The following is a 64,452-nucleotide window of genomic DNA, read 5'->3' on the forward strand; positions in this document are numbered from 1 at the left end:
AAAAATTTTCTGAAGAAGGGTCTAGACCCGAAACGTCAGCTTTCCTGCTCCTCTGATGCTGCTTGACCTGCTGTGTTCATCCAGCTCTATACCTTGTTATCTCTTGATAATAAATCTATTAGCTTTAGCCTGAACCAGAATGATCTGATAGTGTGATTTATCATTTTTTGGCGTCGTCAGATGTATACACTGAGATATGTAGGGACTATTGCATTATGCTGGAAAGGTAACTGTCTATGGCATACTATTCTATTCAAGTCAAAAATAAGAATGTGTTTCATTTCATTGGAGATGTGAATTGCTTATGGAAACTGTTGTTAGGTTATGAATTCTAGTTTGCAGCACTGAAAGAGAGATAATGAATTGTCCATGTGCAGCATTTTTGAATAAATTTATCCAACAGGTTGATGTAGATTGTTTTAAGAGCAGCTCATGGCACGTCTATTTTCCATAGCAACACAGATGTGCTGAGATGAAGTCTCTTAATAAATCTTGTTGGAAACTAGACAAAGCAGTTAGAGAAAAACAATAGGATGTTCATTCATTTTCAAGATTTATTTTCTTTGTCTTCTTAATAGGCCATTGTGAAACCTGTATCTGGATTTCTTTATCATTTTTCAGACGAACGTCAGTGTGATTTTGCCTTCACCTAACAGCAGTCTGCCTCACCTGAATCAATCCGGCAATTTTAGTTTTTGCACATACAATCCTTGCAATTTGAATGAGATTATCAGGTTTGTGCTGTGGCTTTCAACCCCATTAGAATTTATTCAAATAATGTTATAGTTCCTGTGCTTGAGAAGATGGGAGTTGGAAATATGTTTTCAAAATTCTCCTGAATTTAATTTCAAAGTAATGCTTCTAACAAAATGCCATGAGCGAAAACTTCTTGAATGATGTCAGATGTGAAATCAGTAAGTCATCTTCATTTATGAACACGTAAAACATTGTTTTCATTAGGATTCAGCCCAGAAATGTTGAAAAAAATCTAATTTGTTAAGTACTTTCAGAAAGAAATGGTAACAATGGATTTTCTTTGTATGAATTATACTAACAGTGAAATTTCTCTTTAATGAGACTTGACTTCGAAAATACCAAAGCAGAGAAACAACTTCATAACTCATGACTCAACAACAGACTAGAAAATAGTCCTTATCATGAGGATTTAGGCTGAAATGCAGTGGGATATGAGTTTGTCATAAATTTATCTACAGAGTATTGTTGCGAATATCTACTTCATGGTTCATATGTTTTAGTCTATAACTTCCAGTGTTAGGAATAAAAATTTAACAATAGAAAATGCAATTAAGTCAATTGGGGTCATGTTACTTTAAGAGATTAACAGCTAAGAAAGTAATGTAATTAAAATTTTGGGCTATTGTGATTGCCAGAACATGTAATACAAATCATAGTTCATAAAGTTACTGATATTTCTTGAATAGAATTAGATTTGAAGAGATGGAATTATACAAAAAGCAGGTGGTTGACCAGCTGGAGATATTGTGTCAGCAAAGCTGACAGTAATGGCAATCCAAAGGCAGTTACAGCTAAATCAGCTATTAAGCAATCAGTAAATGTTAATGTTTAGGTTACAGCAGGCTATGTTGTCATGGAGATGGGTGAAGCTGAAGATGTTTCTCTCTTTTCAATTTATCTGGGTATGCATGTACTGGGAGATGTTGGTTGCAGCTTGAAGCTGGGAGAGTGCTGAAGCAAAATGGTTTCAGACAGCATGAGTATTGTTATTAGCAAACTCCAGGCAGTTACGAAGGAGAAGTCCCTGGAAGCCATTGATAGTTCAATGCAACTGAGTTTGAAGTAAAGGAACTCTATAAGCAATATTTGCATGATGCAGATGAGAAAGATTCAAACTTGAAGAAACTTAGTGCAAATTGGTGAAGCTTGCTATTTTATAAAAGCCGAAATTGTGTCAGCAATTAGAAGCTTTGGAGCAGTCTCAGGAATCCTGGGGAATTTGGTCTTGGGAGAAGAGATTGAACTACTAAAATGTGAGCGGTCATTGAGAGCATTTGAGTCCGTTTTGAGGATGTTTCTATAGCAAAACAGATGTGCTGAGATGAAATCACTCAATAATTTGAAAGCGAAGATTTTGTCTCTGTTGCGAAGCAAACTAGGTTTTAATGAGAATTGGTGACCCAGAGTGTCATTAATGTCTGGGTGGGATCTGCCTCAATTGTATCAACCATTTAAAGTGCAGTTTGTGGGGCATTTGACCACAGTTTGTTGTTAATTTATATTTTCATTAAGTTAAAATCTTGAATGTATAGTCTACATATATTATAGATTGAATTGCTTTCTAATTTTGTGCAGTAAAATTTAGATTTTTCATTCAAACCCATTGGATCTTTTATGACTTTATTCTCTTGTTGAGTAAATACCTATGATCTCAAATTTCCTTCACGTTAAACAAAAAACGTTACTGGTGCCTCATCAGATCATAATATAAATTTGGTTATCTTATTCTGTATCTTAACAGTATGTCTAACAAGATCACAGTTTTGCCTAGGGTGTGGGGAAAAAAGTTGATATACACCGCGGAAAATCTGAATGTTACTGAGAGGCTCAGCCCAGGCTTTTAAAAAGTTGAGTCTTAGAGTATGATCGATGTTCCAGGAAACTTTGTTTTGAAAATATTTCAATTGATGAGGTTGAGTGTGCATTATCATGCGAAACAAAAATAACTCAAGAGGAGTTGCAGGAAACAGCAGTAGCTTATAAATTAGTCTTTTTGCTTTTGAGCTAACAGATTGCAGGTTCAGATCAAACTCCAAGAATTAGACTATAAATATCTAAGCTGACACTAGTACAGTGCAGAAGGAGTATAGTGCTGGAGAAAGTGCCTGTCCTTTTTCAAAGCAGACATTACACTGAATCTTATATCTTCTTGGCTAACTCTGGGATGTGTCGGGTTTATCAGTCTGACATAAGGCCCCTCACCCCATACAAGCAAAGAGTCTTGGCCCTCACAAGAGATAACGAGGACTTGCTCCTGAAAGAATGTTGAGAGATTCATGTTTTGTCAACTAAGTACCACATTTATTCCATGGCAACTCTCACATTAACCCCGCCATCCGTGTTATCCAGTCCATAACACTGCTAACCACTTCCTCCGACGCGTCCTCTATCACTTTTGTCTTGCAGGTACGGCATCCAAAGTGAAATGCCCAGTTTCTTAAGCAGCCATCTCCTCGACCTCTGAGGACAAGATACCAAGTCTCAAATGAAGCATCAGCATTACAACCCCCTACATCCCCCATCAGCTCAGATCCTGACATTTCAGTGGGAACATTAGCTCTAGAGAGTGTGGGGGCACAATCTTGTGAACACCTCACTGCAAGAGCTCCGCAGCTGGACAAACCAGACTGTTGGCACTCAGAGAACTACTGGGGACCAGGCAAATGCCCAGGACTAAGCATTTGTCTTGCCATTCAGAAACTTTGTCCAAATGCATTCATAGGAGTAGAAGTGACAGACAGGTACATGGGACACTTTAGCTCTCATTGCCCAGAGTTATACCATTGCAGTGAATCATAAGGCCATCTGTTTACCCGCATAGACAAGTTGGTGGCCGCCATGCAGAGCCAGGTTCAGCACACTCAGGGTCTGCTGGAGAGATGCATAAACCTACACTCCATCTCCCTTCACCTGTCGAAGGAGCGGTGCTCCAAACGCTTGTGATTTCAAGTAAACTTGTTGGACTATAACCTGGTGTTGTGTGACTTCTGACTTTGTCCACCGCAGTCCAACACCAGCAGCTCCACATCCATCTCCCTACCCATTGGTCCTCAGGACTGAAGGCTTGGTGACGGGGGAGTTGTATATTCCAGTTTCCCCTTCCTCACAAAGGGACAGAGCAGATCCAGGAGGCATCCAGCTAGAGGAGAACCCATTTACTGTCCCCTTATTAGAAGTCTCTGCTTGGGACACTCCAGTGGTGGCAGGTTCCTCCACCTCTAACCTGCCTGGCCCCCCTCCAATCTTTGGAAGTTCATGTTGAAAAATGTCATCATGCCTCTGGCAAGAAGTTCCTTGGCATGTCTTGCCTGACCAAACCTCCAGGACCAAGAGGCTCCAAAGCCAAGTAGGCTTCCTCCATCCCAACTGCAGAACTCGGCAGTGCACTAAGATGTAGTGGCAGAGAGGAGGATAAGATTTATTGTTAGCACATTGGTGGCATGAGTGACAATGCACTGTACATGATATTGCACTGCTTAAAATAAATTTCACTGATTTCATTTTACAGCTGGTAGCTCGTCTATCTGTACAACTCCGAATGTCTTATTGCAGTATAAGCCATAACTTCATGGCCACAGATGATACTCCATAGATGCAGGATCTGGAAGCAAAACAAACCAGGCATTTGAAGGGCTATGGAAGCTGCTAACAACGTTGACCCTCCTCTTTCAATATCCTTATCCTTTTGCAGCCTCTCATTCGAAAGGTGTAGGTGTAAAAGAGACAGTAGGAACAGCCGATGCTGGAGTCTGAGAATAACAAGGTGTAGAGCTGAATAAACACAGCAGGCCAGGCAGCATCAGAGGAGCAGGAAAGCTGACGTTTCGGGTCTGGACCCTTCTTCAGAAATTGGGGAGGGGAAGGGGACTGTGAAATAAATAGAGAGAGGAGAAGGTGATAATGGAAGGTGGATAGAGGAGCAGATAGTTGGAGAGCAGACGGACAGGTCAAGGAGGCGGGGATGAAGCCAGTAAAGGTGAGTTTAGGTAGGGAGTTGGGGTGGGGGTTGGTCAGGGGGGAGGGAGGGGTGGGTAGATGGGAGGGAAGACAGACAGGTCAAGGAGGCAGGGATGAGGCTAGTAGGTAGGAAGTGGGGGTGGGAGTTGGTCAGTGAGGTGGGAAGAGCAGATAGGTGGGAGAAATGACGGACAGGTCAAGGAGGTGGGGACGAGATGGGCTTGTCTTGGGATGTGGTCGGGGGAGGGGAGATTTTGAAGCTTGTGAAGTCCTCATTGAGACCATTGGGCTGCAGGGTTCCCAAGCGGAATATGAGGTGCTGTTCCTCCAGCCTTCAGGTGGCATCATTGTGGCACTGGAGGAGGCCCAGGATGGACATATCATCCAAGGAGTGGGAGGGGGAGTTGAAGTGGTTTGCGACTGGGAGGTGTTGTCGTTTGTCACAAACCGAGCGTAGGTGCTCCACAAAGCAGTCTCCAAGCCTCCGTTTGGTTTCCCCAATGTAGCGGAGGCCAAATCGGGAACAGCGGATACAATATATCACATTAGCAAATGTGTGGGTGAACAACTGTTTTATTTGGAAGGTTTTCTTTGGGCCCTGGGCTGGAGGTGAGGGGGGAGGTGTAGGGGCAGGTGTAGCACTTCCTGTGGTTGCAGGCAAAAGTGCCAGGGGTGGTGGGGCTAGTGGGGAATGTGGATCGGATGAGAGAGATGCAGTCGAGGGCGTTTTCGGCTACTGTGGAGGCGAGATTGCAGTCCTTGAGAAACGAGGACATGTGGAATGCCTCATCTTGGGAGCAGATGTGGCAGAGGTGAAGGAATTGGGAATAGGGGATGGCATTCTTGCAGAAAGGTGGATGAGAGGAGGTATATTCTAGGTAGCTATGGGAGTCGGTGGGCTTGAAATAGATATCAGTTTCTAGGTGGTTACCAGAGATGGAGACAGAGAGGTCCAGAAAGGAGAGCGAGGTATCAGAGATGGTCCAGGTGAACTTAAGGTTGGGGTGGAAGGTGTTAGTGAAGTGGATGAACTATTTAAGCTCCTTGCGGGAGTATGAAGCTGTGCTGATACAGTCATCGATATAATGGAGGACGTGGTGGGGGATAGGGCCAGTGTCGCTGCGGAAGAGGGATTGTTACACGTAACCTACAAAGAGGCAGGCATAGCTTGGGCCCATGCGGGTACCCATGGCCACCGGCTTTGTCTGTAGGAAGTGGGAGGAGTTGAAGGAGAAGTTGTTAAGGGTAAGGACGAGTTTGGTTAAGTGGATAACTGTGTCGGTGGAGGGGGACTGGTCAGGCCTGCGGGAGAGGAAGAAGAGGACAGCTTTTAGACCATCTGCATGGGGAATGCAAGTATATAGGGACTGGAAGGCCATGGTAAAGATGAGGTGTTGAGGACCAGGGAATCGGAAGTTTTGGAGGAGATGGAGGGCGAGGGTGGTATCACAGATGTAGGTGGGGACTTCCTGGACCAGCGGGGAGAAAATGCAGTCAAGATAAGTGGAGATAATTTCGGTGGGGCAGGAGCAGGCAGAGACAATGGGTCGACCAGGGCAGCCGGGTTTATGGATTTTGGGAAGGAGATAGAAACGGGTGGTGTGGGGTTGGGGAATGATGAGATTGGAGGCTGTGGGTGGGAGGTCACCTGAAGTGATGAGGTTATGGATGGTCTGGGATGGGGCCAGTGTAACTGCGGAAGAGGGATTGTTCCACATAACCTCATCACCCCAGGTGACCTCCCACCCACAGCATCCCACAGCTACCAATTATACACCTCCTCTAACCCACCTTCCTGCGAGAATGCCATCCCCTATTCCCAATTCCTTCGCTTCTGCCGCATCTGCTCCCAAGATGAAGCATTCCACTCCTGGACATCCCAGATGTCCTCGTTTTTCAAGGACCGCAATTTCCCCTCCACAGTGGTCGAAAACACCCTTGACCGCATCTCTCATGTTTCCCGCACCTCAGCCCTCACACCTCCCACCCCGCAATAACAACAAAGACAGAATTCCCCTCGTTCTCACGTATCACCCCATCAACCTCCAGATTCAATGCATCATCCTCTGCCACTTCTGCCACCTGCAATCTGACCCCACTACCAAGGACATTTTTCCCTCCCCACCCTTATCTGCCTTCCGGAGGGACCGCTCTCTCCGTGAATCACTCGTCCAACGATGCCACCCAAAAATTGCAGGAACAGCACCTCATATTCCGCTTGGGAACCCTGCAGCCCAATGGTCTCAACGTGGACTTCACAAGCTTCAAAATCTCCCCTCCCCTGATCTCATCCCAACACCAGCCCAGCTTGTCCCCGCCTTCTTGACCTGTCCGTCTTTTCTCCCACCTATCTGCTCCTCCCACCTCACTGACCAACCCCCATCCCCACTTCCTACCTACTAGCCTCATCCCCACCTCCTTGACCTGTCCGTCTTCCCTCCCACCTACCCACCCCTCCTCCCCACTGACCAATCCCCATCCCAACTCCCTACCTACACTCACCTGTACTGGCTTCATCCCCGCCTCCTTGACCTGTCTGTCTGCTGTCCACCTATCCGTTCCTCTATCTACCTTCTATCATCGCCTCCCCACCTCTCTATTTATTTCAGAGTCCCCTTCCCCTCCCCAGTTTCTGAAGAAGGGTCCAGATCCGAAACGTCAGCTTTCCTGCTCCTCTGATGCTGCCTGGCCTGCTGTGTTCATCCAGCTCCACACCTTGTTATCTTATTATAGGTGTGAGAGTTGTTCGTCAATGTCTGTGTCAGGGAGATGCAACACACAGAGGGAGGATATGTTTCAGGTTGACCAGGGAACAGGGACCCTGCAGCTTTGCATCCTCCACAGTTGCATGGATCAACCTGAACCCTAAGTGTATTGCAATGTTGTCTCCCTTTAAAAGTCATAATATCAGTGGATTCTGCAGCATCTTCCCACTTGCCCACTCTGAATTTGCTTGTAACTATTTTCTTCCCCATAATGCACTTTAGATTTCCAGTACGATGGGTGTAAAAATGAGCATGCTTCAGTCAGTGGCTTCCAGCCTCTGCTCAATGTCTAGGTGAGTCCCTAAATGTCCAAATCCCCATTCTGGTAGCCAATCCTGTAAATGTTCAGCAGCTCCACAAGTCCTCATCAAACTCATCTGCCCTTGCCCACCTTTCCAACTCAGTCTCTGGCTTATGATATCGCCATTCACTGCCCTCCCCACCTTGCAGCTGACCAAGAATGTGAACCCCCCCTTCCCATATGACCACCTTCCCATCCATACTTTACTGTATGTTTCCTTGCAGATGCTGTTGCCCCATCACAATTATCAACCCCTGCAACTTGCAGCTCCCAGTCCTGAAGAATAACTTGCTGAATTTCCTGCCCACAGTAGCAACCACACTTCCCTCCCACCCCATTCCCACAGACCCCTTTTCTCCATTTGTTTCTGAAGATGAAGCCAACGGACTGATTGTGGCCAAGCCCCTTGAGCGATCCGACCAGTCAGCCTCAGAGAAGTGACTAGATCCTTGACTGGTGGCTGACAATTTTCCCAGCCACATTAGCCTTAACCACCAGACTAGCTGTAATGGAACCACAGACTAACCATGACCAGAGGCACGAACACCCTTTCTAGGAGTATTGATGGCTGCCTCCATGGACTTTGGTGAGGACTACATTTACAGCCTGCTCTACTATTCAATAAGATTATGGCTGATCTTTTCATGGACTCAGTGCCACTTACCTACCCTCTCACCATTAACCCTTAATTCCTTAAATGATCAACAATCTATTTATCTTCATCTTAAAAACATTCAATGAGGTAGCCTCAACTGCTTCACAGGGCAAGGAATTCCAGAGATTCACAACTCTTTGGTGAAGCAGTTCCTCCTCAAATCAGTCCTAAATCTGCTCCCCCTTATTTTGAACCTCCTCTGCACCCCCTCCTGTGCCAGTACATCATTTCTCAAGTAAGGAGACCAAATCTGTACACAATACTCCAGGTATGGCCTCATCAGCACCCTATGCAGCAAAAGCATAACTTCCCTGTTTTTAAACTCCATCCTGCTAGCAATGAAGGACATTATTCTATTTGCCGTCTTAATTACCTGTTGCACCTGCAAACCAACTTTATGTGATTCATGCACAAGGCCACCCAGGTCTCTCTGCACAGCAGCATGCTGCAATTTTTCACATTTAAATAATAGTCCATTTTTCTGTTATTCCTACCAAAATGGATGACTTTACATTTACCAACACTTTATTCCATCTGCCAGACCCTTGCTCACTCACTCAACCTATCTATGTCCTTCTGCAGACTTTCAGTGTCCTCTGCGCACTTTGCTCTACCACTCATCTTAGTGTCATCTTTGAACTTTGATACATTACACTTAATCCTCAAATCTAAATCATCAATGTAAATTGGAAACAATTGTGTCCCAATGCTGATCCCTGAGGTACAGCACTAGCCACTGATTGCTAACCAGAAAAACACCCATTTATTCCCACTCTTTGCTTTCTGCTAGTTAACCAATCCTCTGGCCACACTAATACATTACCCGTAATGCTGCGCACCTTTATCTTATGAGTTATCCTTTTGTGTGGCGCCTTGCTGAATGCCTTCTGGAAATCTATTTATACCACTTCCACTGGTTCCCCGTTGCGCTCATAATGTCCTCAAAGAATTCCAGTAAATTAGTTAAACATGACCTGCAGAGGCCATAGTGAGGCTGAGACAGCATTTATTGCCTGTCTCTAGTCACTCTTCAGAAGGTAGTAGTGAGCTGCCTTCTTGAGTCGATGGAGTCCATGTGCTACAGGAACCAATAACACTGAAATAATGGTGACATATTTCCAAGTCAAGATGGTGAGTGTCTTGGAGAAGAAAGGTGGTGGTATTACCATGAATCTGCTGCCCTTGTCCTTCAGATGGATGTGGTCATTGGTTTGGAAAATGCTGTGTAAAGGGTTTTGGTGAATTTCTGCTGTGCGTCTTGTAGATGATACAGAGTGCTTCTACTAAGCTTTGGTGGCAAAAGGGGTGTATGTTTGTGGATGTGACGCCAATCAAGCAGGCTGCTTTATCCTGGATTGTGTCAACTTGCTTGAATGTCGTTGGAGTGGCACTCATCCAGGCAAGTGGAAAATATTCCATCACACTCCTGACTTGTGTCTTGTAGATGGTAGACCAACTTTGGGAGTCAGGAGATGATTTACCTATTGCAATATTCTTAGGCTCTGACCTGCTCTCATAAGTCACTGTACTCATGTAGCCAGTTTAGTTTCTGGTCAACAGCATTCTAGGATGTTGATAGTGAGGGATTCAGTAATGATAATGCCATTGAAAGTCAAGGGACGATGGTTAGATTCTCTCTTGTTGGAGATGGTCATTGCTTGGCATTTGTATGGTGTGAATGATATTTGCCACTTTTCAGCCCAAGCCTGTAAATTGTCTAGATCCTGCTGCATTTGAACATGGACTGCTTCAGTACATGAGGAGTCGCAAATGGTGCTGAACATGGTGCAATCATCAGTGAGCATTCCCACTTCTTACCTTATGATGGAGAGAAGGTCATTGATGAATCATTTGAAGATAGTTGGATTGAGGACACTAGAGTGCTTGTGGTGCAGTTGTGGTGTCCCTGCTTCTGAGCAGTAGGCATGGGTTTAGGTCCCACCTACTCCAGAGATTTATAACAACATCTCTGAACAGGGTAATTAGAAAATAATTATAAGATTCTGCTCATTGAGTTGAAGCCCTCTCAAGTGAATATAAATGATCCCATTATGTGATTTTGAAAGGGGCTCCCCCGTCCTACTGTCCACATTAATGGATATTTCTCCCTTAAATCATTGAAACAGATTAAAATATTGCTCTTTGTTTGAGCTTGCTGTGTACAAATTAATTGCCTTGCTTTCTGCATTACAGCTTTGATTGCACTTCAAGAGTATAAGAGTGCTATGGTAGGATTTAAACCCCTGTCCTGAGAATATTACCTGGGTTTCTGGATATAGTCCTGGAAAATGCTCTGATACCATTGCCTCACCTCCAGGTCTTTTCCTCCCAAGACTGTCACTGACTGCACACCCTGTCCAAATAATTTTCCATTGCAGTTAGTCTCTGGAAAATGGCAATAATCCGAAGAAATGCAGCTCATGGTGGACACCAGTGCCATGCTGTGCCTGGTCACCAGGTACCCAAACATACAGAACCTCCAATGTCCCTTTTTACCGTTTCCACCCGTTCCAAGCCTCCCCACCCCCATGGAGTCATGCCACATTGAACTTTGCCTCTAAACATCCTCCATGCCCCACGAACCACATTACACAGTAAAGAAGCCCACCCTGCTCTTCTATGCTCCCATACTGGAAGCTACAGTGATAGTCACTGCTCATAACCCGTCCTTTCCCACCCGTGGACTACCATTCCCTCTAATGCAGCTCTGCATTATCCTTCACACACCATGAGTTTACTCTGTCATCATTCTTGTTCCTACCTGTACAAAACCCTCTGCTTTCCTCATGCCTCTATTTCCCCACAGCCTGACTTACCCATCCCTCTGGCAGTGATCCCCTGCTATTCTACGAATCCCTTTTGCATCCCCTTAATAATTAATGGATGGACTATATTCAATCCAACTTCTGACCGATTGTGACAGCCAGCTCCTACTCATGAACTATCAGACTCCTGACTGCTGTGTTTGCAGCTCTCTGACTGATGATATGCAATTCTGGTGACTCCTACTGCTGTCACAAGAGGACTGATCATTGCCCATTCCCTGGAATACAACCAGACAGGTTTGAGTTTGAGTTGAGTTTGCGTTTTATTTATTGATGTAACATGTACCGAGATACTGCGAAAAGTGTTATCTTGAGTTCTCTACAGGTAGCGAACAAAGTACATCTGGATGGCAGGGCAGAGTGCAGAATACAGTGTTACAGCTGCAGAAAAGGTGCAGAGAAAGAGATTGGAATTAACTTTGAGAGGTCCATTCAAAGTCTGATAACTTCGAGGAAGAAACTGTTCTTGAATCTATTTATTGTTCACTTGCATTCTAACTGGATGACAGACCATGGCCAAGCCCCTGAACTGTGTGCAGGATGTGCAGAGACTGACTAACTACTGGGATGCTCTGAGCAACATTGCCCTCCCTCTCGACTGGACTAGACCGAGGACTAGACTCCACCCACTTAACGACAGGGTCATTTGATTGAATACATGAGCTGTAAGTGTTGGATTGATTTCTTTGTGCGCCATACAGCAAGATGTTGCTCCACCTGGAGAGACAAGTCATCCATCCGTGTGTCTCCACAAAGTAGCACATCAATACAGTAGTACTGATAACCTTTAAATCTGGCTGATGTGCCAATGTTAACGCAAGGCATGGATGCTGCGAGCATGCGAGTAGGTGCTAATTTAGTGAGCACTAAAATAGCAAATTAGCAGCGCCGAGATGCAGTCTGACCTAATTCATGAGTTAGGTGTCTGTGTCTGCATGTAAGGTGTCATTGCATTGCCTGGTGGACCAGTAATAAACTTAATGCTGGTCCACCAGGCAATGCAAGTTTGTACTTCCTAAGTGGGCTGCATGTGTATCAGAGAGGTGCCATTATAGTTGAGAGGATGGAAAATGTCTGTGGATAAGGGGTGAATGTGGCTGGTAGCCATGGATCATGCCCTGAGATACTGTTTTTTTAATTCATTCATTCACGGGATGAGAGGCATCGCTAGCTAGGCAGCATTTATTGCTCATTCCTAATTACCCAGATGGCAGTTAAGAGTCAACCGCATTGCTGTGGGTCTGGAATCACATGTAGGCCAGACCAGGTAAGGATTCCTTCCCCAAAGGACATTAGTGACCCCGATGGGGTTTTCCAACAATCGACAATGGAATCACGGTCATCATTAGATTCTTAATTCCAGATATTTATTGAATTCAAATTCCACCATCTGCCGTGGTGGAATTCGAACCCAGATACCCAGAATGTTATCTGGGTCTCTGGATTAACAGTCCAGTGATAATACCATTTGGCCATCACCTCCCCCATGGTTTGGTACTGATCAACATGGAAGATCCTGACAATCAGCAATGAATTGAAGTCGCCAGGTTGCCAGGAAGTCGATTTAATTTCAATTTTGAGACATCTAGCTTGTTTCACACATTTGGTAAGACAGGAATATTAATGATGTCAAGTTAGGGTGTTTATAAGGGGCTTAACAAGCCAATACATCCTGTAGTTGGCAACTTGCTGCTGCTGAGCAAGAAATGAAATCAGCTGCTCAGCAAATGCATAAAAGAGACAGTGGTACACTTCTGACATCGAGATTGGCCTCACTGAATATCTCGCTTGATTCTGCAACAAATCTTGCCATAGCCCATGTCACTCAGGCACCTATAAGATTCTGTAGAATTGTTGAAAGAGACTATTCAGTTTGTTGAGTCTATGCTAGTTCTTTATATGAGATACACAACTATTCACAATTCCTTGAGTTTTCACCATTCCTACACTTTTTTCGGTTGCTTGTCCAATCCTCCATTGAAAGTCATGTTTGAATCTGCTGGCACTACATTCGCAGGTAGTTTATTTCAGACCCTAATTACTCGCTACATAACAAAGAATTTCCTCACATCTTTTAGGGTTATGTGTAGTTCTTTTGCCAACCACCTTAAATTGGTGTCCCCCTGGTTTGTGAACCTTTTTCCAATGGGCAGGTTTCTCTTTATGTCCTCTCTCCCAACTCTTAATGATTTTGAATAGTTCTACATAATCACCTCGCTATCTTTTCTTGAAAGAGAACAGCTCACTTTCAAGAGTCTATCCACAGAACTAAAGTCCTGATCCCCAGGACAACTCTTGCAAATATTTTTTGCGTTGTCTTTGATGTCTTCTCATTTTTTTCTCAAACTCAGTGCCCAGAATTATGGATGTTTGCTGATAATTGCACTTTGTTCAACACCATTCATGACTGCTCCAATACTAAAGGACTCTGTGTTCAAATGCGTCAATACTTGAAAAGCATTCATGGCTAATAAATAGCGAGTAACATGCGCACAACACAAGTGTCAGTTAATAAACATCTCCAACTAAAGAGAATCCAACTATCACCCCTAAACATTTAATGGTATTACCATCACAGAATCCCACACTATGAACATCCTGGCAGTTACCAATGATGAGAAACTGAACTGGACTAGCCGTATAAATACTTTGTCTACAATAACAGGTCAGAGACTTGGAATTCTGCAACGAGTAACGTCTCCTGACTCATTATAGTCTGTCCACCATTCACAAGTTGCAAGTTAGGGGTGTGATGGAATAGTCTGCACTTATTCAGACGAGTCCAATTCCCAACAACTCTCAAGAGGCTCCTCACTATCCAGCACAATGCAACCCAATTTAATGGCATCTCATAGCTTCAATATTCACTCCCTCTACCATCAACATGCCGGGGTAGCAGCACTGTTAACAACTCAAAAAGGCTCCCCCAACAGTACTTTGCAAACCTACAACCTCAACCACTAGACAAACAAAGTAAGCAGATGCATGGGAACAACAAAACCTCTAAGCCATTAACCATCTTGTTTTGAAACTAAACTATCATTCCTTTTGTGTCACTGGATCAAATTACCAAATTCTCTCCCTAACATTACTGTGAGTGGACCTACACCTCATAGCCTGCAGCCCTTTAGGAAGGCAGCTCACCACCAACCTCTCTAGGGCAATTAAGAGATGGGTTAAAAGCGCTGGCTAAGTCAATGATGCCCACATATCATGAATAAATCAAAGAAAGAAAATACGTCACATAGTACCTCAATCAACATCCTTTCTTCCCCAGCACTTCAATGCCTCATTCCCACCATTGCATAAATGCTGCCCCCTCCACACTTCACATCAGCTCTGATGAGAGTCATCTAAACTCGAAACATTAGCTTGCTTTCTCTCCATGGATGCTGCCTGACCCGCTGTGATCTCCAGCATTTTTTGCTTTCTGTAAAGTTCCATTCAAGGTGTGTCCCCTTTGCCTGAAATGGTTCAACGTAAAAATTTACTTAACCACAATAGAAGGAAACTTGCATTTTGAAAACAAAACTAGGGACAGATGAAAACTTGACCAATCTTTACTAATTACAGTCTGGGGAAGCTAATATGAGGATTTTATTTAAATATCAAAATAATGTGATGTAGACAGCAAAACAGGCCTTTTGGAACGTCTATGTGTACGCACTAGTAATCCAATACAAAGTTATGTGTTATATTACTAATTTAAACGAATAATGATTGACGTGTCCACACACATCCCCACAAATTTTATTTCCTCCTTGGATGAGTGAATAGAATAGCCCTACGTGTCTCTCCTTGGTACCTTTCGCTTACATTGGTTTGAGGTTGCTATTCCCTCTTTGTGGTTAAGAATTCACAACATCCTCCAATTTAACAGACATATAACCTGCGCTATGTGCCAAGCCAGTATAACATTGCAAGCACTACCATGTCTCAACTTCACCTTCACTCTCACCCACCTCGTGGGCGATTGCAATTTGAGCGGTTGCCGAGCAGCAGGCTGGCGTCACGTGACAACGCAGTCCAATCAGCGCCTGTTAATCGTCGAATGATGTTTGTGTGACAGGAGGCGGCCACGTTCCAATCCGTGCAGCGGGGTTCGGGTTGTACTAATCCCATCCCGGCAGGTACGTGCACTGAATACTTTCCGTACGTCTTTTGCAATTTGTCAAATAAAGCCCACATTCTGAACATCCAGTAAAATTTAGGTATTACAGCTTGCGCACAGGGAAAGCAAACTGGAAATACACTCCTATTATGGAACAATGGGATTGACTTGTTGCTAAACAGAAAGTTCATGAGGGAATGACTATTGAACTGAGTCTGGGTTCTAAAACCGGGAAGCGGGCATTTTAATGATTGAGATTCCTAACCTGTGGTAATTTCTATACTTATCGTGCTTCTCTTTTCTTGATGGTGACAGTTTAAAAACTTCTCTGATGATTTATTTTACTGTGAACTATCACGTATTCCGGGCTCAAGACTTTACTATGTTCAGTACTTGCCTCATTTATGCTCTGTTTTATGCTGGTGGACATCCTAATCATTTGCATTAATTTAAATAAAAACCGATAGTGCAACTGCACTCTTAATATCATTAAAATATCAGAACCCGGTAGACCGTATTCTACAGCTGACCATAATAACTTGCAGCTGATATTTCGTCATCTCCTTCTGCCTCACCATATTCATTTAGGTTATAGTTCTTGGCGCCAGTGGTCAAATAATCACAACGTGTAGCGTTATCAATGAACAAACATGGATAATATGGTGTCAGTCAAGCAAATAAAATCAGTGTAAGGTTCTGAAAAGGTTAATGCTGAGGCATGCCATAAGCACCACCCATAATGATGGCATACAGACTTGATGGGGGCGAAGCATAGTATCTTGAAGAAATAAAGCCTCTAATTGTTTGTTATGGGTGTTGTCAATGTCTGTCACAGTTATGTAAATTGTACCTAGTTACTATCATGTAATAAGCAACATCTTATCTATGAACCAGAGCATCATCTAATTACATTATTAGGGACTTTTCTTCAACTTCACCAGATCAAGCAGGCCATGTAGATCCTCTCTAGGAAAGATTTGTTGTCACCATCCTCTATTGCTTTGTGAGCAGTAGTACAGAAGGGTCATACAATATAATGAACAGTGGTGTGGGTTGTTCATACAATGATCTCTTCCACTTTGTAAATAGCAGAAAGAATAAAAATTTTAAAAGCATATTATCTAAATGTTGAGAGTTCATAGCTCTGAGATGCAGAGGGAACAGGGTGTCCTTGTGAATCAAGTACAAAAGGGAAAAGTCACCATTGTCCCAGAGGACTATAGTGCTGCTCTTGCATTAGTGAGAGATGACTGGTGATGAGTTTAACCTGAGAATCGGCATGCCTCAGACAAGGTGCAAAGTTGAAAGATGGGACCTTCATGATGACCTCAGCCAGTACAAGAATTGCATCCACACTGGTGGCGACTCTCTTCTTGTCTGTTTACCCTATTCATGCCCCTCATGATTTTATAAACCTTTAAAAGATTACCCCTCAGCCTCTGATGCTCCAGGGCAAAAAGCCCCAGCCTATTCAATCTCTCCTTATAGTTTAAACCCTCCAAATCCGGCAACATCCCTGTAAATCTTTTCTGAACCCTTTCATGTTTAACAACACCTTTCCTATAGCAAGGAGACCAGAATTGAACACAGCATTCTAAAATATTTCATGAATATTTTTCAAGTCGAGTTAAGTAGATTCTTCTTAAGCAAGGGTGTGAAATGTTATTTGGTGTTGGTAGGAATATAGATTTGAAGTTACAATCAGATCAGCCATGGTCTAATTGAATGGCAGAGCTGGCTGTAGCCTCCTTCTAATTTGTATGATCAGAAAGCATTTTAATATTGATGAGCTGCCTTGTAATTTTTACTTCCGTTATACACGTCTTCCTGCACACAAAGCATATTAATGCACTTCTGCTTTTATAGATTTTTTTTCATATTGTCTTGTCATATTCTATTTAAATACCTTATTGTTAATACTATATTTTACAGAAAAAGAAAGAACATAGCCTGATAACTGGAAATGTTTTTTTCTGGAGAAATATAATTACAGATATTGTGGTAAAGTTTTCAGAATGCAATATCCCGCACTGGGAGCTAGGAATGGAGATGGAGAATAGCTTTAGTGTTTGAATGGGGCATTAATATGGAAAAATCAAACTACATATTTTACTTATTTTCAGTTTAATTTAATTCACAGAATCACAGAGTCATATAGTGTGGAAACAGACACTTCGGTTCAACTAGTTCATGCTGACCATGTTCCTGAACTAATTTAGTCCCATCTGCCTGTGTTTGGCCCATATCCCTCCAAATGTTTCCTTTTCGAGCATGTATCCAAATATCTTTTAAATGTTGTAACTGTACCTGCATCCATCACTTCCTCTGACAGTTCATTCTACACACTAATGACTCTGTAAAAAAAAAAAAATTTGCCTCTCATGTCTTTTTAAAATCTTTCTCCTCTCTCACCATAAAAATATGCACCCTAGTTTTGAACTCACCCAATCTAAGGAAAAGACCTTTGCTATTCACCTTATCTCATGATTTTAGAAACTTCTATAAGATAACACCTAAATCTCCTATGCTCTAGTGAAAAATGTCCCAGCCTATCCAGCCTATTTTTATAATTCAAACCTCTATTTTTGGCAACATCCTGATAAATGTTTTTTGAATCCCCTCCAATTTAGTAATATCCTTCCTATAACAGGTGTAGTTTTCTACAGTAGAATTGTTCAAACTCATTTATTTAGGACATTAACTGGATGGGTTGGTGTGAGTTTGTAATAAGTTGATTATATTGAGTGTCACTGTTTCTTGGAACAGTTTGGCTATTGTCTATGCATAAATTGGAACGGAGTAGTACAGTATTTGATTGACCTCAAATCGGAAGAGAGATCGTTAAATTTATAAAAGACAAGTAGAGTGAGAGTATAATCTCGTAGGGAGTTCAGTACTAAGGTTCAAGTGCAGAGGGTTTATATTTTTTCTGTAATTCATACTAGGTGTAAGTGGAATTTTATCATTGCAATTTAAAATATTTCTTCATGGGAAGTGAGCATTTCTGGTTAGACCAACGTTAATTGCCCATTCTTAATTACCCTACAACTGAATGGCTTGCTTGGGCATTTCAGAGAACAATTAAGACTAAACCACATTGCTGTGGGTCTGGAGTCACATTTAGGCCAGATGTACTAAGGATGGCAGATTTTCTTCCCTAAAAGACATTGGGGAACCAGATGGGTTTTTGCAACAATCACCGTGGTTACATGGTCATATGAGATCGGTTTTTAATTGAAGATTTCATTTAATTTAAACCAACTTTCCTAAAACAGTCTGGCATTCTGGATTACCAGACAAGTGCCATTATCATTGTGCCACTGACTTCCCAGTGAACGTTCATGTTCACACTGTACTTTTCTAAATTGGATACAGATTATTGGCAAGTAGACCATTTTATATAATGTGTTAACAATTAAGTCTCTACTACAAAGGATCTCTGTGCTCAAGTGGCAATTAACCACACTCCACAGCATTAGACAGGATGTGGGTTCATGCTCCTTAAATATAGCAATCCAGAAACAGTGATAAACAGTGCAGCAACATTGAAAGAAAGATGTGGATGAACACTTGCACAAACAGCAAATATGAGATGAAATCAAAAGTATGAAAAATCCAGATGTTGCTGTAATTGTTTAGCTAGATGCATAATATTGACAAATCCAATGTAGATAATGTTTTAAAAAGGTCGACAGCTTGCAATCCCTGTTCACAAACCTGGATACCTTGTGTTATCGAGCACAATCACAGTCATACAGCATGGAAACAGATCCTTCGGTCAAGCTCTTTAATCTCAACAATTAACATTGGAAATACTTTGTAGAATTTAAAATGCTCTTATTTGCTAATTGACTTAAAATAATTGTAGGAAATCAGGACTGAACAAGAGAGCACAAGTGAAGGCGATGCCAAATAATAATGTCAGTTGATAGTGGGTAAAGGGAAGACAGCAGGGCGAAAATCAAGTGGAACTGCAGAACAAGACAGTTGAATATCACAAAAACAAGAACAATGATGTGGTAACAAAATGTGGAGCTGGAGGAACGGAGCTGGAGGAACACAGCAGGCCAGGCAGCATCAGGTAAAAAGGGTCCTGACTCGAAACGTCAACTTGCCTGCTGTGTTCCTCCAGCACCACACTTTGTTATCTCTGACTCCAAAATCTGCTGTTCTTGCTATCTCGGAATAGTGTAGTAAACGTTTGGTTTCTTCTGCAGGTGACAGCTTTCGTTGAGAATATGTACTGAAATGACTGGTAGGAAGGGTCTGTAAAGTGGAAGCAGGATGAGAAAGGAGTAAGGTGATTTGGCAAGAGAAAGCATATGCATGCAGGAAATTTGAATGGGCCCTTCTAGTGAATTGAATTGGGTCTGGGTATGTGCGTGGTTAAATTCCCTAAAGGCCTTATCTGTTCTTTCTCATCTTGAGATTGGACCTCCTTGCCGCCAGCCTTCACTTCAGCATGGGAGCAGCTTCTGCAGCTCCGACTTGCACTTAAATGAAAAACAAGAGGAGAGACAACATCAGCAGCTTAACAGAGCAACTCTAGCACCAACAACAACCTCCTTAGTTAGAGATAACAGGTATAGAGCTGGATGAACACAGCAGGCCAAGCAGCATCAAAGGAGCAGGAAAGTTGATGTTTCGGGCCTAGACCCTTCTTCAAAAAACCTCCTTAGTCAAATGTCTTTCCACAGAGCAGAGTAGGTGGACACTGAGATCCAACTCCCTAAAAGACAAGACCTGTAACACATGGTGTGCTAGCAAAGCATCAATTCTCTTGACGCATGTGAGCACAAGTGCCTCGAGATTCAGCTTTTTATAGCAGGTCATTGCTGACATCTGTAGTTGCCTGGATCGAGACCAGATTCCCAGTGGGTCAGGTGGACCTGCTTTACCAGTGGCTGTGTCAAGCTACCCATCACTGGAGGGACATCCCTTGCCTCTTGGGCCTCTGCCCCACCTCAAGGTTGTGTGCTGTATTCTGAAAGGAATGAACTCAGAGTTATGAGAGTTAGTAATGATTTGTGTGATTCAGCGGGAAGGAAAACATTTGGTGCAGTTCTGTGAGACATAGCCACAGGATCAATAGGATAAAGATAAGGGTGAGTGAGTGTGTCTGCTCAAATGGGGATGTGAGGTGTCTGGAAAGAGGTTTAAAAAAAAGAGCAGAGCTCTCATGTGTCTTGTGCTGTCTTTGTTTAGAAAATTCTGAGAAAGTTATTATGGGCTTTGCACCTGAAAATGTAATTCTACGCCTCTTTTCTGTTCTCCTGAGATCCAGGATTCCCCTGCTTGGAGGAGCCATACTCACCACTGAGTTCTCAGCCATTTCCATCCATGTTTGCTCAGCTGGAGAGTTTGTCTTAACTTCCCCAAGTGTGGAAGAAATGTCTCTTTGCAGCATTCACGTGTTTTCTCTATTTCTATGGTTTTTGCACCCTCAAAAGTCCATGCCTGTTTGCTCCTTTGTAACCTATGTCATGGTCTCTTTTCAATTAGAAATTCTTCCTTTCCTTTTACAGTTCCAGTGTATCAGCCAATTGGGGGGTGGGGGGGTGGGACAGAGAACCCAAAGGTATGATGTTAATACATGACTCTGTCAAAGAGCCTCCGCAAAATATGCTGACTTTCTTTTTGTCATCACTTCAGCAGGGACTAAGTTGAGAAAATGTTGTCGCTAACCTCTGACGAACCCATATTTTCCCCAATTAAATGTTAATCAGGCAATCAATTTTAAAACTGTTTGAAAAAAGTAATCAAACCTAAGGGTTAAAAATTAAGTATGTGAATTGTATGCATCAACTATTGTTGCTCAGTGTTCCAATGAGATTATTACTGCATATTAAGAGGTTTTCCTAATCTTAGCTCAGTGCTTCAATCATAAACCCTGGTCAAGAGCATGAAATCACCACTTGGGAAATCATAGTCCTACTTTTAAATATCTTCTGAATCCATTTGATACTTCATCACAGCTAATCTAATGCTGCTATGCACTTATCAAAACATCTAGGTTAATTTAAATATGCTATTATCGAGAAATATAAAAGTAATGATCCCATTTACTCTTGGTCATTAAGTCAAAATCATGAGAAAATTTGTCTTCTAGACTTTCCTTCTACAATGCTGTGATTAAATGAGATTGGCTTGTCTGAGGAGGCCATTCAGAGAATGGAAGCTACAGCTTCAGATTGATGAAAACTGATTCTCCTGATAGCTGGTACTCACCTTACAGGATGACCGTTGCCCACTCCCTGGACTGTATTTGGACAGATTTTCTGACCATGAGCCAAGTTGACAATTGAATGCGGCCAAGCCCCTGGAGTGCGACTGTGCCCCTGACAGTCGGTACTGGGATCCTGTGAGAAACAGTGCCTTCCTTCTTTCCTTGACGGGACTGAGGATGACTCCCCACCCAGTTTCAAAAAGGCCATTTGGTTGAATAAATGTGCAGTATGTTTGCTGCGCAGGCAGCTGGCACAATCATTCACTGAAACGTCCCCATCTCAATACAGATCCCCACTGATAGTTAACCTGTCTATGTAGAATGGTATGTCAATATGAGAGTACTAATAGTCTTTGGCTTTGGCTAAAACATCAATAAGCACAGTAAGGCAAAACATTGGTGTGAGCATGAATGAAGGCATTAAGTGAGCAATTGCTAGCCGAGCATGTGAGTAGCCCTGAGATGCAGTCTGGTCCAGTCCCTGAGCTGGGGGCTGTCCCCGTGCACAGAGTGTCCTTGCGGCATTCTTTCAATGCTGGTTGCCTGTGCACCCTAAAATGCAAGCCTGTGCTTGCTAAGTGGCCCGCAAGTGGATCAGTGAGATAATGTTCAGGAATGGTTAGCAAATGTTGGTTGCCAGTGTCTGTGAATGAGGGATGTGTGCAGCTGGTGCTGATGGACTACAGGTATTTTCTAATCAACCTCCTGAGCAACATGGAAGTCCCTCGCAGGCACTGGTGTGCTGAAGCCACCAGGTATTTGCTCTGAATTTCATGTTGAGAATTCTTTGTTTGTCTCATTTGGTAAAGTAGGCAGCTGAATATTAATGAAGCAAGTTGCAATATTAATAAGGTTTTTAACAAGCTACAATCCTTAATTGGCACCTTTCCCGTGCCTAATGACAAGTGAGCCTCACTGCTTGGCAAATGTGTAAAAGCAACAAGATGCTCCTGATGTCAAGAGAAGCCTCACCAAACTTCTCATCTGATTCCGCCACAATTCTCGTCAGAGCCCATGTCATTCACATCCTGTAGCATTTTGATAATAGATTTTCTCATTCCAGCCCCCACACCCACACATGTAAAAGTGAAATGCATCTAATCTTTTAACTCTGAGCTACAAAGGATTCAAACCCACTTTGGAACCCGAGCACACTGTCTGACATGAAACAGCAGGATATAAGATGATGTTATCACAAGATAAATATAAATCAGGAAGACCAGTTATCCCATTTAGCTTGATTCATCCATCAAGAATATTGTTCAGTATATTATCCAGTAGTCACAAATGGCTGATTGCGTTTTTGATTAGTAAATAAAAAGAAGTAAGTAATAGATTGTCATTGTCATTGGGCATGTGAGCTTACTGATTGTCATGATATGGTTACATATTACACTTTTTTCTTTTTGTGTTTGGTAAAATGTTAAGGTAAAAAGGGTACAAAAGTTTTCTGCCTATTGTGTAGGCGTTATTTTCTTGGTTGCTGCTTATTAACAGACCAGTAGAACTTAGAGGATTGATATAGAGATCGTGAGCATTGTTACCAGTGGGTTTCCTGAGGAATCTCTTGAGACCTGTTTGATTAATAGATTCATAAGTGAAACAAAGCAGGTGGTGGTCTGCAAAGCAGAGTGGATAAGATACAGGTAGATTTTAGTACACTTGAAAATTAAGGCAGATGAATTTCAGTATAGATAAATGCAAAACGCTTAAAAGAAGCCAGGAATGGACTATTGCTTCGTAGAATCATAGAATCCCTACAGTGAGGAAACAGACCCTTCGGCCCAACAAGTCCACACCAACCCTCAGAACATCCCTACAAATCCCTGAACACTTCAGGCATTTTAGCATGGCCAATCCACCTAGCCTGCTCATCTTTGGACTGTGGGAGGAAACCCATGCAGACACTGGGAGAATGTGCAAACTCCACTCAGACAGTCGCCCGAGGGTGGAATCAAACCCGGGTGCCTGGTGCTGTGAGGCAGCAGTGCTAACCACTGAGCCACCGTGCCGCCCCAGAAATTCCCTTCTTATTTGCCTTAAGCTCCCAACCATAGTCGCCAGGATACGAACCTGCGCAGGGACACACCAATAGATTTCAAGTCCACCGCCGTAACCCTTGGCCACGACTACCGAAGTGCAATTACTAGCTTAAATGGGAAGGAGCTAATGTTCATAGCAAATGAGAGTCCTGCTCGATTATAAATTGATATTTTCTAATGATCTGGCTCAGAGATGCTATTTCACATCTCTGGAGCAGGTAGAACGAACCCAGGCCCACTGGCTCAGCGGTAGATACACTACCCTTGCACCATAAGAGCACATGGACTATAAATTGAAGCTACTTGGTGGTTGGGAGTAAAACAAATGGTATTTTGGGATATATTACTGTCACCAAGCCAAAATTGGAGGTAAACTTAAAAAAAAACTGAAAGAACTGTGGATGCTGTAAATCAGAAACAAACAGTTCTGAGGAAGGGTCACTCAACCCGAAAGGTTAACTCTGACTTCTCTCTGCAGATGCTGCCAGATCTGCTGAACTTTTCTAATAATTTCTGTTTTTATTGGAGGTAAACTTGCCACATTTAAATCATTGTTGTGACCACACCTGAAATACTGTGTGTGGTTCTGGAAGTTATCATGTGAAATATACATTGCAACTATTGAAAGGATACGAAGACAGCAACAAGAACAATTGAGTGATAGGTAAATCTGTTTGTGAGAAGTAAATATGTACACTGGGCATTGTCTTGATAAAAGAGATAACTGAGAGGTGATTTGAAAGGGACACTAAAGCCTGTGACAGGTTATTTAAACTTATCTGTTATTAACTAATTGGATTGATTCCCCTGTTATTGTATCATGTGATCACCAGGATGTTAAAATACAAAGTAGATGCAAAGTGGTCTTTTGTCATCTAAATGTTCTTCTGCAGGAGTTTGCAGTACTGTTGTAATGATTGGACAGACACTTTTAGATGGCATGATGAAAGGTTAGAATGCAGGTAGTTCTCCTATAACGTGATAGTTGCATTCTTGAGCGACCTCACACCATAGAAAATTGTGTTATAGGGAAATTGCTATAGAAAACTGCTATACTGTACAGTAGAAAGTTTGTGTGATCCAGTGTCCACTATTTGACAGTCGCGTTACAGCCAATTCATGTTCACGAAACATGCGTTATAGCAGAAATACCTGTACAATAAATGTAATGAAAGAGAAGGATTACCAAGTTGCATATTGAACGGTGGTTGTTTGTTAGACATGAATGCACAGAAAAACTATCTTCCTTGTATAGTGAGTATTTTTCACCAAATTAGTGTACATGGCTAAAACAGTGTCATTGTAGCCACTCTTGTGGTTAGATCGGTGATTTTTATTAGACAAAGTTGATCCAAACAATCATCATAAACTTTCCCTAATGTAATAGTTTTTAAACCATACCTTTTAACTCCATGTCTGCCCAGAAGTGCATGCGTTATTTTAATCATTTTAAGGTTAGTGGTAGGTGTCTTTTCCCTAAGATGGGGGATTTCAAGACTAGGGGGCATGCTTGAAAGGTGAGAGGAGAGGGATTTAGAAAAGATATGACGGGCAAATTTTTTACACAGAGGATGGTTCACATGTGGAATGAATTTCCTGAGGAAGTGGTGGATGTGGGCATAATTACAACGTTTAAAAGACACTTAGATAAGTACTTTAATAGGGAAGGTTTGGAGGAATACGGGCCAGGAGCAGGCTGGTGGGACTAGTTCAGTTTTGGATTATGTTCGGCATGGACTGGTTGGACCAAAGGGTCTGTTTCATGCTGTATGACTCTGTGAAGGATTCCCAGAATTTAGCCCTAAATATACCTTCTACTCAGCCTTTGGATGAAATGTTAAACCAACACTCTGTCCGTATGAGAGATAGTAGGAACTGCAGATGCTGGAGAATCTGAGATAACAAGACGTAGAGCTAGATGAACACAGTAGGCCAAGCAGCATCAGAGGAGCAGGAAAGCTGATGTTTCGGGCTGAAGAAGGGTCTAGGCCCGAAACGTCAGCTTTCTTGCTCTTCTGATGCCGCTTGGCCTGCTATGTTCATCCAGCTGTACACCTTGTTAACTCTGTCTGTGTGGATGATTCTCGTAGTTACCATGACTTTAGGTGAGGATAATGTTCTCACTCAACCAACATCACCAAAGTAAGTTAACTATCATTTATTTAATTGACATGGTATGATCTTGCTATACAGAAAATGATTGCTATAGATTCCCACATAACTCAGTTTTTCCAAGAAATTCATTCAAAGTGAATGGAGAGGCTTCTGCCCATTTGTTTTTCTCCTCTTATCAGGCTTTCACCAGGAAGGATGTAGTGTGGTGCAAACATATGACTATTATTGATAGTAAGCTGACAGGAAATTTGTTTCTGTGGGAGAAAATTAGAATGTATCAGTGGCGTGTATTGCACCCAGCGATAGAGTCATAGAGATATACAGCATGGAAACGGACCCTTCGGTCCAATTCGTTCATGTCGACCAGATATCCTAGATAAATCTAGTCCCATTTGCCAGCATTTGGCCCATATCCCTCTTAAACCCCTCCTGTTCATATATACCCATCCAGATGCCTTTTAAATGTAGTAATTGGATCAGCCTCCACCACTGTCTCTGGCAGCTCATTCCATACATGCAGCATCCTCTGCATGAAAAAGTTGCCTCTTAGGTCCCTTTAAAATCTTTCCCCTCTCACCTTAAACCTATGCCGTCTAGTTTTGGACTCCCCCAACCCCTGGGAAAAGACCTTGTCTGTTCTATCCATGCCCCTCATGATTTTATAAACCTTTATAAGGTCACCCCTCAGCCTCTGAAGCTAGAGGGGAAAATATCCCCAGTCTATTCAGCTTCTTCCTATAGCTCAAACCCTCCAGTCTGGGGCACATCTTTGTAATTCTTTTTGCTTGGAGTCCAGCTGAACATTCAAAAGTTCTACCATAAAGGCAGTTACATTGTGCTGGGATTTGAGCCTTGGGGTGACAGTTTGTTCCCTCCTGGCTTCTTTCTTCCTCCAAATCGATTCTTTGTTTTCTTATATTTTAAGGGTTGTCCTTCAGATGCTTCGTTCATGTTTGAGCTTCAAATGCAGGCTATTTGATGCTAAAGAGAATCCTCGGTAGACCTGGTCTCACCTGAAATCCACAGAAGTGTAGTTTTCAGAAGATATTCTTAAATAGCGGTTAGGTGTAAGGAGTAAGATGCAAAACTCTTGACTGGTTTTGTTTCTTTTTATGAAAGTAACAGTTCTGGGATGCTGACGTATGGTGTTATGGAGATGTATCATCTGAAATGTCAATTTAAATATAACTGGCTGGTATCTGTATCTTGGAATGTTTAGAAAGAACACTTTGCAAAGCAAAGGAGACCATCTGCAGAAGGGCAAATGGTGCATTTGCATAGAATCCACAAGCTGTTTGATTGAGAACACTGAATCGCCCAGATCAGTGATGCAAAAGAGAATGTTGCCACTAATGCGGACCCAAACATTCTAGCCATCATGCGTAATCGACATGCTGATCACCTAACTGCTTAATAAAGAGTCACGACAGGCTGCGTTTAGTTGCCAGGACAGCAGATCTCAAACTGGGAAATGAGTAACAGGGCCTCCAGCAGCAGCAATGATGAGAAAGGGCTCTGAGCAGGTGAGCTTGAGCAGATCTTTTCTGGAAGAAAAGGTGCCATTGTTAGAAAGAGGCCTCCTGGGAAGAGAACCAGATAGACAGATAAACAGACAAAGGATTTCCTCAGAGATAGTAGGAACTGCAGATGCTGGAGAATCTGAGATAACAAGGTGTAGAGCTGGATGAACACAGCAGGCCAAGCAGCATCAGAGGAGCAGGAAAGCTGACGTTTCGGGCCTAGACCCTTCTTCAGAAATGGGGAGGGGGGGAGGTGGTCTAGGCCCGAAACGTCAGCCTTCCTGCTCCTCTGATGCTGCTTGACCTGCTGTGTTCATCCAGCTGTACACCTTGTTATCAAAGGATTTCCTCAACCAGATTTAAACTACAGATTTGATTCCGTGTAAATGCTCTGTTTTCCTATTTTAACCTTAATTTCCTTTCATGTTTGGAAAGACCTGATGCCAGCGGAATAAAGAATCTCTGTTTCATGATCTTCAAGCTATCTGTGTGCCTAAATCTCCCATCACAAGTAAATAGGTCTTGTCACTAGTAGCCAGCCTCCCCTTTCTCATGATGGCTCATATACTGATAGTACATTGGACTGACATGGAATAAAGGCATCATGACTATTGCCTGGATATTTGTAATTGATTGGACGATATTCCAAGTTTGGTCATATACCAAATGCATGCTAAAGAATTTGAAGTCATTGCGCACCGTCTCTGAAATTAGATGCTGTGCCTGCAAAGAAACATGTGTGCAACCAGTGGAGTCCTGCAGTGGGCAGGCTCTGTGTTCTGGTACAGCCATGTTCATGCTCCATCTTCTTTTCTCTTAAAAAAGAGAAAGCAACATGTTATGCTTTCTTTTCACGCAATTGGTCAGTCACTTTCCTTGTGCTACAGTGGATGGTAATCTGAGCAAAACTGCAAATATCGCCCTGGAGAAGCCAACAGGAAGAGAATCATGACCATAGTCACTTTCACAGTGCTAATTCTCACCCTGCTCTGAGGCTCTAAGTTTACTTATGAGCACTTCCTGTTGAAACAGGCCTGTAACACACTGTTCTGAGCAGAGTTTGAGGTGAGAGAATTGCTCCCTGGGGACTCTGCGTGGTTATGGCCACCAGCTGAGAGTCCTTCATCCTTGCCTCCTCCCTCTGAGCACTTGTTGCCTTTGCTTAATCTCCCTGATGTGCAGTAGGCCAACAGGGTTTAGAAATAAAAGCATCTGTAATGGAGTAAATGGTCTGAGGAGAACCTTTTAAAAGTGAATATCAAAATTTTCACCATGCACGACAGCACCCCGTAATGATTTTACTAATCTTAAAGGACAGTACAAACCATCAAAAAATCGAAGTTGATAGCAAGTGGTAGAAGTCAATTAGTAACTACTGTGAGAATGATTCATGATTCATTTAAATCGTACTGGTGGGGATGCGGTGTCCTTTGTACTGCTGAATGTGTTTGGCTGTTCAAGGTTAAAAGAGAGCAGTAGCTGGAGCACTGAGGTCTAAAATAGTTCCAACCAAAGAAATTAGTGTTACAAGCTGGCCAAAGTCACAACATGTCTACCCTGCATGTTTCTGGCACATATTCATATCAATCTATGCAAAATGGTGTTCAGTGTGGTGTGCAACAGCAGTCTGTGCATGTGCCACAGGTACCATTTTTGTCATGAAGTGGGTCGTCACAGGTAGCACTGAGAATAAATAAAGTATAGAGCCAAATTTTAGGGCCATTAACTCTCAATAAATCAATTGTCGAGAAACTGGATGGAGAGAGTTACAGTTGTTGTTATGGGAGACAGCAACAGATAGATACTCTGCTGATAATAATGATGCGTGCTTCTGTTATAACAAGAGTGAAGCCTTAGGGCATGTCCAGGAGGAACTTGAGTCTGCACCAGGGTTTACCATGTTACCACAGTCTGCTTTAGTTTCAGAGTTATAGAGATCCATAGCCCAAACCAAACCCCCTTGGCACATCAAGTTTGAGCTAATCAAAATCAGCACCTAACTATTCTAGTTACATTTTATAGAAGGTGGCCCATGGCTTTGTATGACTTTGCATCACAAGTGCACATCTAAATACTTGTTAAATGAGGACTTCTCTATCACCCTTACAAGCAGTGAGTTCCAGATCTCCTCCACCCTCCAGGCGAAAACATTATACTTTCTCACATCCTGTGCAGACATCTTGGCCCTTACCATAATCTGTGCCCCTGGACATTGATCCCTCTGGCAAGGGGAAAAGTTCCTTTTTGTCTCCCCTACCTATGCCTACCATAATTTTATTTTTCTCAATCATGTACCGCCCACCTCAGTTTCCTCTACTCCAAGGAAAATAACTCCAATCTGTCCAATCTCTCTTCATCAATAGCCCAGGCTTCATCTTCGTAAATCTCCTTTGCACCCTGTCCAGTGCAATGTGTCCCCCTATAATGTGGATTCCAGGACTGTACATAATACTCTAGCTGTGGCCTAACCGCATTTTATACAGTTCCAGCATAACCTTTCTACTCTTAAACTTTATGCCTGATATAATTAAGGCAAATATTCCATATGCCTTTTTTTTAATCTTCCTGCCCTGCTACCTTAAGGGATCAGTGGACATGCACACTTGGGTCCCTCTGATCCACAGTGTTTCCTAGGGTGCAACTGTTTTAAGATGTTTTCCCTTGCCTTGTTTATCCTACCCAAGTGCATCACATCTCACTTTTCCAGATTGAATTCCATTTGCCACTAATCAGGTCATTTATATCCTCCTGCAATTTAAGGCTATCCTCTTCATTGTTTGCCACTCCACCAATTTTTGTATGATCTGTGAACACACTAATCAACCCTCGCACATTAATGTCTAAATAATCATATATACCACAAACAGCCCTAATACTTGCAGAACCCCACTGGCTTCTAGTCATGAAAGCACCTCTCAACCATCACCCTGCTACTCAGTCAATTCTGGATCCAATTTGCCAAATTTCCTTGGATCCCATGGACTCTTATTTTCACTATCAGCCTCCCGTGAAGGACCTTATCCAAAGCCTTGCTGAAGTCTAAGTAGACTACGTCACATGCATCATCCCTTATCTACACACCTGGTCACCTCTTTGAAAAAATCAATTGTTGATCAGACATGCCCTCTCTTTAACAAAACTATGCTGACTATTCTTGATTAATCCCTTCCTGCCCAATTGAAGATTAATTCTGTTCTTCAGAATTATTTCCAAACATTTCCCCACTACTGAGATTAGTGTAACTGGCCTGTAGCTTCCTAGTTTATCCCTTGCTCCCATCTTTAATTATGGTACCACATTGGCTGTTCTCCAGTCCTCTAGCACCTCCCCTGTGGCCAGAGAGGAATTGAAAATTAATGCCAGCACCCCTGCTATTTCCTCTTGCCTCTGTCAACAGCCTGAAATAGATTTAATCCAACCTTGGAGATTTATCTACTTTAAAACTAGCCAAACGATTCAGAACCTCCTCTCTGTCTAAGCAAATTTCTTTAATAATATCATAGTTCTTCTCCTTGATTTCTATACGCACATCTTTTCTTTGAATTTCTGAGTGAATGTGAAAAATACATTATGTAGAGAGAGAAGAAAAGTGCTGGTGAGATCTTATTGGAGTCAGGGTCTCACCTGCTGACTGGAAAACCAGCAAGAGAATGGTTATGCCTCTTTGCAGGAAAGTGAGCCAAACTATGAGCCACTAGGGCACTTGCAAACCTAGCACTGGGTATTTTCACTGGAATTAGCACCCCAGAGTGGAAGACCAACCTACCATGGCCTGCCAACCAAACAGAGGCCAGCAGCATCACTGGAGCCGTGGCTGCTGCTGGAATGACAGGTTCCAGGATCTCCGGATTGAGGAGCAGCCCAAACTACAAATAGGTTGTGTCAGGAGCCTTCCTGCCTCTGACTTAATTCTACTGGATGTAGGAAGACAACAGACATCTGGTACACCACCATCCCACCTATTTGAATATCCTGCCTTTGGGCTCACAAAAAGAGATGTAGAAGATTCTACCCATTGTCTCTAAACCTGAAAGATGCTTTCAATAAAATCTTGCTGATATTTTTGTTGTTCGCCAACATTTGCAGGAACAGTGACTCCCTGCCAACGAAGATAGTAAATGTCATAAGATCACACACAGCTCTTTTTTTTTTTGCATGGAGTGCCACATTCTCCACAAATGTATTGTTGCTAGTAGAATCTGGTAACCTTTTATGTTATTTTGAAAAAGGCTTTGTTGACATTTATGTATTGTCGTGATTGTATTGGCATTAAAGCTTTGGCAACAGGGCAAGACACTTCCAAAGATTATGCAGTTGCACTTCCCCCACAAAGAATTGTTTAACAGTGGGTTTCAGAATGTTTAATAGTTCTGCAGTAGCTAGTGAAATGTGTCTAATCCATTACATGTCAATATACATGTTCAGCATTGATATGAAACAGTTATATGTTTTTGAGTCGTATATTAGGATAGACTTTAGTTATCAATTGGTTGATTGGTGATAGGAGTCAGTTGACTGCCCAATCCTTGTGGTTGGTGTCTGTCATTTTGATGGATAAACCAACTAAGCTCCCTGGAAGCCAAACTGACTATCAGGAATGTGGGCCCATGTGGTGATCTTCGAGACAGACAAAGCTAAGGTCTGCACCTAAGGCCAGTAGCAACTTGTTCTTGTGGGGCTGACCTGGAAGTGCCAGTTCTACTAATGACCTGATAAAACAGTGGACCATCAGCCCATATGCTTCATCTGCCAAGACTACAATCAGGGTCATTGGAACCCAGTTTGACCATTCAGTGGAAAGCTCCTATTAAGTTTAGCCACAAATCTTAAGTCATTTTCAGGCCATTAACCAATTTGATCTTTATGACATGAGCAATGTGCAGTTGTACTGCATATTTAATATGGACATTGCACTGATATTTGTATAGTGTAATGTCTGTGTTATGACCTGAACTTATACTGAAGTACGAACCTTATTGTTCTTTTATTGGTCAGGGCCTATCTAGAGTGTTTCCCTCCAATTATGTAATTGTTGTGCAAGTCTACCATAGCATTTCTGTTGGATTTAGTTAATTTGGAAAATGCATTGTACACCATCAAGTAATGCAACAGTATGAATAATTAGACTGAGGAAAGAATGACTACATGTAATATTGTATAACATTTAAAAAGTTACAAAGTCTTTGAAATGTACGGTGTGCATTTGTAAATGGTCTTACAGGGCTGGGATATGGATACTGTGGTGTGGCAAAAGAACGAATTGTTATTTTGAAACAGAATTTGAACAACCAGTAACAATGCTGTCTCTACCTCCATATCCTACTGAGATGTCTTTACTCCTCCAATTCTGTATTCCTAAGCTTTCCCAATTTTAATAACTTCATCAATGGCAACTTTACTAGTTCTTGTGTTCTGGAGTTGCATACCCAAATCTTTGCACTTCTTCCTCTTATACTTGCTTTTTAAGATGCTTCTTAGAGGCTAAGTCTTTGGCCAGGCTTTTGGCCATTCTTCTTGATATCACCATGTGTGACTTGGTGTCACACTTTGTTCTGTAATTCCCTGTGAGGTGTCTTGGGTTTTTTTAAATTAAAAACTCCATATAAGTAAGTTTTGTTATTGTACAGACTTGATTTGCAGAACTGGAGTCGAGATCCTATTCGTGACATCTGCAAGAGGCTGTTGCTCCTTCTGCAGACCCTCCAAGAGCAGCCTTTTTCCAAAATTCAGTCACGGCAGGTGGGTTAACTGGCTGGGCAAGCATTAATTGTCAATCCCACAATACTCTTGAGAAGGTGGTGGGGAGCTACTGTCTCAAATTGCTGCAATCCATTTGCTGTAGATGCACCCACAGTGCCATTAGGGAGAGAATTCTACAGTTTTGATCCAGCAATCTTGAAGGAATGACAATATATTTCCAAGTCAGGATGGTAACTGGCATGGAGTGGAGCTTGGAGGTTGTGATGTACCCAAGTATTTTCTGCTTTTAGCCTTCGAGGCGTTAATGGTCTTGGGTTTGGAAGGTATTGAAGAGATTTGGTGAATTTCAGTAGTGTGTCTTGCATATGTTACACACTGCTGCTGATCATTGTCAGTGGTGGAGATAGTGAATGTTTTTGGGTATGGTGCCAGTCAGGCAGACTGCATTATCCTGGAAGTTGTTAAGCTTTGAGTATTTTGGAGCTGTGCTAATCCAGGCAATAGGGCATAATTCCATTAAACTCCTAAATTGTGCCTGGCAGATGGTTGTCAGGTTTTGGGGAGCCAGGAGGGGAGTTACCCAGCCTTTGACCTGCTTTTGTAGCCACGATATTTATATGGCTAGTCCCCAGTCCAGTTTCTTGCCAATATTAGCCCCCACGAAGTTGGTAGTGGGGGATCCAGTGATGGTAACACCATTGTATGTAAAGGGATGGCAGTGAGATTGTCTCTTATTGGAGATGGTCATTGTCTGGCACTTGTATGGCATGAATGTTATTTGCCAGTCTAAATCTGGATATTGCCCAGATCTTGCTGTATTTGGACATGGATAGCTTCGGTGTCTAAGTGGCATGAATGGTGCTGAACTTTGTGCAACCATCAGTGAACATCTCCACTTCTGACCGTATGATGGAGGGCAAGTTGTTGAAGCAGCTGAAGATGGTTGGACTGAGGACACTCCTATGAGGAACCCCAGTAGAGATGTCCTGGAGCTGAGATGACTGATCTCCAGCAACCACAACTATCTAGTATGACTCCAATTAGTCAAATTTTCCTCCTGATTCCCAGTTTTGTCAGGGCTCCTTGATGCCACACTTGGTCAGATGTCATTAAAGACATAATATAAATTTGACAATTGAAGAGTTCCATTTAAATGTATATCGGAGTAGAGTATAACCAATAACAGAGTATTTTGGATTGTCTCTGTTGTTTGTGGTGTAATAGTAGAAAGAAAGCTTTCCATTGCTTATCAGACTGATGATCTCCTCATTGTGTGGTGTCCACCTGCCATTGGTAAAATAATGAAAGTGGCAGAAGAGGCCCCCAGATGGCCCTTGTTTGGCAACTTAAGGACCTGAATTCATCTAAGGGTGCGAGAGCTGTCCAACACTTTCCCTGGAACTGGTAAAATGGCAGCAGCAGTAAGGCGATGGACATACCAACCCTACCTACATCTCACCCGAATTTACACTTGCATTTTCCAGCATGCTCTCCAGGACCTGGTCTGTGATTGGCTTAACATCTCTTCGCTAAATTGCTGAACATACAGCCTGGTGTTTTTGCTTGAATTACTGATCTAAACTAGTCTATAGTAAGAGATAGTAGGAACTGCAGATGCTGGAAAATCTGAAATAACAAGGTGTAGAGCTGGATGAACACAGCAGGTCAAGCAGCATCAGAGGAGCAGGAAAGCTGATGTTTCAGGCCTAGACCTTATCTAAGTCTATAGTAAGGTTTTTTAAGCCTTGTGAAATTGTCATCGCTGTTATGGAACACTTTTAATCCTATCTGGGGTCAGTTGAAAGGAGAATTTTGTAAAGAATGTAGCATCCATCCTGACTTGGAAATATATCGCCGCTGGTTCTTTCATTGTCTCTGGGTCAAAATCATGGAGTTCTCTTCGTAACGGCATTGTGGGTGTATCTATAGCAAATGAACTGCAGCAATTCAAGAAGGCAGCTCACCACTGCCACCAACAGGACAATCAGAGATGGACAATAAATGCTGGTCTGGCCAGCAATGCACATGTTCCATGAGTGAACAAAAAAAAATCAATTCTATAAAATAGCGTATTTTCTCAAGTAGGAACACAAGAAATTTGAAATCATCTATTAATGTTGAAAATATTCAGAGTACACAGTAAATATATACAAAGAGAAATAACAGGCTCGTAGTTTCGGTAAAGCCCTTTTTCAGAACTGTCAGTTGGCACTGTTAGGATGTGATCTGTATTTCTACATAAAAGAAGGGTGATGCATAAGTAAAAGACATTCTACACAGCATTCTAATTTACATGATCTGATTTTACAGTCAAATAAGGTGACCTGAATGTGTCGCATGGTTAGCCAGAGTTTAAAGTTGCATGTAAAATTACTCCTCTTCAAGTAGTATTTAGAATTGAGGGTTTTTGTGTGTAAATTATGGAAATCTTCATGTAAAAGATGAGTTACAGTTTAAAATCATTAAGTCTTAATTTTCAGAAACAAACACCTGCATTATTACATGATAAATCTGGGAAAATTTCACAGCTTCACAATCATTCTATTTACAGATGCTATCCTGCGGTGTTGGAATTCAGTCATTTTGTGTTGTGTGCAGAAGGTTCAAAATGTGAAATTACTAACACAGAAGATAAAATACTGCAGTGTGTCAAGCCTAACAATGCAATCACTAAAAAAATGGAATAAAATCCAGCATGGTATTTGATTTTTTTTAATGATCCATGAAATTAATTAACTAGCTTGATGGGAGCACTTAACCCAGCAGTTGCTCATTATTGTAATTGTTCCGTCTTGTTTGAAGGAGAGGAGAGCAGGGAGGAGGATTGTTGTGAAGAAGAGAGAAATCTCTCTCTGGAAATTTTACTACACAGACCGAAGGGACAGAAAAAGAACAAAAACAATTTTTTTTAGAACATAGAGCCAAGGCTGCCAATGGGAAGCATTATAAACAAAAATACCTAAATCAGTTTTTTAAATTCATTCATGGGATGAGGGCGTTGCTGGCTAGGCCAGCATTTATTGCCCATCCCTAATTACCTAGAAGGTAGTTAAGAGTCAACTACATTCCTATGGATTCAGAATCACGTGTAGGCCAGATCAGGTAAGGATGGCAGTTTCCTTCCCTAAAGGACATTAGTGAGCCAGATGGGTTTTTCCGATAATCGGCAATAGATTCATGGTCATCATTAGACTGTTATTGTCTGATTTTTTTTTAATATTGAATTCATATTCCCACATCTGCCATGGCAGGATTTTAACCTGATATCCATAACACTACCTGGATCTCTGGATTAACAGTTCAGTGATAATACCATTAGGCCATTGACTCCCCATAAGTTTGGTGGAGGTGTGGGGAAGTGAGGTACAATATAAGGCGCAGATTCTTGGATATGTTTGTAGAGGATGGTAGACTAGCTCGAGGAGCATTGGAACAGCCAAGTCTAAGGTAACAGAGGCTTGGATGAGTCTTCAATAGCAAGGGATGGGAAACTTGGGACTAGGGCCATAGCTGCGGAAAGAGAAACTGTAACATTCAGATTGGACAACGTGGACAGGAAACTAGAAATAGGAGAGCACTCAGTTAGGAAGAGGAAGGAAACATTGGCTAAAGTACAGTTGGTGAAAGGGTATCAGTTGTTGTGAGAAATGGGGCTAGTGGGGAGGTGGCAGAGCGAAGAGGAAACGACTAAGACTGAGAACTCTCCTGCATGTTTGAAGTCTACCTGGCGTGAAGGAAAATGGTTATTGGAGGTCAATCCTATCTGGCCCAGGACATTATCGCAGAGGTATTCAGTTCTTCTTTGTGATGATAGAACGTTGGAAAGTGTTAATGCGATTGGACAAAGCCAGAATGGGTTTATGAAAGACAAAAGATGCCTAACAAGTCTACTAGAGTTTTTTCAGGATATAACTAATAGGATAGATCAGAGAGAACCAGTGGATGCAGTGTATTTAGATTTCCAGAAGGTTTTCAATAAGGTACTCATAGGAGGTTAAAGCACATTGGAGAGGGGGTAATATATTGTTATGGACTGAGAGAAGTTTGACAGAGCAGAAACAGAGTGTGGAAATAAATTAGTCTTTTTCAAAGTTTTCAAGGCAGGCAGTAACTAGTGTGGTACTGCAAGGATCAGTGCTTGGGCCCCAGCTTTTCATCATATATGTAAATGACCTGCCTGAGGGAACCAAAAATACCACTTTTCTAAGTTTGCAGATGGTACAAAACTGGTTGGGAATGTCAGTTGCGATAATGATGCAAGGAGGCTTCAAGGTGATTTAGACAAGTTCAGTGGACACACACATGGCAGATGAAGTATAATGTTGCTAAATGTGAAGTTATGCACTTCAGTATGAAAAACGGAAAGGAAGAATGTTACTTAAATGGTGATATATTGAGAAATGTGGATGTACAAAGGAATCTGAGTGTCTTTTATCATTGGTGATTGGAAGAGGATCTGAATTCAGAAGTGGGAATGTCTTACTGCAGTTACACAGGGAACTGGTGGTACCACACCTGGAGTATTATGTGCAATTTTCGTCTCCCTACCTAAGAAAGGATATACTTGCCATAGAGGGAGAGCAGTGAATGTTTGCTGGGGTGGTACTGGGGATAGCAGAACTGACCTACAAAGAGAGAGAGGTTTGATTGGGCCTGTATTCACTAGAGTTTAGAAGGATGAGCGAGGATATTATATGTGTAAAATTCTTACAGCCTATATGCTGGGAGGATGTTTACTCTGCTTGGGAATCTAGAACCAGAAGACATTGTCTCAGGATATGGGGTAGGATAGACCATTTACGAATGAGATGAGAAAATATTTCTTCACTGAACTCTGTACCACAGGAGGCTTTGGAGGCCAAGACATTGAATATATTCAAGAGAGAGGTATGTTTTTTGATTTTGAAGGCAAGAGAGGTATGGGGAGAAAGCAGGAAATAGGCATTGAGATAGAGGATCAGCCTTGATCATATTGAATAGCAGAGCAGGCTCACAGGGTTGATTGACCTGTGTTTCTACGGTATCACCCTTGGCCGAATAATCTTTAGCTGCTTAATTAATGACCTTCCCTCCATTATAAGCTCAAAATCTGGGATATTCACAATGAATGCACAGTGTTCAGGATCATATGCGATGAATCAAATACTGAAGCAGCTTGTGTCCATTTATGCCAAGACCTGAACAACTTTCAAAGGGTCACTGAACTCAAAACATTGACTTATTTTCTGTCCTCAGATGCTGAGATTCAGTGGCATTACAGTTGCTTTCAACACCTGAGGGTTATCAGAAGTTAACTTCACTAGTCATATATATATACTGTGGCTAAAAAAAATGCCAACTGGGAAATCTGTGGTATATAATCCATAACCTGACTCCCCAAAGCTTGTCCACCAACCTGAAGGCATTGGTGTAAGTATGATGGATTTACTTGCTGACATGAGTGTGATTTCTTCAAGAAGCTAAACACAATCCAGCACAAAGTAATCTGCTTGATAGGCATTCTATCCACCACCTTCATTGTTCACTTCCTTCACCATCAAGTCGCCAATGCAATAATGTGTGCTGTCTACAAGATGACTACAGCAATTAGCCGTGACTCCTTTGACAGGACCTTCCAAACCTGTGAGCTCTTCCACCTAGAAAGTCATGGGCAGCAGATACTGAACACCGCCACCTTCATGTTTCTATCAAGGGAAAAAAAAATTCTGACTTGGAACTATATCACCATTCCTTCACTGTCACCGAATTCAAATCCTGGAACTCCCTTCCCAACAGTACAGTAAGTATAACCGCACAAGATGGATTGGAGCCATTGAAATAGATCACTACCTTCTCAAGAGTCATTGGGGTTGAGCAACAAATATTAGCTTGGACAGAGATGCCCATATCCCTTGAAAGAATAAAGGAAAAACTTGCCTAATTGCCCTTCAGAACTGTTTATACTTAATTTCACAAATGCAGACTTAGATCTGTTTTAATTATTTTTGCACTATTTACATTTGACCTTTATAAAATGAGTTTCATTTTGTAAAGGTCATTGTTTCGGTTGAACGTATTACCGTAGCAGTTATGCGCCCCTTATATGATTAGGTTAATTATGATTTCTGGTGACCTTATGATTATGCCGCTTTTCAAAGAAACCTTCCTTTATAAGACTAAATAATCCAGGATCTTTGCAATACATTGTACTTCAGCTTAAAAGAGCTTCTGAAAGTATTCTATCACTGTTGCCAAAATACAAGGTGGAGATATCCACGTGGTTCTTCCAATCTCTCACTGTAGTTCAAAGGAAATCCTAGAGAAATTATCATTTTCTTTAATTAAAAATGAAGGGCAGATGCTGGAGATCTGAAATAAAAACAGAAATTACTGGAGAAACTGAGCAGGTCTGGCAGCATCTGTGGGGAGAAAACAGTTACTGTTTCGAGTCCAGTGGCCCTGCATCAGAACACTATTCTGTTTTTGTTATTGTTTTCTTTTACGTGAAACATTAAGCTGAGGCCCAGTCTGCCCCCTGAAGTGAATGTAGAAGATCCTTTGGCACTCTTTAGAAGGAAATTATCCTTGGTGTCCTGGCCAATATTTATTCCTTAGACAACATCTTCAAATCATATTATGAATTCCTCATTTGATGGCATTTTATGGGAGCTTGCTGTGTACAAATTCACTTTGTTTCCTTCAGTACAACAGGGACTACATTTCAGAAGTATTTCATTGGCTGTAAAGTGTTTTGGATGTCCTGCAATCATGTGACTTTGGTGCCAAAGTTTGTCAGAAAGTACCTTTTATTATTGATGTCAACTGCGATGTGAGATGTGAGTATAGGAGGAGAATGCAAGCCAAGCAGATGGTTGAAGCTAGCCTCAGTTTTGAGTAAGCAAGTCCTGAACAGGATGCAAGTGAAGGCTGAATATCCTGCTGATGGTAGGCACCAGGTTAGAAATGATGGTAGAGATAAGGCTGGAGAGAAATTGGCTTTTTAGGTTGGATGTGGGCATGTAGTTAGTAAAGGCTGTATCTAGAAACAAGACAAATAGAACTTATAAAAATATTTATATAGATTAGTGTTATGAGAAACTGCAGACATTTAATGTGTATCCTGAATTTTTATGTGCAAATACCAAGTCTAAAATTATTAACTGCAATGTTGATTTTTTTTTTCTGTTTTTTTTTAATATCTTGTTTGCTGTTTTTCCCTTAAGCCCCTTAGAGCTTTAGACAGTTTCATGACAGAATGCATGATTTCACTATGGATAAAGAGGCAAGTCGTTTGGAAAAGGACTATGTTCATAATGTCTATGAGAGGATCGCCCCTCATTTCAATGACTCTCGTTATAAGGCCTGGCCCCGAGTACGACAGTTCCTCTTGGAACAAGAACCTGGCAGTCTCATTGCAGATGTTGGTTAGTATGTTTTTTGCTTGCTGATCTATTTGAGTGATAAGATGTTTTAGTCAGAGGGTGCTTCTGTTTTATTTAGATGCTAAAAATGATTTAAATCTTATTACCAAACTCTTCTGCTTATTTCCATAACGCAATAATGTAAAAACTGTCTGCTGTGATTAAAGATTTTCTTCTTTTGGATGGTTGTCACATAACTGCAACACCTTCAGCTCAACACCTTCAATATTGAAATTATCCTGTTCAGCTCCCCTCGATTTTTAAAACAAATGATGGATCTTCTGGTCCCAATATTGGAGAGCCCTGAGAAGGTTGTCACTATGAGGGCTGCAACAGCACCACAACCTCTCGGAAACTGATTTGTACTCAAATCTAGAAATGGCAGTTCACCTGGAAGGGTTCACTAGGACTTTTCAGTCCATCAACTTGGGCTGATTCCCCTGTACTTATCGAGTTATTTAACGTAATTTATTTAGCACAGCTCCTAGCAGATGTAGACCCTACACCAGAAGCTCAGCCCTTTTAAATCAGGAAGAACGCATTAATAGTCAGCTCCCCTGGCTCTACATACCTCTTCCCCTGACTCCCCCCAAATGTTTCCACCTACCAAGCCATGTACTGCCCCCCCAAAAAAAACACCTGATGTCTCAAATGCTTTTCCTACAAGGCTCCCAAGCTTCACATTGTGTAAACTATAAATCATGCTGACCTCTGCAGTTTATAATCTGCCCTAGGGTACAGATTCTGATTCAGCATATTCCTGAGGTTTTCATCATTCGACTTGTCATTTTCCCACATCCGATAATTTGTCTTATTCATTGATAAAAGTTTAAAGAAGTGGAAATAAAAGACTCCCTTTCAATGGAATTATGATTTTGTTTCTCTCTGCTGAATTGCTGTAGTATTGAGTCTATGAATGTTGAATTCCAGAGTAATTCTGGAGGAGTGGAAAATCAAATACTCCAGTGCTCCTTCAACATTTTTATTTGAAGGATACCTTTTTGAAGTTGATTATTTATGAATTATTTCTCTCCCAAGTTCAAAACAGCTACAGCACTGGGATCTACCCAACAATGTGGGCTATTGCAAGGTATGTCCTGTGCAGACAAAGCAGGACAAATCCAATTACTGCGTCATCAGTAAAATGATGGAAAGTATTATCTACTGTGCTATCAAGCAGCACTTGCTTAGCAATGACCTGCTAAGTCATGCTCAGTTTGGGTTCTGCCCAGGGCACTCTGCTCCAGGCTTCATTATGAGCTTGGTTCAATCATGGATAGAAGAGTTGAGGTGAGAGTGACTAGCTTTGACATCAAGACCGCGTTTGACTTAAAGTAGCATCAGGGAGGCCTAGCAAAACTGAAGTCCACAGGAATCAATGGGAAAATCTGCACTGGTTGGAGTCGTATCTGACATAAAGCAAGACAGTTGGTGTTGTTGGGGGTCAATCATTTCAGGTCCTGGATATCTCTGCAGGAACTCTTCAGGGAAGTGTCCTTGGCCCAAAAATCTTTCTGCTGATTTATCAATGACCTACCTCCATCATAAAGTCAGAAGCGGGGATGTTCACACAATGTTCAGCACTATTCATGACTCAGATGCTGAAGCAAGCTGTGCCCAAATGCAGCAAGAACTGGACAACATTCAGGCTTGGACTTATAAGTAGCAAATAGTACTCATGCCACTCAAGCCCTAGGTAATGACAAACTCCAACAAGAGAGAATCTACCATTATCCCTTGGTTCTCAGTGCATTACTGTTGTTGAATCTCCACTTCAGGGGTAGGTTAGGGATTAGAAATTATGTTAGAAATTATTGACTTCTCAAAGTCTGTCCACCACCTACGAAGCAAAAGTCAAGATGTGATGGAATACTCTGCACTTGCCTGGATGAGTGCAGTTCCAACAACACTCAAGAAGCTCAATACCATGTAGGACAAAGCAGCTGACTTGATTGGTACATCATCTGACAACTTCACCACTCACTCCCTCCATCTTGTGCACTGAATCAGCAGTGTGTGCCATCTGTAAGATGTACTGCAACAGCTCACCAAGGCTGCTTCAATAGCACCTTCAAGAGCAATAGATACATGGGACCCACTGCCTGCAAGTTGTTTTCCAAGCCACACATCATTCTGATTTGGAAGTATATCACTGTTCCTTCATTATTGCTGAGTCAGAATCCTAGAACACCCGACCTAACAGCACTGTGGGTTTCCCTCTGCTACATCAACTGCAGCGGGTCAAGACCAATCACCACCACCCTCATTGGCAATTTGGCAAGGATAATAAACATTGGCCTAGCCAGTGACATCCACATCTTATGAATAAAATACAATGTTCAACTATCATGTACTTTCACTTGGGATTCTTTGATCAAACCTGAATACGTTTCATTCCACCTTATAAAAAATACTCAAAGTCCTCTCAAAAACTATGTTTTTGACCACTTCCCCCAACTTTTTTTATTATTCTCTTGTTGCTCAGAATCACTGACACCCCGTTCACTCCCTAAGTAAAGTGTGTTGATCTGTTTTGTTCTGTGAAAGATGCCATAAAAGTGTGTATATTAGTAACATAGAATTCTGTTACATTGTTAATGCAGTAGTGATATTGCAAAACGTATTGCATATAGGAGGAAGGCTGCTTGTGAGCAGTATTGTGATGTACCATTCATTTAGCTTGTCCATGAATTCAATGGACAATTCACATGGAAGGCGAGCCTGAAATTTTCAGTCAAAGGGTCACTACCACTACACCACAATGGCCCCTGGCCATTGTTTACCTGGGAGCCTAGAAAGTAGAATGTCATTATTAAGAGATAACACAGCAGGCCAGGCAGCATCAGAGGAGCAGGAAAGTTGACGTTTTGGGTCAGGACCCTTCTTCAGAAATGGGGAGGGGGAAGGGAGCTCGGAAATAGAGAGAGGAGGGGTGGGGCTGTGGAAGGTAGGTGGGATGGTGATAGGTGAGTACAGGTAAAGAGTGGTGGAGATTGGTCAGTGAGCTGGGAGAGAGAAGATGGACAGGTTGTGTCAGGTCAAGGAGGCGGAGATGAGAGGGAAGGTTGGACATGGGATGAGGCCAGGGGTGGGGAGATTTTAAAACTGGTGAAATCCATGTTTAGGCCATCGGGCTTAGGCTCACAAGCGGAATATGGGTGCTGCTCCTCCAACACACCCTCTCATCCCTGCCTCCTTGAACTGACACAACCTGTCCATCTTCTCTCTCCCACCTATCTGCCCCTCCCACCTCACTGACCAATCCCCACCACTCCCTACCTGAACTCACCTATCACCAACCCAAGTACCTTCCCCAGCCCCACCCCTCCTCTCTATAAGTCTGAGCTCCTGTCACCCTCCCCATTTCTGAATCCCGACCCGAAATATCAACGTTCCTGCTGTTCTGATGCTGCCTGGCCTGCTGTGTTCCTCCTGCTCTACACTGTGTTATCTCTGACTCCAACATTTGCAGTTCTTGCTGTCTCAGAATGTCATTATTGTCTCTTAGCATTTTGTTGAAGTCGTTTTGTATCCAAAGCAATATTGATGTGAGATAATCATGAAAGATAAGTTCACTCATGTTGAGTTGTGAGCTTCCATGACCATAGTTTAGAATGAGAATGGTGATAATTGCAGCAAAGCTTTACCATTAGAAATAAATGGAAAAAGATCTAAGTTTTTAAAGGAGAGGGTTTTCTTTAGGTTTTCAGGGACTTTTCTGATGGTCTGTAATATGAAGTAATAAAAAGCAGAATTGCTCAAGTTTGACTCCTGTCTTTGCAGTGTTTTTGTGTTAGAATATTCCAATTGGTCTCAATGTTACTGCACTCGAGTAGGGAGGGACCAGCGAGGATTATCCCTCTGGCTTGGTATCTAGTCATTGTTATTGGAAAGTATTCTTGTGGGGAAATTAGCTTTGAATGCCTATTTGCTGTCTAGGCTCCCAGGTAAACAATGGCCAGGGGCCATTGTGGTGTAGTGGTAGTGACCCTTCCTCTGAGCCAATAGTCCTAAGTTCAAGTCCCACCTGCTCCAGGGGTATGTAATGACATCTCTGAACAGGTTGATTAGAAAATGTTAAGAGTGGCTAATCAGTCAGGTGCCATTTTGCACAATTGAATCCACTTCTGGAAAAGTGCCTGCCCTGAGAAAAAGTCAGACAATTAACACAAATAAGTAATAAGGAGGTTTTTTTCCCTCTTTGTTGCCACTCCTGTACCTTCCACCCCTCCCGCAAACCTTCGCCTCACCTCCCTGCCTTAAATAATTCAAAATATAAAAGTGTTATCTAAATATGCACTAAATGTGGCTCAGTACCAGTGAGTGAGTACAAGTGTCACACTTCAGATAGATTTTTCCTCTCTGCAGTTTTCTGGTATCGTTGTTAAGAAGAACAGAGTGAACTCTTGCTCCTCCCTTTAGACTTTTCTACAGTTGGAAATCCATCAAACATTGTGTGGAGATTGCTCAGTTGAATCTCAAAATAGTCAATGCACCTATTTGCATGTCATCGGACCTTGTTTTGATTAAAATGGCCTACTAGTAGGACCATGTGGATAAACCATTATTACTCGGTTTGTTTATTAATTGATGGGATGTGGACATTGCTGGCTAGGCCAGCATTTATTGTCCATACCTAATTACCCAAGGACATTTGAAAGTCAACCACATGTAGGCCAGACCAGGTAAGGATGGCAGAGTTGCTTCCCTAAAGGACAATAGTGAACCAGATGGATTTTTACAGCAATTAACAGTGGAATGCATGGTCATTGTTTGACCAGTTTTTTCTGTTTCTTATTGAATTCAAATCTCTTGATCTGCCATGATGGGATTTGAACCTATGTCCCAAGAGCATTGGCCTGGGTTTCTAAGTCACTAGTCTAATAACATTACCACTATGCCATTGCCTCCCTGAAGCCCCCTCTCCAGGGTGTTAAATAACACCCTGGTATTGTTTGGACATTGTGCCAATTTCAGTGAGTGGGAACGCTCAAAAATCTAAACATGGTACTGGATTGTACTCACTAGAAAAGTTCTAGTTTTGATTCCTTTCTGTAGAAACAGGTCTCAATGGAGGTAAGGGCAAAATCTACCAGAGGCCCTGGTTTAGATTTAGGGCCAATGCCAATGAGCATTATTTGATAACTGGTGTCAAATGATGATGTAAACATGCTGTGCATAGAAATAGTTTGATGAAATTGCCGAACCTGACAAGAGAAGTGGAATATTGCTGTTTATGACATTGTATGCCAGCACAAACTCCTTCCTTAAGGAGCTTGCTTCCACTGGAACTTCTGAAGATGATCAGCGGCAAAGCCTGAGAAACCAGGTTTCTCCCAATCTTCCATGAAGATTGTAACTTCTACCCTGAAGCTTTTGGTCACTAGAATTAATTTTGGTAGCTCAACGTAAAACTTTTTCAATCTGAAACCCTTCTTCCACTTGATGTCTCCATATGTTAGAATAGTAGTTCATAAGCCATCAGTTTATGATTGTAGTGTTCATCTTGGAGTGTGCTTCATTATTTTTGGTTTTGTATTGCATGGTATATTTTAATGAAACAAATACTCTTACGTTTTTCACAACACTTTTTTTCCTTAGGATGTGGAAATGGAAAGTACCTTTGTATCAACAAGCAGGCCTACAACGTAGGTTGTGACTATTGTCTGCCCCTAGTAGAATCAGCAAGGGAGCAGAGCTATGAAGCCATGGTATGTGACAGCCTGCATTTACCTTATCGGAATCAGTGTTTTGATGCCATTCTATCAATAGCAGGTGAGAATGTAATTTTTTTCTCTATCTGTCTTCAATGCCATATAATACCCAAACTCTCTTATTCTTTCGTGGCATGTGGGCATCACTGACAAGGCTAGCATTTGTAACCCATCTGTACTGGGGAGAGTTGCCATAAAAAAGAGACTAAGGTGTATAGTTCCTTGAAAGTGGAGTCACAGGTAGTCACAGGGTGCGGAAGGTGGTGTTTGGCACAGTTGCCTTCATTGGTCAGAACATTGAGTATAGAAGTTGGAAAACCAGGTTGCAGATGTACGGGACATTGGTGAGGCCAGTTTTAGAATACTGCACTCAATTCTGGATGCCCTTCTGCAGGAATAATATTGTTAAACTTGAGAGGGGTCAGAAAAGATTTCCAGGGATGTTGCTAGGGTTTGAGTTATAAGGAGAGGCTGAATAGGATGGGGCCTTTTTTCCCTGCAGTGTCAAAGGCTGAGGGGTGACCTTATAGAGGTTTATTAAATGATGAGGCATATGGATAGGGTGAAATGCCAAAGGTTTTTTCCCCCAGCGTAGGGGAGTCCAAAACTAGAGGGCATAGGTTTACAGTGAGAAGGGAAAGATTTAAAACAGGACCTGAGGGTGTTGCATGTATGGAATAAGCTGCCAGAGGGCGTGGTGAAGGTGGGTACAATTTTAACATTTAAAAGGAATCTGGATGAGTATGTGAATAGAAAGTTTTAGAGGGATATGGGCCAAATGCTGGCAAATGGGAATAGGTCAGATTGGAATTCTGATTAACATGGACGAGTTCAACCGAAGGTCTGTTTCCATGCTGTATGACTCTTAAGTGCCCTTAATTGAAGTGGCTTACTAAACCATTTCAGAGAGCAGCTAAGAATCAATACTCTGCTATGGTTGTACAGTCTCCTATAGGATAGACAAGGTAAGGATGGAAGATTTCTCTTTCTTTTGTCCAAAGATGTGCGGTTTAGGTGGATTAACCTTGCTAAATTTGTCCAGGGATGTGCAGGCATATCCATGGATTAGCGGGGTTATGGGGATAAGGTGGCTAGGTGGTCTGGGTGGGATGCTGTTCAGAGGGTCGGTGCAGAGCTGACGTGCTGCATGGCCTGTGTCTGCACTATAGGCATTCTATAATTCTATGATGAGAAAGGCTGAATGACAGCAGAATTGGTCTTACACGGCTCAACAAAGTGGTGATGCACTGAGAGGAAAACAAAACATGAGAAGAAGCAATGTGAACATGTATGCAGCTGACTGAAACAAGTGGGTTCACTTGGGTTTTACAATCAGTGTTATTGTAGTCATAGTCACGGTTACAGACAATATTCCAGATTTATTAATTGAATTTAAATTGCAGCAGGTGACATGCCCTTGAGCCTTTTCCTGGATCGCTGGTCCAGTGACAATACCACTATGGCACTAAGTCCTGAATATATATAGTGTGGTTTTGCATTTGTTCACACATAAAATAAATGCATTAAAAGTTGGTCTATGTCTTAACACTCCATTTGGTTCACTAATATTCTTTAGCGAAGGAAATTTGCCGTTCTGTCCTGGTCTGGCCTATATTCCAAACCCACAGTAACATGGTAGATTCCTCAAATGACTGAGTAAGCCTCTCAGTTCAAGGGCAAATAGAGGTGAACAGCTAATGGCACCTTGCCAGTGACTCCTACACGTCATACAAGCATAAACTTCCAATGTTAATGATTCACTGAGCTTAGAATTGGAAAGTAAAATTACTCATGTTCAATACATGTTTTAAAAATTAAGAGTCAATATCTTCATTATCCTAATTTGGAAAGCATTTGTTTCCTGTTGCATCTCCAAATATGTTTGAACCTTAGTGATCTAATTGTAAACTAGACGCAAGTAGAGCTCTATAAATAAAAGCCTGTCTCAAGTATTCTGATTAAACATTAATTCATAACCCCATTGCAAAGGAAGCATTTCAGTCTTATTATTAATGGGTAACTCAGTCATCTTAATTCAGAGTTAACAAATTAACCTTTATTTCATACATTCTTATTTTGGAATTCACATTTTTCAACACAATCTAATTGTATGATTTATAGACAGGTATGACACAGATGCTATCTGAGAAAAACCTATTACATACGGGAACAAAATTCAATGACAAATTTTACTGCAGTTGCATCTATTAATTTACCGCTGAAAAAGACCACACTCCAGCCACTGGTGGTGCAAAGTAAACCAAGCTAAATGCTATGACTCAAAAAGCAGATTATGGATGAGGCTGGAAATCTGAAATAAAAACAGAAAATGCTGGACATACTCGGGTCAGGCAACATGTACAGAAACAGTTAACATTTCTGATTGAGGACTTTTTCCAAAAGAAAAGCTGGAAATGAAATAGGTTTTGATCAAGGGGGAGAAAGAGAAGGACAAAAGCAAGTTCTGTGATAGGATGTAAGATGAGAAGATATGGGCGACATGGTGGCTCATTGGTTAGCACCGTTGCCTCATATCGCCAGGGACCTGGGCTCTCAGTTGGAGAAAGAGACAAGTGGAAACTCCATGATAGGCAGTGCTGCTGCTAGATAACTGAACCATGTGTTCTGTTTAGATGAAGTGCTCAGATGTCTTAGATAGGTTGAATATCTCTGTGTTGCTGGGGTTCACTTGATGAGTGAGAGAGAGAAATAAACACCATGCAGAAAAGACCTGTCAAGCTGTACTCCTGAAAAGGCAACTGAACCAAACAGAATCCATGCAATTAGGAACTCTGTGAGTCACCGAGTAGCTGGATATTTTGATGCTGTTAGCACCAGGAGAAAGTTCTAGGAGATAGGAGGCAGCTTTGTGTTTTGGTCAGGGAACCAGAAAAGTCCTCAAAGCTTTTGGGCTCATTAGAAGCATTATGCAGTTAATAACTTGCTGCAGCAGAGAGTGGGCGGTGCTATTGGAAGCCCATAGCAGGATGTGCTTTGTACAACTGAGCAAGATTAGAGTTCGAAAAAAATCCAGGGGCAGCACTGAAGTTGTGCTTATGACTTGAGTGCTAGAGTGCAGTTTTCAAGAATCCAGAAGAGTTAGACACAAAAAAGGAAGGTGGACAACAAGAATGTGAGCAGTTGTTGAGACAGTTCATAGTTGAGGGAGTTTTAAGGACAGGTTGTCAAAAGTGAAAATTATAATCCATTGTGAAGATATGATGATCCACAATGTCACTAATATCTTTGGGGGTGGGGGTAGAGATGAGAATTACTGAGAAATCCATAGCACTGATAATATTTGTTATTTGATGTGCTATGTGGGATGCTCAATTCATACTCGTCTGTTACTCATATAGGCCTCGTCACATTTGGATTGTTAGAATATAAATCATATCTATCTTTGCACTGTCTAAATGTTTTTTGTCAATAGTCTTTACAGTTTTGATTGAGTATATTGTTTTGGCAATAAACCAGTATTTGTCATTGACTGTCAAAACCTGACAGATTTGTTCTTAACACGTGACACAGTCTGAGAGTTAGATGATTGGTCAGATCACCAGCCTGGTTAAATATGACCAGTGGAGGATTGAGACTAGTAATAAATTGTTGCACACTGCCTCCACATCTACCACCCCCCCCCCCAAAAAAAAAATTGATCATAACAGTATGTGGATAAACTATTTCTCTTGTGGTGTTCCTCATGATGAATCAGAAAGTGTGTTGTTTTATAAGCAAACAATCTTACAGTGAACAGGAAACTATTCAGCCCTGTCTGCTGTTTGAGAGAGTTATCTAAATAATCGCACGTACCCGTTCTTTGCAATGCAAATCTACAAGTCTCAACTCTAAATCTAATTCAGAATTGAAACTGTTTTCACCACCTACCAGGCACTGTATTCAGGTTGAGAGTTCTGGATAGGATGTGGTGATGAGAGCTGCATGATCCAGCACCTAGTATAATAGGTATTAATTCTCACTTGTGGTATGCTATATGGATGATAAGATTAACCATACCTCTTCCCTCTGCATAGAAACTGGACTAGTAATTCAGTGCGCTCTCAAGGCAAGCTGCGTTGTTAGACTTACAGTTTTCCTTTTTTCGAGATTCATTCATGGGATCTGGATCTCACTGGCTGTATTTATTGTTCAGTGCCTTTGAGAAGATGGTGGTGAGCTTCCTTAAACCATTGCAGTCTTTGTGGCAGAGGTACGTTGAATATTGTTAGAAAGGGAGTTCCAGGATTTTGACCCAGCATGAGTGAATGGACAGTGAAAATATTCCAAATGAGGATGTATATTTCTTCGAGGGGTGCTTGCGTGTGGTTCTGTTCCCATGCATCTCCTGCCCAATTTATTCTAGCTGGTAGAGATCGCAGATTTAGGTGTTTCAATGGTTCAGATGGGTGTTATAAATTTAATGTCATTGTTTGAAGAGAAGCAAGGAGTTGTCAAGGTGTCTTGGCTAATATTTCCTCCTTGATCAATATCACCTAAACTCAATTAATTATTCATCTCTGCTGTTTTGAGAGACTTTTTTGGCACCTGATAGTTGCTGCATTTGTTTAAAACAAAATCAGTTCACTTCAAAATTAATATATATGTGGCATATACAGAGTATTTGATATCCAATGCAAGTCTGCTTTGAACTGTTTCCTGTTTCCTAATTTTAATTTTTTTTCTGTATGTCACCAGCTATCTTTTTGCCTCCTTTTCTTGCTATGATTTTTTTTCTCATTCTCATTCTGAAGACTGCCACACTTTTCATTGTTGTGGGTGTCTTGCCTCTGGATCCCTTCATCCTGTTACCTTTCTGTTGTCTCTGAATATTTATTTTGGTCTTGTACATATTAATTTACTGATGTACCAGAACACATCCTTCACCTTTGGTAATATACATGAAAAATGACAGGCCCTAACAACAATTTGAGAAAGTACGGGCTTGCGGCTGGTAGTATTTGGGAGTGAGCATAAGCAAAACAAAAAACAGGAATAAAAGATTGTACATGCCCAAAGATCCAAAGAGACATTGAGGGGCAAAAGCTTTAAACAATGAAAATCAAAAATATAGATCTGGAAGATGGAGTAACTTCAGGAAGAGAAATAATCGAGGCTTTGGCTCACAAGTGGAAAAAGCCAGTGAGAAATGTTAGGAAAGAATTCATAACAGTCTGCAAGTAAGTTTGAGTAATTTTGGTTATGTTGAGAGTGCTGACTGAGTTAGACCTGTTATTGTGCCAGTTCGTTGGCCATTTTGCCATTTCGAAAGCTTATTGAAAAAATTTGATTTTAAATTTTTTGTGTTAATTGTTATTTTTGCAATGTAAATAGTGAAGTATTTTTGCTAACCATGACTTTGAAAATATACTGATTTAACATACATGTTTTGGCATGCATGTATGTGTGTATACACATCAATTACGTACAATACATCCATACATATCATAGTAAAGTGTTTAAAATTTTACTTTCTATTTTAGTGGTACACCATTTTTCCACAAAACAACGTCGTATTCAAGCAATAAAAGAAATGGCAAGGATTTTGCGAGTGAGAGGGAAAATGATGATCTACGTATGGGCAATGGAACAAAATCGACGTAAATTTGAAAAGCAAGATATTTTTATTCCGTGGAACCCTACACCACCACCATCAAAATCATCAAGGTCCAAAATTCTAAATGAACAAAGTACATCATTCCAACAAATTAATAATGAATTTTTTCACAAAGACAAACCTTTAAATTCAAATAGGTTGCCTAACAATGAATTCAATATGTGTAAGAAATACATTAAAGGAAACCAAGTATCCTCTTTGGTACTGGAGAATACGTTATTGGTTGCAAAATCTTTAAATCTGTGGATATTTTCTCAATCACTGAATTCTTCACCCCAGTTTAGCAGCAATAATAGAACAAAATCCCCTAAAGAGGTACGAATGCTTTGGGATTATATTACTTCATTTAAAACAAATAATAAGTCCTTTGAACAAGGAAAAACTGACAATGTGACCAGATTTGAATCTAATGTATTTTCCTATGGGCAGAGTTCTGAAGATGTCTTTGATGTCCTTTCCAAGTCACGATCACTTAACCATTACAACGGTTCAGATCCACTCACCTCATTCTTTGAACATCCATGCATGGGATCATTTAAAATGCAGGAGTCTTCTGGCATTTTACGTAGCTGTTCTGAAGTTTCCTTGCCTGATCTTACTTCACGGGCCTTGTTCCAAAATGAGTCTCTGAACTGTCCCAATGAAAATAAATCCACAAATGACTCTACCTTTGAGAGCATCAACAACGTGCATCCACAAATGCAGAGAAATGTGACTACTGACTCAAGTAATTGGCCTTTGGAGACTCACGTATTGGCAAAAGGCAAAAAAGATCAGATTAATTACAACAGTACTTGCCTCAGATACTATCATGTTTTCAAACAAGGGGAGCTTATTGAACTCATAGAAAAGCACATTGAAGATCTGCAAGTGATTCAAACATATTATGATCATGCTAACTGGTGTGTTGTTGTGGAAAAAGTCAGAGCTTGCAAAATTTGAGACTACATCAGCACCTTGCTCTGAGAGTAAGGCCAGTAATTAGTTTTAAATTTTTGTATCTTTTGGAAGTGTCAGCATATAGTTTTCATGTGCTTTATTTAATTTGTGTGTTATTGATGTGCCTTTTAACATTGCAGGTAGTGACAATAAGTGAACAATACATTGTAACCTGCATTGCCAAATGTTACCACTGTGATAGCTAAAACTTTGCAATCTTAATTCAATCATTTTAATTTCATTGCCTTGAAATGTTTTAATAACTAATATGGTAAGCTACTAGCAAAACCTTGCTAACTTATTTTACACTACAATTACGTGTACAATTTATTGTGTTTTTAAATTAATTATGGGAGTTGTCAATAAATGCCATATATACCCTCTGATTAAAATTTTGATGCAGGGAAATTAACTTTCTTTTCTGCCTGGTCACAAGAATATTTTGCAGTCCAAGGTTGTGCCTATTTTTGATTTCTAAGCATCTATCCTTGGCTAGAGTATCCTGCAATATTGTCTCAAAGATAGTATAGTTTGTTTAATTGCAGGTCTCGATTCCAGTACTGATCACAATCTTATTGCTAGTGAAACAGACACTTTTTCTCCTCAAATCAGCAAATGATCCTTATACAATTATCAAAGCTTTGATTAAACTCTACCTGAAACAGTACCACTGAAGACCACTTTGAAGTTCATAATATACTTTCACTGTTCAGAGTTTGCTTAAAGTTTTGCTGAAACAAGAGCTGTGACCTCTTTGTTATGCTGCCCTACTTATTTTTCTTCCTGTCACCATTCCAAATTGACATCTATTTTGGGTGTATTTTAGACCCAGATCAAAGTTTTTTTTTTTGACTCCTGCTGTCATTACCAAGAGAGTAAAAAAGGTTCATTACTGAAATGTTTCTAACTTTCCAATTTTTCATTTCTCATTCACATGGTGAACATCAGTGGCAAGTTATCTTGTCAATGCTTTTAACCTTGCAGTCCTCAGGACAATCGCGAGGATACCAAAGTAGGAACTTCAGAGCAGCAGTAGGCCATTTAGCCCCTCGGGCCTGCTGTACCATCATAGCAGATCATCTACCTCAATGCCGTACTCCCCAGGCAGTCTCCATACTCCCTGATGTCATTGGTAATTACCAATCTATTAATCTCTGTTTTAGAGCTTAAATAACTGAGATTTTGCCGCCTTCAGGGAAAGAGAATTCTGAAGGTTCTGTACCCTCCCTTTTTTCTCATTCATAGCATGATGCTATTGTTGGTCAGGCCACCGTTTATAGCCCATAAATGCTGACTTTTGAAGTGCCAGAGTCCTTGGAGTGTGAATACAGTTGGCAGTGCTGTTAGAGAGGACGTTCCAGGATTTTGTACCAGTAACAGAGAAGGAAAAGCAATATAGTTCCAAATTAGAATGATATATGGATAGACGGGAACTTGCAGTGTTTTCATGCATGAGTCTTATCCTTCTAGATAATAGAGGCTACAAGTTTGGAAGATGCTTCAGAATAGCCTTTGTGAGTTACTGAAGTACATCTTCAGTGGGGCAGTATGGTGCTCTGTGGCTAGTACTGCTGCATCACAGCACCAGGAAACCAGGTTCGATTCCACCCTCGGGCAACTGTCTGTCAGGAGTTTACATATTGTCCCAGTGTCTGCATGGGTTTCCTCCCACAGTCGAAAAGTGTGCAGGTTAGGTGGATTGGCCATGGGAATTACAGGGTTACAGAGATTGTGTAGGGATTTGGGTCTGGGTGAGATACTCTTCAGACTTGATGGGCCAACTGGCCTGCTTCCACACTATAGGGATTCTATGATTCTGTTCTATCTTGTAGTATGTGAAAACAGCTGACAGTGTTCATTGGTAGTAAAGGCAGTGAATATGGAAGTTGTTGAATTCGATCGTAATGAAGTCGGCTAGTTTGTCCTGAATGGTGTTCAGTTTCTTGAGTGTTGTTAGAGCAGCATCCATTCAGTTGGGTGGAATGTGTTCCATCACACTTCTGATTTGTGACAGTTAGACAATAGACAGGCACTGGTGGATCAGAAAGTGACTTATGCATAGCAAAATTCCCAATTTCTGATCAACTCTTGTGGCTGTATTTATCTGGCTGGCCCAACACTGGTCTACAAAACCCCCAGGGTGTTGATAATGAGGGATTCAGTCATGGTAATGCCACTGAACATCAAGGAGCGATGGTTGAATTGCCTAATTACCTGGCATTGTGTGGCATGAATGTTACTTGCCAGTTACCAACCCAGGCCTGGATGTTCAGGTTTTGCTTCATGTGAACACGAGCTGCTTCAATGTTTGTGGAATTGTAAATAGTGTTGAACGTTGCACAATTGTCAGCAAATATCCCACTTCTAATCTTATGATGGAGGGCGTGATTTGATGAAGCAACTGATTGTCGTACGCCTGAGCACACTATCCTGAGGAACTCCTGCAGTGATATTCTGAACTCAGTTGACTGACTTCCAACAAGCACTACCATCTTCCTTTGTGCCAGTTAAGGCTCCAACAAGTAGAATTTTTCCTCTAATTCAAAGTGATTCCAATATTGCTAGGGCTCCTTAATACCATACCCAATCAACTGCTGTCTTGATGTCAAATGCAGTCACTCTTACTTCATCTCACCACTGGGATTTAGCTGTTTTGTCTATGTTTGGACCAATGAAATTTGGAGCTGAGTAGACCTGACAGAGCCCAAACTCAGTGCAGTGAACAAATTATTGCTGAATAAGTACCAGTTAATACCTTCATGACACTTTCTATTGTTTTTTTTTGTTGATCGTGAGTAGACTAATGGCAGCTTGGGGTGGGGTGAGGGGGTGTTGGGCGGTTTTGATTTTGTTGCACATGTGGAAATGACATACCTGGGCAGGTTGATGCTAGTCTTGTAGCTGCATTGGAGCAGCTTGACCACGGGTGCAGCATGTTCTGGAGCACAAGTTTTCAGTACTGTTGCCAGAATGTTGTCAGCTAAATTACCTTTGCAGTGTCCAGTACTTACAGCCATTTCTTGACATCATGTATGATAAATTGAATTGGTTGAAGACGGGCAACTGCAATGCTGGAGTTCCTAAGTGAAGGTCAAAATAGATCATCACTCAGCATTCTGACTGAAGATGGGTGCAAATGCATAAATACTGTCTTTTATACTAGTGTGCTGGGCCCACACACCATTAAGGATGGAGATATTGCAGAGCTGTGTCTTCCAGCGAGTTGTTTAATTGTCCAATACCATTCATGAGTGGATGTGACAGGACTGCAGAGCTTAGATCTGATTGGTTGCTTGTAGGATTGCATATCCCTGTCTATTACTTTGTTGATTCTGCTATTTGCCATACACGTTCTGTGTTGTAGCTTCGTCCAGTTGACACATCCATTTCAGTGCCCGGTGCTAATCCTGGTATGCCCTCATGCATTTTTTGTTGAAGAGGGTTTTGGAGTCACCTATGCCCACCTAGGTAAAGATGTCTGATTTTCCTCCACCAAAGGACATTAGTAAACCAGATGGGTTTTTATGACAATGATCGTCATTAGACTTAGAATTTTGTCTTTTTGTTGAATTCAGATTCCATCATCTGTCAATGTGGAATTAGAATCCAAATTTCCAGACAATCCCTGGGTCTGTGGATAGTAGTCCAGTGACAGTGCCACTATGGTGAAGATCTTCAGGCCCCAGGGACTTTTCAGCTGGAAGTCCCATTCATTTTTCTAGTGCTGATTTTTTTTTTCTTAACAAATAGCTTTAGTTTCGAACTGTCATTGGACCGTTGGATCTTTGTTATTTCAGGAAGAGTTCTTATAAATTTCTCTGTAAAGGCAGACAAAAAGCACTGATTGGTTTATCTGCCGTGTCTCTATATCCCATTATGAGTTCTCCTGTTCCTGCATGTATGTACCTATATGTGTCTTTGATAATCTTTTCCTTTTTACACATCAATGCAACTTTCATAATCCTCTTATATGTTTATTGCTATCTATATTTTTAATATAGAGTGTATATTGTGTGTGTAAACACACACACACACACACAATATATATAATTATAATTCTATTCTCTTATTCACAGGTATGTGAAAGCCTTGAACCTCTCCCAATTTGTATCTTTCTGCTCTAGGCTTTTTCTGGACAGGTCCACTGCTTTTTCAGCTTGCAGGTGCAAATGTAAATAGGAACAATATTTTAAAATGTACGAGAAAAAAGTGCAGATTAGATGTTGTTATTGAAGATGCTTCATTTTTAATATTTCTTGGAGTATTTATGTTTTTGGGGGATTGTGGAAGATGGATTTTGAGTTTTTTTGGAAGTACCTGGAGTGGTTTCTTTAAAGTGATCACTTTAAAGATCACTGTGGACATTGAGAATTTTTTTTTTAACAAGGTGAGCTGGAAATCAAATGACTGTTAATAACTACTTTGCTATAGATCACCTCATAGGGTTGTTTGAAATTGAAACTGATGTAGATTGCTTTGGTATCTGGCCTTAGTTGGGGAATAAGATGACTGTGAGGAAGGACTACACAGCTGTTTTTTTTCTGAAAAGAATCTTGATGAGTTCAGGGTGAAGTCTATTTCTTCTGAAAGAAAGAAAGTTTGAAAGAACTTCTCAATGTTCTATTTCCTGAGTAACCATACATGATTAGTGATGATCACTCATGACGAAATATCAGTAAGACAGAGTGCAGAACATTCTCTGCTTTATCCATTTTTTACCTTCAGGAATAACCCTAAGGGCCAGAAAGTTTTTTTTTTTAACTGAATATCTGCACACAAATCTTTATTTTCCTAAAGAATGTGTTTTGATTTATTTAGAGAAATAAACATTTGTACTTCCACATTACTGACTATGTGTATGTTAACCTGTTTTTGTATCTTCATTGAATAATTTTACGCTTACTAAAGATAACTGGTTGAAAATCTTTTTTTTAAAACCATATCTAGATACGATATTTCATTGGCCATCTTGATTTCTATTATATTGTTATTTAAGGTTCTGAACCATGGACTAATAGAACCAGAAGTATTGTATCAGTTGGTGAGTGGGCTGTTATTGGTAGAGACAGTGCCATGAAAAATGCACCAACTGGATGATAACTGACAGTTAACTGCCAAGCTTCGTTTAAATTTAAAATAGGCAAGTTTATTTTAATTGGTCAAAGCATTGTCCTGAGGTATGTAGGCAGTACATCCAAAAGATTGGCAAACTGAAGCAAACTGCAGGCTCCTTCAGCTGTTTCTAACAGGCAAGATACTGATCATGTTCAATCAGCCTGTGCTTGCAAAATTCAACAGTGTCTGACATTAGATGTGATCCTAATTGGATAAAATTGGTTAAAAATTCCTGATGTGTGCTAAGAATTATGATGACAACCAATTTAAGACTGTTAGGCTCACAGTGAGGTGCACTTGCATGTAATAGAAGTTATATGTTATTGCAGAAGGCCCTGTCATTTTCAGACATGATGAACATGTACACATATGCTGCCTGTTTCAACTGAAGAAAATGGGTTACAGCCAGTCTTTGGTTCATTCCCAAGTGCCTTGACCAGAATGAACCTGCCTGGTTTAAATATGAGACTTCAACAAAATATGCCCTTTCGCAGCAATGTTCAACTTCAGTACTTTCGAGTGACCATTTATTATTATCTGTAACTGCCTTCAGAGATGTTAGTAGGCCTTTGTGGTGAATGACTTAAAGTTTGTATGACTTACTAAAAGTCAACCATATGGGTGTTGGACTGGAGTGATGAGATAGACAAAATCTAACAAGGATGGCCTGTTCCATTCCCTAAAGGGTATTGACGAACCAGTTGAATTTTATAAGAATCCAGAAATTTCTTTATCCACTTTTGTTCATACCTATTATTATTTACATTTAGTTTTGGAAATTGAATTCAAAGTAGGACTTGAATTCATTGTCTTTGGATTATTTGTCTAGACTATTAGTACTACTAGGCCGGTCACATATCTGTTCTGAAGAAGAGTCATATGGATTTGAAACATTAACTCTGTTTCTGTCTTCACACTTGCTGCCAGACCTGCTGAATTTATGCAACATTGTGTTTTTGTTTCAGTCACATATCCACTGCATACTGTACCCATAGTTCCTCATGAACTATTTCAATAACTGGCAGTAGAAATCGCTGCACAGCCAATTATGTGTTATCTGTATGCTTGTGTCATAGTTATATCTGCAAAGCGTACGACATCTCCACCTCCCTCTTAAATGCCTTCTACTAAGCTCAGACTTTTTCATGATTTGATTCAGTAACTACAGATTATGCACATATCCAGGGGACACAAGCAGTTTGAGGAGCAACAAAACAACAGTACAACTTCAAATCATAATGAGAAATGATTAAATTTGACTTGTAGTAGGTGAGGATGGTTTACCCATCCCATATCAGACAAACAGATGAAGCAAAATGATCGTGGTAGTGTTTGGTTCTTCCTTGAAACGGCTGAAAGCATTAAACAAAAGTTAGTATGAATCCACCTTGAGCAAGCTTTGGTCCCCTGGCCAACACAATCTTTTCCTCCTCAGAGGTTTGATTTATATATTTTACTTTTGAAGTCTGGTGAATTAATTCCTTTATACCAAGCATTTATTCAATGACGTAATTCCATTAAATTATGTAACTATCATGAGATGTGATTAATACAGACCTTTCTATGCTGTCCCTGAGGAAATGAAATTATTCCCTTGACCATTTCACTTATGGATATCTTGCCATTAACACCCAAACATGGCTTGTGAAAAATTTTGTTCTGTGTATCATTACTGGTAAGCTGCTTAAAGACTCTGTACAGAGATGAAGCCATTACCTAATTTAATACATTTATTTTTGTAATAAAGCTGTTAGGCTACTTCCTGTGTAGTACTTTTAAACAGGCAATGGTGGGATATTTATTATTCTTTACACAGGAATCAGATAACTATTAATAGAAGGCTAAAATGATCCATTGCTAAACACTAAACACCCAATTATGCAATCATTAGTTATAAATCTGGAAAAAAGAAATTTGGAGAAGTAATTTCTATTATTTAAGAGCAGAAATTCACCTTCAACAGGCTGAGAATTTTACGAAACAGGTGGTTTAGTAATAAAAATAATATTAGAAGCTGCTGGTGCTGTGAATGTCATTCTAGGTTCTAAAGTTTATTTAACTTCAAACTGCACACAAGCTGCACACTTAAAAATTTCAGAAGTATACTCTTCTACTGGATGAAATTAAGTGTCAAACCAATATTGAAGTTGCATGCGCCCACTTTAGTTCAGTCAGATTAACCTTTCTCTTACACTTGCTGTCAGTTGTAATTAGACTCTCCAATTTACACCAGTGTTCCCAGACTCTGCATCCCCCAAATGTTTCCCATGCTCCCTCCATCCACTTCCTTTCACTCATCAACTCTTAAAAGCTGCAGGCAATCTATTCTATCTGTAAGCTACCCAACCAATTTTCTCTATCCAATGGACAAGGCACTGATGAGTTGCTGGGAATGATGGACCAGGTTCATGTTGCAAACACCCTTGGAAAGGCACTGGAGGGAGCAGCAGGTTGATACACTGCAGAGCCAAAAGCTTTTGTTGACTACCTACTCAACACTTCAGACCCTATCTCTTCTCCAACACCCTTCCCCCTGCCCCCCACCGCCTATGGTAGGCTGTGCCTCCAAAGCCCTCGACCTCTTGATGGACAGCAACATGATCACAGCGATTATGGCATCAAAAACTCTCTGCCGCTCTTGTTTCCACACTGTGTTGAACAGAATTAACTTATTAAAATGTCAAATGGTTGAAAGAGATATAAAAACCAAAAAGAGAATTGATGTAGGCAGAGTAGTGGATGTGATCTATATGAATTTCAGTAAGGTGTTCAATGTGGTTCTGCACGGTAGACTGGTTAGCAAGGTTAGATCAGATGGAATGTAGGGAGAACTAACCATTTGGAAATGGAATTGGCTTGAAGGTAGAAGAGAGAGGGTGGCGGTGGAGGATTGCTTTTCAAACTGGAGGCCTGTGACCAACAGTGTGCCACAAGGATCGGTGCTGGATCCACTGCTTTTCGTCATTTATATAAATGATTTGGATGTGAACATCAGACGTATGCTTAGTAAGTTTGCAGATGAGACCAAAATTGGTGCTGTAGTAGACAGCAAAGAAGATTACACGAGTACAATGGGACCGTGATCAGATGGGCCAGTGAGCTGAGGAGTGGCAGATGAAGTTTAATTTCGATAAATGTGAGGTGCTGCATTTTGGAAAGGCAAATCAGGGCAGGACTTATACACTTAATGGTGAGGGCCTGAGGAGTGTTGCTGAACAAGGAGGCCTTAGAATGTACATTTATAGTTCCTTGGAAGTGGAGTCCCAGGTAGGGAGGATAGTGAAGAAGGCATTTGGTATGCTTGCCTTTATTGGTCAGTGCATTGAGTATAGGAGTTGGCAGGTCATGTTGTAGCTATAGAGGACATTGGTTAGGCCAATTTTGGGATACTGTGTTCAGTTTTGGTCTCCCTGCTATAGAAAGGATGTTGTGAAAATTGAAAGGGTTCAGAAAAGATTTACAAGAATGTTGCCAGGGTTGGAGGGTTTGAGCTATAGGGAGAGGCTGAATAGACTGGGGCTATTTTCCCTGGAGTGTCGGAGACTGAGGGATGACCTGATAGAGTTTTATAAAATCATGAGGGGTAAATAGCCAAGATCTTTACCCTGGGGTAGCGTAGTCAAAAACTAGAGGACATAGGTTTAAGGTGAGAGGGGAAAGATTTAAAATGGACCTAACGGGCAATTTTTTCACACAGAGGGTGGTTTGAGTATGGAATGAGCTGCTAGAGGAAGTGGTGGAGGCTAGTACAATTACAACATTTAAAAGGCATCTGGATGGGGATATGAATAGGAAGGGTTTAGAGGGATATGGCCCAAATGCAGGCAGATGGGACTAGATAAATTTAGGATATCTGGTTGGCATGGACAAATTGGCCCAAAGAGTCTGTTTCCATGCTGTGTAGCTCTATGACTCTTTGACTAGCGACTCTATGACTAGCACCTCCATCCACGTGTTATAGCACAACTTTGACCCTTGCCCCTTTGCAAGCCAGTACAGCTCAATGGAGTGCAGGAAGGGCACGCTAGGAGCAGCACCAGGCATACCTAAAAATGAGGCGTCAGTCTGGTGAAGCTACCAAACAGGACTACTAGCATGCCAAACTGCATAAACAGCAAGTGATACAGCTAAGTGATCTGAAATCAACAGCTCAAATCTAATCTTTGCAGTCTTGCCACAGCCAGTGGTGAATGATGGTGGACAATAAACAACTCACTGGAGAAGGAGGCTCCACAAATACCCCATCCTCGACGATGGAAGAGCCCAACACATCAATGCAAAAGATAAGGCTGAAGCATTTAGAGCAATCTTCAGCCAGAAGCACCAAGTGGATGATCCATCTTGGACTCCTCCAGTGGTCCCCAGCACCACAGATTCCACCTTCAGCCAATTTGATTCACTCCACTGGATATCAGAAAGCTGTTGGAAGCTTTGGATACTGCAAAAGCTGTGGTCCCTGACAATATTCCGGCAATAGTACTGAAGACTTGTGCTCCATGAGTTGCCGATTCCCTAGCTAAGGTCTTCCAATACAGTTACGGCACTTGCATCTATCTAACAATGTGGAAAATTGCCCAAGTACATCCTGTACACAAAAAGCAAGACAAATCCAACGCGGCCAATTACCGCCCCATCAGTCTACTCTTGATCAATAAAGTGAATGGAAGGTGTCATCACAGCACTATAAAACAACACTGCTCAGCAATACCCTGTTCAGTGATGCCCAGCTTGCATTCCACCATGGCCACACAGCTCCTGACCTCATTACAGACTTGGTTCAAACGTGGATTAAAGAGCTGAATTCCAGAGGTGAGGTGAGTGACGACCTTTGACATCAAGGCCACATTCAACTGAATGTGGCATCAAAAAGCCCTAGAAAAACTGGAATCAATGGATATCAGGGGGCAAACTCTCCACTGATTGGACTCATACCTGGCACACAGGAAGATGGTTGTGGTTGTTGGAAGTCAGTCATCTCAGCTCCAGAACATTTCTGCAGGAGTTCCTCAGGGTAGTGTCCTCAGCCCAACCATCTTCAGCGGTTTCATCAATGACCTTTCCTCCATCATCAGGTTAGAAGTGGGGATGTTCACTAATGATTGCACATTGTTCTGTATCAATTGTGACTCCTCAGATACTGAAGCAGTCCATGTTCAAATGCAACAAGATCTGGATAATATCCAGGTTAGTGCTGACAAGTGGCAAGTAGCATTTGTGCCATGCAAATGCCAGGCAATTACTATCTCCAATAAGAGACAATCTAACCACTGCCCCTTGACATTCAATGGTGTTACCATCACATAATTCCCCACTATCAACGTCCTTGAGGTTACCATTGACCAGAAACTCAACTGGACTCACCACATAAACACACTGGCTACAAGAGCAGGTTCGAGGCTATGAATACTGAATAACTCACCTGATTCCCCAGTGCCTGTCCATTATTTACAAGGCACAAGTCAGGGTTATGATGGAATACTTCCCGCTTGCCTGGATAAGTGCAGCTTCAACAACCTCAAGAAGCTTGTCAACATCCAGGATAAAGCAGCCTGCTTGATTGGCACCATATCCACTCCCTCCACCAATGACACTCAGTAGCAGCAGTGTGTACTCTATATAAGAAGCACTGCAGAAATTCACCAAAGATCCTCAGACAACACCTTCCAAACTCCTGACCACTTCCATCTAGAAGGACAAGGGCAGCAGACACGTGGGAACACCACCAATCGCTCACCATCTTGACTTGGAAATATATCACTGTTCCTTCACTGGCGTTGGGTCAAAATTCTCAAATTCCCTTCCAAGGACATTGTGGGTCAACCTACAACACGTGGACTACAGTGTTTCAAGAAGGCAGCTCACCACCATCTTCTCAAGGGCAACTAGGGACAGGCAATAAATGCTGGCCAGCCAGTGACACCCACATCTCACAAGTGAGTATAAATAAAATATTTTGATTTTAAAAGGAAAGAGATATAAAATATGCATGTTAACACAATAATTTGTGAGACATATATAAGAAAAAAGACAAAGATTGGGAGAAATAACAGACAAAACAGAACGAGGAATTAGAATAAGGATTACAAGGCTTGAAGTGACAAAAACTCCTACAGGAAACAAAATTTCTATTTTTCTCATAATTCTGAAATACAATTAGGATTTTTTGAAGAACTATCTTCATGTTTTCATTCTGAGGAAGGGTCACTGGATCCGAAACGTTAACTCTGTTTTCTCCTTCACAGATGCTGCCAGACCTGCTGAGCTTTTCCAGCAACTTTGTTTTTGTTCTTGATTTACAGCATCTACAGTTCTTTTGGTTTTCATTGTTTTGTGTAAGAAAACTGAGCATGGAGGAGTAGTGTACTGCCATCTAGTGTTTTGAGCTTCAAAAGCAAGATGTTTCAGAAAATTGAAATAAAAACAGAAAGCACTGGAAATACTCAACAGTTCCAGCAAAGTCTGAGGAGAGAGAACAGAATTAATGCTTCAGACCAATAACCTTTTCATCAGCACTGGAAAAAGTTCAAGTAGGAGGTAAAGTGAGAGAGAGAAAAGACCAAAAGGAAGGTTTGTGTTAAGTGGAAAACAGGAGTGAATAAATGGCAAAAGGGATGATTGTGCAAAGCAAAATGAGATTTTAATAGGTCCAGCAATAAAATATCATTCAGAGGAGGTGGGACTCTTGCAGAAAAGTAAG

The 64,452-nt window shown here is 41.3% G+C and overlaps 1 protein-coding gene across 1 annotated transcript; it reads left to right on the forward strand.

Moving 5' to 3' along the window:
- The first annotated feature begins 15,329 nt into the window (after positions 1 to 15,329).
- On the forward strand, positions 15,330 to 53,307 carry trmt9b (tRNA methyltransferase 9B). The gene is made up of 4 exons (XM_048598141.1): positions 15,330 to 15,389; positions 40,176 to 40,376; positions 45,975 to 46,148; positions 51,568 to 53,307. Exons 2-4 carry the CDS (start codon positions 40,208 to 40,210, stop codon positions 52,641 to 52,643), a joined length of 1,419 nt encoding a protein of 472 aa, XP_048454098.1. The 5' UTR covers positions 15,330 to 15,389; positions 40,176 to 40,207; the 3' UTR covers positions 52,644 to 53,307.
- Positions 53,308 to 64,452: the final 11,145 nt, after the last annotated feature.

Source organism: Rhincodon typus, chromosome 6 (assembly GCF_021869965.1).
Source record: "Rhincodon typus isolate 14 chromosome 6, sRhiTyp1.1, whole genome shotgun sequence".
Classification (NCBI taxonomy): domain Eukaryota; kingdom Metazoa; phylum Chordata; class Chondrichthyes; order Orectolobiformes; family Rhincodontidae; genus Rhincodon; species Rhincodon typus.

What these genes read in the sequence shown, in the direction of transcription:
- trmt9b (XM_048598141.1), top strand. Translation starts at nt 40,208, where the DNA reads ATGCATGATTTCACTATGGATAAAGAGGCAAGTCGTTTGGAAAAGGAC. An exon ending in CAGTCTCATTGCAGATGTTG is followed by an intron (nt 40,377 to 45,974) that starts GTTAGTATGTTT and finishes TTTTTTCCTTAG; the next exon opens with GATGTGGAAATGGAAAGTAC. An exon ending in TGCCATTCTATCAATAGCAG is followed by an intron (nt 46,149 to 51,567) that starts GTGAGAATGTAA and finishes TTTCTATTTTAG; the next exon opens with TGGTACACCATTTTTCCACA.